Here is a 72089-nt window from a genome sequence, read left to right as displayed (position 1 = left end):
CCACTGAGATAAACACCAACAGTGGAAAACCTCAAAGATGATTCTGCTTAGCTGACACAATATCGCAGCGATAGCACAGATCTGCTTTGTATGTGAATTTAGACAGAGCAAGCTCATCTTAACCAAAATGTGAAATAGGCAAAGTGACAAACAACACACACATATAGCAAACCGCACTGGGGCGGCTGAAGGAGATTATCGAAAACAAGCGTTTTTGTGAGGGCGTCCACATCCCGCCCGATAAGCAACGTTCGCATTATTTCTGAGAAGCGAGGACACCGCAACACCCTCTTTTTTTTCCCGACCCCTCCGAGATGTGCTTTTTCTGCAAATATCACCCCATAGAGATACAAAGACCACATTGACCTGATCAGGTCGATAGCGATGTGCACGACGTTCTACAGAAAGTCTCCCTGCAGGGCGCTCCGGTCGGTGTCGGCGAACGCCATTACGACGGTGAACACCCACAGCTCACCGTGACGGGAGTCGGATGCTCCCGACCGACCTACACTTCCGCCTCACGTTTCCCCCCCTTCTCCCTCCATCTTTCTGCAGCTCTGGCCCCATGTTGCAGGCCACACTTTACCCTCCGCTGATGGAAAGCAAACAACAAGCCACACGAAAAAAAAGGCGCCGCGTCGACGGATGCACAAATACACACGGTCGCACACAAGATAACAGGGCCTCTGCGGGGGCGAGGGTGCGGGATTCAGGGAGTTGAGGGTCGAGGAGGGGAGGGGGTGGGGGTGGAATATGGCACTGCCCCACACAAAGGCAGCCCTGAAATAGCCCCCTCGCACAATGAGACCTGCCACTCTGTCTATGAGATAATGTCTAATTGAAAACACTGCAGCCATTGTGCTCCTGTCACCGGCTCTATTGTCCAGATAGCCCTCTCCTCCCCCCACCTCTCTTTTTCCATTGACGCGGCGCGATTGTTCCTCACCATTGTGGCAACCCTACTCTCTCTCTCTCTCTCCCTTTCTCTGTCTCTCTATCTCCCCCTCTCCCTGTATTGTTATAATTTCATTACTTATTTGTTTTTTTGTTCCGCTTCTCCTTTCAGTCCCCTGCAGACCTTTTGTGCACCATATTTAGGCACTTCATTGGGATCCGCTGCCAATGTGTGTGTCCGTCTGTCCCTGTGTGTGTGTGTGTGTGTGAGCAGGTGTCAGTTTCACGAGGAGATAAAAACAGGAAGCAAGATAAAATAGTTCTCTGAGATGAAATAAAAGCCCTCTCAGGCATCACAGCAGGGGGAGATTGTTTTTTATCCGCGTGCACCTCTTCATTCCGGTAATATGAAACAAGGCCCTCGTCGTCCTCGGAGACAAGTGGTCATGAGGACAACAGGCATTGTCCTGAGTAAATTACAGTCTGTGTGGTGACATTGTTGCAGCCTGCCTGTGTCCAGAAACTATGGACAACCTATCACCTAATGACACAGATATCTGGCAGAGACGAGACGAACGAGGATCATGAATCAGAGGACTGACAGGGCCAGTCGACTTGAGAAGCACAGTAATGCACCAGAGGCCTTGTGCTTGTGCCATGACAAACCTGCTGCTGTGTGCCGAAGAATCTCAAGCTCCTCATCTTACAGCTGCTATTCATATTGTTCTTCTGTCAGAAGTAGATTTGTTCTCTCTCAGTTTTCACAAAAGCAACAAAAAAGGTGCAAGAAGGTCTTGTGCATTAAGTGTTAGGTTATAATGTTTTTTGTTTTCTGCATGTTAACTTCAAAGAAATAATTCAACATTTTGTTAGCTTAGCATTTAAACAGGTGTAAACAGCTAGCTATTACTATTTTTTCAAGTTAGAGAAACAGCCCCTCAAAATGTCCCTGAATCATTCATATTAACCTCATGGTGAATTGTTATAACTTCGGTGACCCTCTGACTTTTCATCTAGCGCCACAATCAGGTCAAAATTTGACTCAAAATGTTGTCACTTACCAAATACCCGCAAAACAGATGACATTCCCTTCAGCGGTTCTTTGAGTTTTGTGCTAATTAGCAAATGTTGACATGCTAATGTGATAAACTAAGATGGTGAACATGATACAAATTATACCTGCTAAACATCAGCACGTAAGCATTTAGCTCAAGCTATGCAGCCTCATGGAGCTTTTAGTATGGATGTAGTCTGTTAAGCTTAATTGTAAGCTATACTAGAATGCTAGCAAATGTTAGCATGCTAATGTGCTAAACTAGGATGGTGAACATGATACACATTATTCCTGCCAAACATCAGCGTGTTAGCATTTAGCTCAATGTGATACAGCCTCATAGAGCTTCTAGAATGGATGTAGACTGTTAAGATTAATCGTAAGCTATACTAGAATGCTAGCAAATGTTAGCATGCTAAGGTGCTAAACTAAGATGGTTAACATGATACATATTACAACTGATAACATCAGCATGTTAGCATTTAGCTATATGCTTCAGCCTCATAGCATTTATTGTAAACTATATTAGAATGCTTTAAGAAAACAGCATTTAGTTCAATGTTTCTGAGGAACAAACCCCAGCAGTTTCAAGTGAAGGAGTGCTAGCTGCAAGCTGGGCTACTTTTCTAGTAGTTTGGGGTGAACGAAAACACATTTACAAAGAGTTACTGCTCTTAAATCGGCCAACATGTTTGGAAGCGCACACACGACTCTCAGAGTGAGACATGTGAGGTTGACGGACAGCAGCGTAGAAGACAAATTAATCACTGTCCCCATTCCTCTGTGGCAGGTGGAATGCAAGTATGGCAACTTATTTAGCTGCGCTGTGCACTAACAAGTTAGGCCACATAGGTTGAAGGAATTGCTCGGAACAATGCTAATTATAGGTTAGAGTTAGGGTGTTAGGGGTTAGGTTAGGTTGACATAAACCTGTGAAACAAATGGCTTCTGATTTCTCCTCTGGCACACACTGTGGTTTTTGGGGAAATACACAGGGCTAAACACTAACTTCTAAAGTGGTTGCCAGGCTGGCTACCAGGGATCAGCTGTTGTGGCTGCCGAAACTGAAAATCCAGTTGCCATTTTTAGTCGCCTTATTTCGGAGGTAATTAAGATACTATGCAGTTATATGTCAGCTTAATGATGAAAATTTGACATACAAGAAGAAAAAACGTTATCACACTAACTGAACAAAATTGTTTGTAGTTTGCGTTTTATCTGATACTTTATAGAATTTGCACCAGAAAGTGTTCACAATTAATTCCTGGCATAAAAACAGTGCTGTCTGTCTGTCCGGTTCTGGTTCTGAAAGTAACAGTAATTTTAAATGTCACCAAAGCAACCAATATAAAAAATATATTAATTTTAGGGTGCATGTTTTGCTGTTTGCTGTCCTCTCTGTCTATGCCTCTGCACTCTGAGACAGCCATGATCAGATGCATTATGCTTTCTGGTTGTCCGACAGTCTGGTCCATTCTCGTGAACTCAAGATCTCAAGAATGCCTGGAGGGGATTTTTTCATATTTGACATGACGCAGTGATTCGAGTTTATATAATGAAAAGTGGTTGCCACTGTGCACATGTGTGTAGATATGCACTGCCGTACAGTAGTACACTTTGTATGAATTATTTAATTTGTTTATTTAATTTTATATATTTTTTCTTTTTATCTTCCCCTTCCTTCCATTGTCTTGTTTTTCAGTTATTTTTTTTCCAATACATTTATTAAAAATCAATCAAATTTGATCACAAAATTATTTAGTTTATACTGAGTACATATTTATTAAAGTGGCCCTATGTCACAGTTCTTCCTCCATACGGTTCACCTGCCTGTCACTCTCTCTCAGTTCACTCCGGCCACTCCCAGTTCCACTTCCAGCTCACAGCCCAGCCCCCTCTCTCTCACCACACTCTCCCTGACTCATCTAATCAGCTTCATGCAGTGCACCTGTCTGCCACACCCACCTCATCAGCACAATCCCTCTCACCTGCTCATTCTGCTACACCTACACCCTGCAGTATAAATGCCCCACTCATTCACACACTCGCTGCCAGATCGTTCGTTGTTTTCATGCTACACCTTCCAGCAATTTCCCGTGGACTGATTTCCCGTTGCCGACCCTGCCTGTCTGGACTTTCCTGCCTTGCCTGTGCCCCGGTCAACGTCTCAGCCTTCTGTCCCAGACCATGGTATTCCAACCTTGCCTCTGCCCCGGTTAACCGCCTTAGCCTTCTGTCCCAGACCACGGTATTCCTACCTTGCCTCTGCCCCGGTTAACCGACTCAGCCTTCTGTCCCCGACCACGAGATTATCCTCCGCTTCCTCTGGTTTCCGTCTGCCTGATCCCTTGCCTGTTTCCCACTGTGAGTCATATCCTGCCTGTCTGTCTGCTGTGTTCTCAGCTTCAAATAAAGCTCCAGAACTTTCTGTCTCCTCGTCGTACTGCTCTTGGGTCCACACACCTACCGTGACAGTACGATCTGGCCCCGACATGGACCCAGCGTTCGACACCTCGTCACAGGCCCGGTTCGGGTTCATTGAAGAGGCGCTCCAGAGACGCGAGACCAAGGTTGTCACCAACACCGCTGATGTTCGTCACGCCCTGGCGAGCAGCAACCAGGCCTGGACTGCCCTGTTTAAACAGGTTCAGCAGCTCACGACAGCCATTTCGCAGACCTTCGCTCAGCCTGTCCCTAAGCTTGTCTTGCCGGCTTTCCTGACTGTGCCTGTCTCGCCGGATATCCAGACTGCGCCTGTCTTGCCGGCTTTCCTGACTGTGCCTGTCTTGCCAGCTATCCAGACTGCGCCTGTCTCGCCGGATATCCAGACTGCGCCTGTCTCGCCGGCTTTCCAGACTGCGCCTGTCTCGCCGGCTTTCTGGCCGCTGCCTGCACCTCCTGTCCCGCCGGCTTTCCAGCTGACGCCTGTCCCGCCGGCTTTCCAGCTGACGCCTGTCCAGTCGGCGTTCAGGCCGACCTCTGACCCTTCGGCGTTCCGGCCGACTCCTGTTCCCGGCCGTCCTGTCCCGTCGGCGCCCGGCCGACTCTTGGTCCGTCGGCGCCCGGCCAACTCCTGACCCGTCGGCGCCCCTGCCGACTCCCCTGCCCCTGCCGACTCCCCTGCCGACTCCTGTCCAGTCGGCGTTCCAGAGAGGCCTGGTCGTCCCCATGGCCGACCCCCAGGGAGGCTCCGTCGGCCTGGTCGTCTTCGTGGCCGACCCCCAGAGAGGCCCTGTCGGCCTGGTCGTCCTCCAGTTCGCCCCCCAAATGGGTTCTGCCTCTCCGCCTTGGTTGTCCTCCTGTTCGCCCCCTCCAGCGGGGTTCTGCTTCTCCGCCTTGCCTCAGCCTTCAAGGATTCTGACTCTGCGGCCTCGGAGGAGTTCTAGCCCTCCTCCGGGCCCCCACCGCCCACCCGATATATGTTCCTTTGGACTTTTTGGGGACTTCGGGAGCCGTCCCCTTGAGGGGGGTTCTGTCACAATTCTTCCTCCATACGGTTCACCTGCCTGTCACTCTCTCTCAGTTCACTCCGGCCACTCCCAGTTCCACTTCCAGCTCACAGCCCAGCCCCCTCTCCTCACCACACTCTCCCTCACTCATCTAATCAGCTTCATGCAGTGCACCTGTCTGCCACACCCACCTCATCAGCACAATCCCTCTCACCTGCTCACTCTGCTACACCTACACCCTGCAGTATAAATGCCCCACTCATTCACACACTCGCTGCCAGATCGTTCGTTGTTTTCATGCTACACTTTCCAGCAATTTCCCGTGGACTGATTTCCCGTTGCCGACCCTGCCTGTCTGGACTTCCCTGCCTTGCCTGTGCCCCGGTCAACGTCTCAGCCTTGTGTCCCAGACCACGGTATTCCAACCTTGCCTCTGCCCCGGTTAACCGTCTCAGCCTTCTGTCCCAGACCACGGTATTCCTACCTTGCCTCTGCCCCGGTTAACCGACTCAGCCTTCTGTCCCCGACCACGAGATTATCCTCCGCTTCCTCTGGTTTCCGTCTGCCTGATCCCTTGCCTGTTTCCCACTGTGAGTCATATCCTGCCTGTCTGTCTGCTGTGTTCTCAGCTTCAAATAAAGCTCCAGAACTTTATCTGTCTCCTCGTCGTACTGCTCTTGGGTCCACACACCTACCGTGACACCCTATTATGCTTTTCCACTTTTTCCCTCTTTAGCGTGTTATATATATTTTTGTACATGTAAAAGGTCCGTAGAGTGTAAAACCTTAAGTCCACATTCAATCAGGTAGGCAAAAACTTGACTCCAAATGAAGATACGTTGCTCTTACTCTGCTGAATGTGTATGCAATGGTTTGCTAGTTCATCGGCTGTGGAGTCAATGTTGTGTTTTCAACTTGTTCCACTGCCCCCTAGGGACCAAACAATCATGCAATTAATAGAGCTTTAAAGTGGCCCTATTATGCTTTTCCACTTCTTCCCTCTCCTTTAGTGTGTTATATATATTTTTGTACATTATAAAGGTTCGTAGAGTGTAAAACCTGAAGTCCAGGCCTAAAAGGAGTTACCCTCCCCCTCAGACACACTGCTCCTGAGCTGCCTGAAACGGCTCGATTGAATTCTCTCCTTCACTTCCGTCACTTTATGAGGTCATAATGTTGCGGAAGTCACGTAAAACTCCTATCACTTGTTAACAAGCAAGGAACAATGGAGTAAGAGTGCTAATATTGGAATGAAACAATCTATTTTAAAATGATCAGACATTATGAGACATTTGCAAAATGGGACTTTGGTAAATTAAGTACTTATAACGTACTAATTATTAATATATTCTTAATATATGCTTAGCATGGAAGGAAGGGTGTGCCTTGTGATTATTACATAATGGTCTGTAAAAGTAACCCTTACATTGTTCACCAATTTGTCATTGTAATTATGCTGTAGTTGCAGAGTATTAAATAGCCAGATGTAGTTCAGCTCTTTTTCGTGACATAGCTGTCTGCTGGCATCCTGTTTGTACAAACAAGTATCATTACTTAATTATAGTATATACTATTCTGATGTACACTGTTTAAATAGTATAACTGCTGCTATTTGTTATGCTGTGTCACTTTAACCATCAGTCATTGAAATGTTGCATTCACATGGAAACAGAATATGAACCACTTATAATTTAAGTGGACTAGAGGAGGAGTGTAAAATAAGAAGAATACTGGCACCGGTAAAGGTACACGGAATTGCCGTCCAAAGTTTACAAACTAGATGTTACGTAACTCCCTCACATAATGAGCAAGATATTTAAGTTTGCAATGGAATATTTAGAGAAAGTTGCATTTTATAGCTACATGCATTACTAGAATAGCCAAGTAGACAAGAAACAATCATTTTAATAGATTATATTCCATCACTTTTCATCAGTTTTTATTTTTTCTTCTCTAATTATCCTTGTCTTATTTCTGTAATGTTGCTGCTGCCACCCCAGAATTTCCACTGTGGGAATCAGTAAAGGTTTTTCTGATCTTATCTTGACTCAAACCTGCAATCTGCACATTTAGCAGACTGGCTGCACCAAACTATGAATGGTGAGGTGAAGTGGATTTTGTCTCCACTTCACATGATGTTGCTGATTACTGGATGCGTTTTTTAATTCATTCACAAAACTGGAGATCACACAAAAGAAAAAATTCTATACCATGACTATGAATTTAGCAAATCTGGGTGAAACCCACTTCATTCAGAGCTTACACTGAGACAGTGTGAAACATCCTTTGCTCATTTGTTTTAATTAGGGAAACCATCTTAACTGTGATTTTAAATACAATTATAGTCCTTATACTTAAGTGTATATGAACTCGCTTGTGGCGCTTTTGACGTTTCGAAACTGCATTTGCAATTACGTTTAGTCAACAAAACTACTTTTTAAGATTTTAGTAAAAAACATGGTGTGTGGAAAAATAGGTATGTTACTTTTGGTCACATGGGAGTAGAACGGCTGTCTCCTGGTTGAAAGTCCGGTGTTGTAATAAAAGGTGTTTGTGATACGTTAAAAGATAAAGGTAATCCAAGAGAATTAACAATCCCTTGAAACATAATTGACAATGCAGTTTTGTTGTATCCTGACACAGCTGGAACCTTTTTATTCAATCTTTAGAATCATTTCCCTCCCCTGTGAAAACACAGAAACCTTTACAATTTTCAAAGTGAAAGGGCCCAAAGGGACTTGTTAAAGTTGCTTGATTTTCTTTCTTTTGTTTATAAAGTGGGTTGAAACACCCGAGAAAAATTCTCATAGTTGAGAAGCAGTAGTGTCCCCATGTTTGTTATTTTTACTTAAACAGGCCCTATTATTCTATTTTCCGGGTGCATATTTTTATTTCTCAAGTTACAGTTACAACATGTTTACATGTGTTAATGCTCATAATCCTCCTTGTTTTTCTCATCCTGGCTGTGCTGCAGCACCTCTTCTCACCCTCTCTCTGAAATGCTCCATTGTAGCACTTGCTCCTCCCTCCAGAAAGCAAAGTCTGCCTTGATTGGTCAGCTAGCCCGCTCTGTTGTGATTTCACATTTCAAAAAACTCTTCCTCCGGAGCTTCAGCTCCGTCTCTCTCTTTTGTTGTTTGAGGGCCAAACTAGCCGGAGAGTTTTACGTCACTTCCGTAACATTGTGACCTCATAAAGTTACGGAAGTGAAGGAGAGATTTCAATCGAGCCGTTTCAGGCAGCTCAGGAGCAGTGTGTCTGAGGGGGAGGGTAACTCCTTTTAGGCCTGGACTTCAGGTTTTACACTCTACGGACCTTTATAATGTACAAAAATATATATAACGCACTAAAGGAGAGGGAAGAAGTGGAAAAGCATAATAGGGCCACTTTAAAGCTCTATTAATTGCATGATTGTTTGGTCCCTAGGGGGCAGTGAAACAAGTTGAAAACACAACATTGACTCCACAGCCGATGAACTAGCAAACCATTGCATACACATTCAGCAGAGTAAGAGCAACGTATCTTAATTTGGAGTCAAGTTTTTGTCCACCTGATTGAATGTAAGTCCATAATTCACTCTCTTTTTAGTTTGGTTTTTGGTCTCCACCAACTGCTGAGAAAAATATCTGTCTCTTCAGCTGTTTAGTACACCACTATGTTCACAATCAAGTCGCTAACTCTATCTGTCTGTCATTTGGTACTGGACAGGTACGTAGCTCACAGTCTACCAGAGATTAGTTATTAGTTAACTGCGTTGATGAAAGCGGTGAGAGTGAACCTAATCTGCAAAGTTGCAGCACGAAAAAAAGCTTTATCAGTGTGCCAAAGTGGGTATATGACAGCTTTTTAGCTGATATCTGCTGCATCTGGAGTGTACGAAATCAGTAAAAAGTTTTGCGGGCCCTGTGTCAGCCATAGGGACAGTGGTCTCCCTCTTCATATCAGCATTCTGGTATAGGGGGAATAAAAACTCTGGTGTCTTTGTATTTCTTTAAACCAATCACAATCATCTTGTCCGGTGCTAAGCCTAGGATGCACCAATGACAGGCTTATACCCAGCAGGCGGCAACCTCCGATTCTGCCGAGTGAAGCGAATGCAGAAGTATCTTAAAACTTACATTCTCTCCACTGACCAGCAGGGGGCGACTCGACTGGTTGTAAAAAAAAGTCTGATGGTATAGAAGTCTATGAGATAATGAATCTACTTCTCACTTGATTTATTCCCCCAGTAAACATTGTAAAAATGAGTTTGGTCTCAATCTCTAGTGTTAAGTCTTCTTCAATACAGCATGATGTTCATTTAGTAAATTATGGTCCATTTAGAGTCAAAAAGACCATCAAGCGGGGTTTGCTTTAGAGCAGGCTTTATGTGATTGACAGGTCACTGCCACTATCAGAATATCATACAGCGTCACGATATCCCTTCTACGCATTCCAAATATGGTAACTTCCATTAATTGATCGCGAAAAAAACAACATGGCCACGGCCGTAATCCAAGATAGCAACGGCAAGATTGGCAAACTCAAGGCTTCTAAACGGCAGTCCACAAACCAATGGGTGACGTCACAATGACTCTACGTCGACTTCTTATATTGCATGCCTGGCCAATGACAGACTTATACCCATAGTTTACATCTGGTGAGTGAGACTACTGTTCATAAAAACATTGAAAATGCAGCATTAATAAATGTTGAGATTATAATAGATTATCCAAATTATCAATGATTTAGTGTTAAGGACTGTTTTTCCACTGAATGTACTCGTCCTGTTATTGAACACTGCTTATTCATTGTTGAATGTAATTTGCGGTTTGTTTTAACTTTTTTGGTGTTACATTTGAAGTCTTTGTTCTTTTATGTGAAACTTTTTATGCTGCCATCTTGGCCAGGACTCCCTCGGAAAAAAGATTTGGAACCACAATGTGAAAGATTCCTGGTGAAATAAAGGTTGAAAAAATATCGATTTCGATGACTTTCTCCTCCTCTTCCCCCCTTACTTCCCCCCGGTGCCTCTGCTCACTGACCCCTGCCACTTCTCCAGCCGCTCGGGGCCCACATGTTCATCAGATCCCCAGTGTTGCAGCCAAACAACCTCACAATGAAAAATGCCTCCACATTTCCTCGGTTTCACAAACACTGTTTGGAACAAAAAGCCCTTATCGGACCTGCGTATTATTCACTGTGTTAATTGGAGGGAAAATAAATGTATTGTGCATCTCGACGGTGCTGTTAAAACAAGATAAGAACCACATGAGCGAGTCCGAGGCCGTGGCTATTGAATGAATTGTTTAACAGAGAAAGTGTGAACAAGTTGGAAACTATTGTTTTTTTTCCCTCTCTCTGCTCTGCCGAGGGCCCTGCATGGCTTATGTGACCAATCTGGCAATCCCCCGGTAGATGTCATTTATTGATTGTCACTGATTCTGGCATTACGAGTTCAAGAAACAAAGGTCAGAGGTCAAACATATACAGGCAGGTTGAAATTATAAACAGACACATTCATCATCCTAAACAAACAGGTTTGATAAACCAGCCATGGAGCCATGGATGTATAGTTGTGTCGATTCCCCTTAAAGCTGCTTTTATAAAAATATATTTTTATCCCTTTTGCTTAAAGTGTCACTATATGCTGACAGCAGCACATTGGACAGATAATGGAAAATGGAAAAAAAATGGTTCCTCAGCCTCCTTTGTCCACTTGCTATACAAAGTCTTTGGGCAGCGCTGACCAAATATGAATCAAGATTTCTGTTACCGCATCGCCTATTTCTCACCTCAAATGTTTTCGGAAACCTATTTTTGAGTACTGTTGAGCCTGTGGGTGGCGCTTGGTTTTGGCTCGACCGTTTTCAACATAAACAACAGACTGAAATAGTTTTCTGAAGACATTTGAGGCGATAAACAGGCAATACAGTAACATATCCTTGATTCATATTTGATCAGCCAATAGTTTGTTTGAAGCTTTTGTGCTTCAGGAGCAGTGATTGACTCCTGGCCTCTGATTGGTCATTTTTCTTTTGGCACTATATAATCTTGCAAATACCATTCAGGAGCACTAAAAGGAGGCAGGGAAGCTATATTTATTTCACAGATAATCTGATTTATGTACTACAATCAGAAATAGGGACAGTTTGGGCAAATGCGACAAAAAGTTATTTTTATTAGAAAGTTACCAACTGCAGCGTTAAAAGCAAACGCAGTTAGCAGCATTTATTTCAAAAGCCACACTGGACATTACAGTGAACTTCTGCAGATATGGAGAAGAGCATGCTGGCTTTTGTCCACCTCAGGCCACACAGGACCTCACCTCTCTATCCACTTTTGTACCCGACAAGTACAGCCACCTTTCACCGTGAAAGTGAGTGCTTTGCATGAATTTAAAAAAAAGAAAGCTTGTTAATTGATGATTTTGTATTCTTTTTTCCCTCCAAGTAGGTTTAATAAAGGTCTTGTGAGCTCAAGGATCTTAACATTTTCATAAATTAAATGAAGAGAACATGAGAATTCCACAAAATCAACAAAATTGTGATTTCAGGTCATTGTATGATAACACATGAAGGTATTTTGAGTGTAAACAGAGTACATTTTCATGCAAATATAGGTGTTTGCTGTGAAGTGACACGCCACAAACCATAACCGGGTTTTTGCTGGATCTAATAATGCATAAAGGCAGTACATTTTAGTAGAACATAATAAGTAATGAGGTCATGACTCACATCGGAAAACTCCATATTTGGTCAAGTTTGAGCACAGAAAATAAAAAACACCATTACACATGTTTCAATAATTGCTTCCCAGGGTAGAGCCTTTTGATTGTGTCTACTGTGAATGAAAGGAATATACATGTCAGTAATCATGCTTGTTCTTACTGACTGCTATCATGAGTGATACTATCGACTGGAGAGAACAGCACCACAAAATGCCGACCTGTGCGTCACACTGAGCATGAATAGGGAGACGGTTCACATACAGGTTGAAACAACCCGCCACCACAATCCTCACAAAACCACTCCAACTCACAGTCATTGACTTTAACAGTTTGTCCATCCCAACACATCAGGAACAAAATGGGTTTGGCACTCAAATTATTTAGATCTATAAAAGCTACATTTTGATTAAAGCAGTCAATAGATATAAGACATTCAGTATGTTTAAAGTAAGATTTGTAGTTTTATAGCCTGCACATGTACAGCAGCCCCCTCTGCTAAAAATTAAGTTTTCGGGGAAACACATTTTGTCGTGGATTATTTTTGCTATTGATAGATTACAAAAACGTTTGAAATGAGGCTGCAGAATTCCAACTGTCAGCTGGTGGAAGGGTCAATAATACATAGGGCTTTCACCAAGCAGACTGCAGTTCATGTCACCTATGAACCAGGTACTTCTGTTGCCTAAGCACTAAACAAGTAGATTTGTAGCATTATTTGCTTTGTTTCAATTCCGTAGTCATTTATAGGCAAACCATGATGTTTGCCTGATCCCAACAGAGTTGTTTTGTTGCATTTTTTGGTCCTGTTTCAAATTACCGCCTTAACCTCAGTGTTTCAAACTGTGTAAACACTGCGACCGTAATCCAGGAGAAAAAACGTTTCCCCTCGAAACGTAATTGAGAGTGCAGTTTTCTTGTATGGGAAAGTAATTTAGTAGGTGACAGGGTTGTGTAAATCATAGCAAGAAAATGGCATATTACAGCTTTAAATGTAACCCCATGTGACTATTCAAGCACCAGTGTTTCCCACAGATTACATAAAAAAAGATGTAATTAAACTGTGACATTCATTTTATTTTATCTTTGTAGAAAAAGTCCAACATTGGCTCAGACCAGCAGTCTTAACTAAACTGTGTTCCGGGCACGCTATGAATATCCTGTCAGTCGGCGAGGCAGGAAACAGACAGCCAGCGAGTCGTCTGGCTGGCTCTGCCATGGGCATGCAGGGGTCAAGCCTGTCAGGTGGTCCTGGTGGTGGTGTTGGTGGGGGAATTGCGGGAGGGTCAGGCAGGTGAGGCAGATAGTGAAACAAAGAACCCCCCACCGCCACCCACCGCCACCCTCCGTCCCCTTTTCCCCATCCCGTCTGCCTTCCCTTCCCCTTCAGAACAATCACCGCTAACAGGAACAGGAAGTGATGTAGAGAGGAGGTTGATCTAACCGGGGCAATTCCTTTTAGGCCAGGTTAAGAAAAGGGAAGAGAGGGGTAGGAAACACAGGCATGGAAATTGAGGAAAGATGAAAAAAAAATAAACACACACATCGCAAATAGTAGCAGGGTATCCTGTCTGGGTGTGCGTGCAACTTTTTTATTTATAGAATATTCAAGCGGTGTCCTACAGTATCACTTTAACTTTCATTATGACCATTGTCCCTTTCCTGGCAGATATCAGAAGATGCCCATATGACCTTGACTGTGACTAAGGACACGAAAGCGTGACACCAGTGTGTGTGTGTGTGTGTGTGTGTGTAGTGTGTGTGTGCTAGTGTGTGTTAACACGAGCCCCCTCATTGTTATCTGGACTCCTGGCTGGGGGGCCTCTGTGGCGGCCAGCCGCAGTGCCAGTGACCGCGGTGTCTCCCGTCTCTCGGCCCTCCTTGAGAATGCGAGCAGGCACGTGGCATTGAGAGTCAGCGGGCCAATTCCTGTCTTCCCCCCTCCACCCCCATAGCGCCAACACAAGCATGTGGCACTCGACAGCGATGCCGATGAGCGACGCACGCCACCGGCCGGCCCTGCCTTTTAAGATGGGGTCCCTGACCCCCAACCCCTCCCGAAAGGCGACACCTCGGCCTCCGCTGCCGAGCCTCCTTGCGTCTTCTCTTTCCTCTCCCCACTTGCCGACTCTCGTCTGTCCTCGGCTGCTAATTTTCGTCACACTTTCTCCTCTGGGCGGGGGGGGGGTTGTCTGTGTTGTATGTTATTAATACTATTGTTAACTGCACACTCAAGGCTGTCCCCCCCAAACCCTCAACACCCCCCTCTTTCCCTCACCCTGACTCGGCTCATCATGTTACAGGTATATTGTGCGCAACAGAGAAATTGCCAATCCCTCTTTATATAATACCATCTATAAATATCAAGAGGGAATACCTTGGCCAATTATGGTTGGATGCAGGCTGATTGTCATGAAGTGTCTGGCAACCAGACTTCAAGGCCTTCTTCTTGGCACGAGAGCAGCTGGAGGGTTTGGACTGCAGTGGGTTTTTTTCTCAGATGAAAGATGAAGAGAGAGGCGTTTTCTTTTTCTAGAAGCTTAATCTTAGATATGAGTAGCCAACCTGTAGGGGACGAGATCAGGAGGAAACATTGATTATTCCATTTATCTTCCAGAGAAGCTGCTGTTAACTTCACCAAAGAGTTCAGATGTTCTGTAAGACTGAGGCTCCAGTGCCTGCTGGAGCGTTTGATATGTGACACAGCGCCCTCTAGATGCACCTACTGCTAGATGGGAAATTTTGGAAAATTAAAAGTACTTTTTTGTATTACAAAATAAAAAATAATATATTTATTCACTATTATTTTAATTCCTATTTGCAAACTAAAGAATAGTGTTTTTTAATCACATCTCTAGTGAATTAAACTCACATGAGTCACTTCTTATCAGTAAAAGGAAGATTTTGCACGTGATTTGAACTTTTGATAACATGTAACACCATTTTTTTCATTGCATTTATCAGAGATGCAAACAACAAGAAGGAAGCTGTTGGGCTTTCGTTTGCAGTCGCTTTGCATGCATCTTCGCTGTGTGAACTTTTGTTTCACGTTTTCCGCTCATGTCCGTCACATTTCGCTCCAATCCTTATTTATTAATTATTCATATATATAAGGTCACATATCCATATTACAGTAAAAAAAATGAAACATGTATGCATTAAAGGAGGACTTTTCAGCTCATTGTATAGAGAGGTCAGACATCAATATCAGCTAACAAGTGAGACCATTCTCAGGAGCTAGTATGGATGGTAGTATGGAAGCAATGAAGGGCCACACGGATTGGAATCTTAAAAGCAACTGAATACCTAGTTGTGAAATTTCAACAATATTGAATAATGTTTAAAATGTAAGGACTACCATTAAGCACATAGCACTGAAATATTTCCCTTTGAAAACCAGTTATCCAAATGTATGAAATTTTAATTCCTCCCTCTCCTGTTATTTAAAGGTGTGCTATATTCACATGGAATAGAGGGCTGATTGAAATCCATTGTACGTCTGTCCTATAAGTTATGATTTGTCAGTCATACGATCCAAGAGGGGAAAAGTTAAGAGGAGTGACTGGAAACTTGAAATTGTCTTCTGGAACTTGCAAAGATGGAAGTAAAATGTTTTAATTCAGTGGTATTAAAAATGTTAAGCGTTAGAGTCCCTGCTCGTTACAGAAAATCATATACACATGAAAGAATGTGGAGACCTTAAGCTTACAGCAATATCATTCCAAAACCACAGCCATCAATGTGTTGCTGTAACAGCCTCCACTCTTCTGGTTTCAAGCTTTCTGTTAGTACTTGGTTGCAAGGATTTGCTTCCATTCAGCTACAGGAGAACGTATTAATGTAAGTTCAAGTTCAAGTACTGAGTGAACAATGCTGTTCAGTGGTGGATGAGAGAGAGCTTTTTTATTCTCTCCCATGGGGCCACCTGGTGGGTTAATCTGGCCATGGCTTCTGAAGAACAAGCTAAAAAAAGGCAATTGTGTACATGTTAAAAGCTGAATATTAAAGCCAATGCAGATATGGTATAAGTGTAATAATAGCATAAAATGTAATTAAAATGTAATGAACATTTTTTTATTCACGAATCTAAGAATGTGACAGTGGAATGCTTTGGAAGCACCTTGCATAATGCATAACGTTTAAAGTGAGGGAAGAAGACCACTGTACATTAAAAGTGCATGTTACTCGTTGATGATGGATTTTGACAGTGCCTATTGCCCTTCTACCAAAAAAGACATTTTTGAGTCAATTTAAATAAGAGTATGGATGTAACTCTAAATGTCGAAGTCCATACTCTTATTTAAATTGATAGTTTTGTGTAAAACAACTAGTTTGGCTTTGAGGGTGGAGTTGGAGCTTTCTGCATAGCACAGATGGCCTTTCCAGACAGTGCACCATGGCAGCGAGCAAGTGGCTGCTCTCAATACTAACATTTGTTTTTTAATATATTTTATACATATAAATATATTTACTAAAGCAGTAGCTATTAATTAATAAGCTGTGGGACAAAATATGTTTTGCCATTTTGTGTCAATAGCCTTCCAAAGTAAATGCATGCGCGTGCACACGTATATACTGTCTTTGTGCACGTTCACACGTCTGAGGAGCAACAAATGGGTGCAGTACTGACCTCCTAACTACAGGGGCGCTGTTCCACGTCACTCGACGTCTTTACTATAACTTGCACCAGCACGCGGAAGAAGCCCGCCATTAAAGCAAATCAACCTCACAACGTGAGTGTTTCGTTGTCGTGCACTCTTTTAAAAAGGTGCAATTTTTTTTAAACAATACCTACCGCTGGTATTTTCTTGGAAGAATGGCGTACAGGGGACAAGGACAGAAGGTCCAGAAGGTTATGGTGCAGCCCATTGTATCCTTTTTGTGTTTCAGTGCACGAAAGACGCGGTTGAAAAACTTAGCAGCTAGGCTAACCTTTCTCATTAGCCTGCTAGCTAGTCATTCATTTGTCGTGTTGCGAACGAGGAGCGAGGTTTGACAGAGCTATATGACTAGACAACGACCTAATGCAAACAGGATGCGTGTCTGAATTTAAAAGCACCGTGGCGGTGATTTGTGGTTCTTCATAGCGCGTTTAAAGAAGCCATGTGTAAACACAGCCTCTGTAACGTGACCCACAGCACGACAGACTGCATTCAACAGTTCCGGTGTTCTACTAGGTGGCTTTCTGACATACAAAATAATTGTAGCATGAATTAGCAGTTCGATATCTAATGGAAAAAATAGTTTGAGTTAAATAGAGATCTGTGTCTACATGGATTGGTTCAGCATAGCTTTTCTAATGTCTAACGTGCTCTGAAATGCCATCAGTAGTAATAATATCTTTATTATGTCATGAGCAATAACTCTTTATGGTGAACATGTCTAGCTTATGTCAATGTGTGTTCGTTTGGTGGTTCTTGAACCTTGAATTTCCTTGACTCCATGTATCAGAATCTAATTTTCAGGTATCTACAAAATGTAAGTATTTACTTAAACCTTTTTTTCCTCCACAGTTTATTTAGATTTAGTTTTGTTTGATGTTTGGTTGAAATGGAATTCTAATCTCTTGTTCTCCATACCAGCGCTCACGGATCCAGGTCTGGTTATATGAGCAGGTGAACATGCGGATAGAGGGCTGCATCATTGTAAGTTTGTCTCTTTTGCTCTTGTCTCTTTATTCTTGAATAAGGCCATTAAGTAGGCTGAATGGTCTGAGACAATGTACACATTTTAATCCCACAAAAAATAATATTGGAAAGTTGTTTATCTACATGAAGATGCTTAAACTAGTGAAATCACTGATCAATCCTAGTACGATCTCTACTAGTGATCAGACTAGGAACTGAGTCCACAAGTAATTTGTTTTACTAGAAAAGAGGTCTCTCTGTTGGAGTTGTTGGTACTACTAAAACACTGCCCATTGGCAATAGGCTATCTGCAGATGGTGGGAGTAATAATATGGGACCAGTAAGATCTAAACCAGCCTAACCACTTCTTCTCTAGCGTAACTGTCCACTGCCTGACACATTTTGGCTAACGTTCTGTTAATATACAAGATCTTGTACTGTTAATTTAATGATGAAAAGTCTAAATTCTTACCTTTTTATAACTTAATATCGTTTTAATCATTTACTTTAGCTTTGGCTTTACCAGAGCTGGCAAAAGGATGTTTATACTGGGGAATCCGCTGTGAACTAACCTTAGCCTGGTTCAGACCGTATAAATACCCTTCTCTCCTCACTGTAAACCTTCTGACGTTTTTAGTATCTAATAGCATTAATCTGATAAATTGTTTTGGGTCCCTGAATACAATTTACACTGATAGATTTGTGCTTTTGTACATTTTGTTGTGCATCCTTGTGTTGCATAATGACAATAACTGATCCTTGAATCCCTGAAACATACGGGCACATCCTCATGAAGCGGTGGCGTTCATAGAGTTGAAACAAGCAATTTCTGAAGAATTTGTGCAGTTGTTGAACCTTATGAGAGCAAACCTCATGGATAAATATGAGGGAGTCATGATAAAAACATGAAAATGTTAATGCGTTGAAATACATTTTGTCTAACGGTTTCGTCTTGGTCTTAAGGGTTTTGATGAGTACATGAACCTGGTTCTAGATGATGCCGAGGAAGTCCACATGAAGACTAAGAACAGGAAGCCGCTGGGTAATAAATACATTTTTGATATGTTCTGTAGCTTTGTCTCTGCGTTTAACTGTTTAGCATTGATTTGTACACATGCATATGGGCACACCTGTCACTGTAACACAGACTATACCTGGTCGCTATTATGCTTAAACATCTGCATTCCATTAAGGTGAGGCGCTTCCAGGGTATACTGTGGTAGTGTGCAACCAATGAAAAAAGTGGCTTTTAAATCCTGTAAAAATGCTTCTGAATGTTTTAGTTTCCCAATGGGATTGTTTTCTGTTTATATTACGGATGTCACGATGTAACATTTTCACAACTTGACTTGTTTATTTTATATTTTCCCTTTTTTCACTCAAAACACGAGTGTATCGTCAATACTGTTATAAAAGCAGTTATTTTTTTCTGCCTCTATTTCAGAATAAGCACAACACTTCTAGCTGACTTTTAATTGATTAAAAACAGTAATGGATACATTTGGGAATTAACTAATGGAATCTCATCAAACACAAGGAATACGTTGTCTCCCAAACGTAGAATATATATTTTATTTTTTTACGTTGCTGAACGTGCCTATAGATGGTGGTTGAGGAGGCCTGCCTTATTGTTTCTTGAATACTTTTTTGGGGTTGTACGTTACCTAATGAACACACCTGTGCTGAGAGGGGAAGGGCTCGTAGAGAGAAACCAAAGATTCTACAGATCCTACATACACTGGGTTCCCTATCATCTGTAGCCAACTTGACAGGCGCTCAGTGCTTTGTCCATAAGTGAGGTTACAATTTGTATCTCTTTCCATCCATCATCTCGCTCTTCTGATCCGCCTCCACTTTTGTTTCTTCCTCTTGTGTCCCCCAGGGAGGATCATGTTGAAAGGAGACAACATTACCTTGCTACAGAGTGTTACCACCTAGGACAGCGGGGACACCTACAAATCTTACCTTTCTTGAAAAGAAATGTTTCCCTTCTTGTTTTGTTTTTGCAAATTTTGTTTTGAGTATGTTTGTTTATACAACATGAGTATTGTAATTTTTTCTTTCTAACATGTGGCTTTGAGAATAAATCCTTTTTTTTTCTTTCTTACAGCTGGTATTTTGACTTATTTCACTACATGTTAATAATAGCACAATTGCTTGCAGGAGTATTTGGGTCATTGGGCTTCTGTGCCCTCTAGTGGCAGACGGCACTACTGCAAAGTACTTATGTAGGTCAAACTCTTCTAGCTCCAAATAAAATATTAGCAGTGAAAAGGTACTTTTACTTGAGAACAAAATAGATGAACCTGGCAGTGTTTTTTCACAGGGACCTTCTCTTACAATTTTACATTGTGTTTTGAAACGGAGGTAAGGAAAAGGAATACTTTTTGGCACAGTGTAAACAATTCTTAAAAGATGACTGCTGCACGAAACATGAGAGCAGATTTGGTCAGATGAAACAAATCGAGTGAAGCAATAATCAAGCATGTCCAAATTTTGCATTGAGGCACTTGGTATTTATAACATTTGCCTAGTTTGAAATGATCCATTCTTATTAGATACATATAGAGACGGGGACATAATCATTGAGTGTTACTCCTCGTGCAAAGTGAGTGTTAACCTTGTAACCTTTGTCACATGAAAAACTATATCCCCAAACTGCACCATTTAACTGGAGTTAATTTGTATTTCATAATTTAAACGTGTAGTTTTGAATTATAACTACCACAAATATGTGTTTTATGTTGGACTACAGACTTCCCGTCCAACCATTCATGCTACTGGGTTGTTTCTTATACTATAGAAAAGTAGCCTTGTTGTACTATCGATTAACGTAATGACGTAGCATTAGCACTACGCACGCAACGTGTCCCTGTTCTGTTGACTGGGAAGCCCCTAGCGCGGAGCTGCCAACGCCCGGCGTAAAGACACAAATAGAGGATACGGTACGGAGAAAAGAAACGTTTTTTATTATTATTGAGCTTTAACTGTTGTTTTTCATTTCGAATGCTTTCAACACAATCTGTACTGTGCGTCTGTTATACGTTGGTTGTGACTTTCAAATGAAAATAACTAATTCAGGAACAGCATCCGCTAAGGAGAGCTGAGCCAGTTAGCTTTAAAGCTAACCGAAGAGGACAGTATGCTAGTTAGCAAAGCAGGCAGCCTGGTAGATACACCTCTCCGGGTTGTGTGGTAGACACACTCAATGTATTTGTGATGCAAGTGGTGTGAGCATGTTGTGTCTCTTCTCCTTTAAGTAACGCTAAAGCAGTAAAGAGCGGAAGATGTAACTGGTTAGCTACTAGCTAGCTGTTAGCTGTTAACGAGCTGAATGAAAAACACGAAACAGACTCCAGCTTGGTGGTGTTGCCTGGTTTTCTGCATTATAAGACCATTGCACAGTGTGACGGTAATGTTTGCGTGCTAATGTAGATAATCACAATAGTGACTGGTTAAGAAGAAGAAGAAGGACGGTGAAGTGAAATCGTTTAAACAACCGGCAGGAAATAAGGCCAGACGGAGGCCGCCAGGACATCCGAGCTAACGTTGTCTTTGAGCAACACCAGTCTCTATCTCTCGGGTTTGATTGCAAAATGTTTCTGTTGTGTAACGCTAGTTGGCTATAATGCACGTTACACATACAGGATGCTGGTGGTAGCGACACCACTCGTGGTCGCAAATGTAGACGCGTCATAAATTGCGAGGTCACTAATGTAACAGAGTCACAGATTGTGTCGATGTTAAAATGAAACGCTTGTGATTTATCTCTTTGACTTGGACGTCGGCGTGTGTCAGGTTTCACTGCTTGAGGACAGTCACACAATCTTTGTATTAGATGAACTCAGAAGGACGCTTGACCAATCATCGGGGAAAGGTTTAATAACTATGATGTAATGCACAACATGTCACAACCTCCCACCATGAAGCTGAGAGGACGCAGTGATGTTTGTTTCTGTGGTTGCTTGAAGTCATGTTATTACGTTTATAATAGAAAATGCACACTGGTCGGATCTGGTGAGCTCCTCCGAGTCTTGCAGAACTTCTCAGTAGACTAAGGGAGTACATTTCGATTTAGTAATTTATGTTGTTGTGAAAATACCACATCAAACCGAATTTCAGCTGCCTTTCACTACTACTCTTTTTAAGCTGCCCTGCCCTCAGAGTGCTTACTGGCCTACAAACACAAATGCGTGGCTTAAGTCTCGAAGCATTATTGCAGCTGCAGCCAGCTACCCTCTGTTGGCCGTGGCCATGGTCTTACTGCGGGGTTTGGCTTTAGAATGGGTCAAATGATTCAGAACTACTCCCATTAGAAGAAGCTTTACGCTTTCCTTGGTCACATATTGTTCCATGAAACCCATGAGCCCTGCAGGGCAGTACGATACTTCAGTCCATACACTGTTGTATGGATGTAAGTGATCGCCATGCAGTGAGCCTGTGGTAAAATAATTCCTCCAGACAATGGCAGGCTTTTTCCTTGCCAAACAATTGGTTTAGTTGGTGCTTGAAGCACAGTTTTTCTTGATATTTCTTTTTTACACCCATCCCAGTAGGGCCCATCTAATGTGAAGTGATTAAAACGACACTTAATACGGCTGGAAAGTTTACTGGGAGGTCCACAATATCCCTCCCCCTCTCCATTCAGGCACTACAACAAACCAGTAGAAGTAATGTCTACAAGGGTGAATCATATATGAAGGCAAGACGGGAATTTGTATGTTATTTTAAAAAAGTTTCTTATTTTCTGATTATTCACTATACACAGCCAATAAATAAATATATAGTATGGCTAACACATTGGATATTGATACGTAACATTAATAATCTAAACATTGTCATATACAATAAAGAGCCCGTTTGACTGAATAGTGAAAGCAATTAGGCCTATATTTTCTTGATTATATACTCACAAACTTCTACTTCAATAAGATTTTGAATGCAGGACTTCTACTTGTGGGTTAGGGTGTTTTTTTTAAATTGAGGTGACTTTTGAAACCAGCTGGATTTCATTTGATCAACTATAACCGGTGACCAGCAGAAATCATATTGTTGGTTTTTTTTTGCTGGTCACATTTAGTCCCTTGTGCCGCAGCCGCATGGTAGTTTTACGTTGGCTAACAGCGGCGCAGGCAGTAACTTCACAGACGCACACATACACACACAACGTGTGTCGGTGAGTGAAGAAGACATAGAGCTCACGTTTGGTTACAACTGCAAATCCAAAGTAAGACGGGGATGAACAACCTTAAAAACAGTTGGAACAACTATCAGACATTTATTTTATTGTAATTCATCCAGATGCATGCTTCTCAGAGTAATCACAGTGAGCGGCTTGTCTGCCGACAGCACAGAGGCTTAACACCTAATACCAACAAAGGTTACATTGACTTGCATTATGATGCGTTTGGAAAATAAAGATAGATTAAGAAGGAAATTATAATGCAATCATGGTGTCTTTAAGTTCTTGCCAAGAAATTTGACAGTTATTTGAAGGGGATGTTTTCGCAGCAATATAAACAAGATGTTAGAAAGGGACTGATGACTTGTTTCAATTCCTAACACTAGGAAGTTTATAATATTTAATCAAAACTATTGTCAAGATTGTCAAGAACGTAAAAATGTTAACTTGCACACTCTCAAAAAACGACTGAATATGCAACCATTTTGGTCGCCGTCTGTTGCTCTGTTCCCAGCACTGCACATGAAAATGCACAGGGGTCCTCCGTAGTAGTGGAGTCCATTCAGACTGCAAAGGGACATCTACAGAACCGTCCGCTTGTCCTGCCAAACGTCTCATTATAATCGCGCATCAGTAATCACACCGGCCCGTCATGTTTTGAACACAGTTATAAACTTACTGATAACAGCGTGTTGTTTGGAAGTGAACAAAGCCTTGACTGTGTCAGACAGAGGAACCCAGCGCCATTACAAATTCTGTGTCGGATTCTTTGGACATGGAGGATTTTATTTTTTGGACTTCATGTAGTGATCTTGTCTTAAAGTCAAAATCCCCTGTACAATGCCCTGTTGATATTTTCTCGCAGGGGCTCTAACCTTTTCACGTCTATATTTTTCCTTCTTTGCTGCACAGTTTTGACTACAGTGGTGGAAACCTCTCATGAGCATTAAAGAAACAGGCCTCTAGTCAAGGTTGCAAGCTGTTGAGTCTGCGCCTCCGTATGGGCTGCCCGCACAAGCGTTATCTATTAGTTGGCCATTAGCAGAGGCAGCTGTATGCTTTAATCTAATTTTTGTTTAGCGTCCTACCACAACGTCTGGTACGGGAAAACGTTGTATTTCTTGACTAGGTGTTTCTTGATATAATTTCATTTTTGCCTTGCGATCAATACGGAAAACGTTTATATAGGGCAATTGGTTGTTGTTGTTGTTGTTGTTGTTGTTAGCAGTCAGCAACATTGGACATTTTGATGGCAGTATGGAGCCCCTGACTTATTTAAGAAAAGAGCTGTTTAAAGTAGGTTGTATGAAATGCCCCTCTGCTTCTTCACCCAACTCCCAACGGGAAAATATCGTGACAAATCAGATGACTTTATACCAGGATAACACATTCATGTTGACAAGAATTCAAGTGAATTTGCATTCAGTGGTAGATCCGTAATCAGCCTCAAATTTGACTGACCGACAGACTGTCTGTCATTCCCACTAAACATTCATTAAAATATATATGAGAGCCTATCTGACATATCATAACAGCCTATTTTGTCAAGTGATTTGTATGCTGAAGAAATCCATATATTTGTATTTCCTGTGTTTCTGCAGGATATCCACCAGAGTTCTGTTACCACCCCCCCCCCCTTTGTTCACCCCCACCCCCACACTGTGGTGCAGAGCTCTGCAGTGGCTTGGCACTGACGTACTGTAACTTGTGGAGGACAAACAGGGGAATACTGTGGTCCACATACTACATATAGCCTGTTGTCTCTGAATGCACAATGCACCAAGATGCATCACATTGTTACAGACAATGATTCAAGGTCAACTTTATTGGTAATCTATTGTTTCACTCATGTTGTAGGCTATTTTCTGTTGAAGGCATTTCGACATACGTGCACATACATTTTACATAATCAAAAGAACAGGCTGCAAAATCATTTCCATTAACAAATAATATGCAGATCATTTTCTCAATTAATCGTTGGAAAAATAGTGAAAAATCGCCTTATGAAATTTCCAACCGGATTTTCAGATCATCTGTTTTGTTTGTCCAGCCGTCCAAAACCAAGACAATCAATGTACTATTAGTGAAACAATGAGCAGATGGTTTGAGGCTTTAACTGAATTCTATGAAGCTGCTATAGTTTCCAGGATTCTTTAGTGTGGACCTTGCTGGTTCACTCTCACAGTGTCATGGCTTTCCGGGTCCACATGAATAGAACAAAGCCATCATTAATGTTATTAGTAACATTTTTGTATGTAACCAAAAAGCCCAGGTGTTGCTATGTAAGGCCGTTTTTTTGAAGGCATCGCTATCGAAAACTCTGGAGGCTGTAGGGATGTACTTGTTGGCGTTCAACTGAACAGGCCAAACTTAAACGACCAGGTTGCTGTTTGGATTCTGACAAAGGTTGTGTTCACGATTACGTTTGGAGCAATTTCTCTGCGTGCGAATAATCACAATTTGTTTTGTCACTGGGCTAACTGGTCTGCTGCTTATTTAAGAGGTGATACCTTTACTGATGAACGGTTTTGTTTGTTTGGTTCAATTCTGTGAGCTTTTTGAACGTGAACCACTTTTTTCCACCTCAGCAGCATTGAACTTAATATTTAACATATGCACAAGTTGTGAGCGTATTTCCAATTATTTATTAATTAGTAAATATCTGATCCGGTTTAATATTAGTTGAGGATCATATGACATATTTAGTTGGGCTGTCAACAAATGTATGAAACAGATATTCGATTATGAAAATTAATATTTGTTTGTGATTTAAAAAAAAAACTTGATGTAAGCTGCCTTGCATCTAATTAAGCAGAGCCTATTTTACGAGAGCGAAAGCCTAACTGTCCCTTTCTGCTTGTTTTTGTGTGCATGCTTGTCAGTCAAGGGAAGAATAGGCAGGACAACAGCATTTTTAAAAAGATTTTCAGTGTGTTTTTAAAAAAATGAATATTCCGACGTCGTTTCATGACAGCCCTAATCTGTTGTCCCTCTGTTACACCTCTTAATTCTAGGTTCAGACTAACACTAACAGTGATTTGATTTCCATTCTGTTTCTGGGGAATTGAGTGGAAAGGAGTCAACCCCAATCTGGTGTTTTTCTTTTCCTTCCATTTTTTCCCCTCCACCCAAACTGTCGTAAGTCTACGCTAGCACAGCCACAGAATGTGAAATGCCTCGGTGTGAAGCACATTTCTACTGTGTTGTTTGTCCAGCTTTGGTTGTACATGATCCCTCAATCCCTTAAATGAAAAGAGACTCGTTTGGGCATCTGGACACTACCATTGACCCTTTGATTGATTGTTTTTTCAGGAAGGTTAGGTTATTGATCTGTGACTGGATGGGGTTATCTCCCCTTAAACAACCTCATGTCAAGTGGATAATTACATTTTTATTCTGGGGTTGAGTCACCTCAATTTTCAGATTTTAGATCGGGCTATAGTTTTATAGTAACGGGTGTGTTGAAAAGTGCTTTTGCCAACAGTTTGTCAATGAAATTAATGAAAATGCCATCTGGCGTTGAGCTTTCCAAGGTCTCCCCCAGAAAATTGGTTTATCCCCACCCCACCCTTCCTCCCCTTCTGTGTGTCCTGTTGACATAAAATGTCCGCGCTCTCCAATGGAGCTGCTTAATGTTCCCAAAAAAATCAACATTGTTTACAACACTACTACAAAATGCATTCAAACTGGAAGGGGAATAATTGTTGGGAGGGCATTATGCGTTGATTTGGCTGTAGTTTGTACCTTTGGCCACGATGACTTTACAGTTAGTGAAGGCAACTTATGTATTTCACAGGGACAGTGCGCAGCTTCTTAACGGCACCAGAGTTAGCTTAAAGCTAAGTTACAGCCGTAGTCCCTGGTCAGGAAACAGAGAATATGTTATATGCACTAAGCAGTGCCATCAACTAATGAAGTTTCCTTCTTTTTGTTTTTCTCTTCCAGATCTTGAATGAGTAGCGACAACTGTAAAACTCAGCTATGCAGACCATCAAGTGTGTTGTAGTTGGGGACGGTGCGGTGGGTAAAACCTGCCTGCTCATCTCCTACACCACGAACAAGTTTCCTTCTGAATATGTACCTACGGTAAGTGGTTATTCCCATGCAACCCACTGTTACCTATGCTCTACCCGAGCTGTGTTTGTTATTGCGATCAAATGAGTTCAGAAGTAAGTTGATTTTATAGTGGTAATGTTTCTGGCTGTTAGCTTGCTGCACAATTGACTAATATTTAAGATTTGTATTGGAGTTTGTATAACTAACTAACTAACTAACATAGCTACGTGATCAAAGTTCCTTTTTGAATGCAGCTATCTTAAACTTTTTTGTGCTGTATCACCTAGAACCTGATGTCTGAAGATTGTCAGTTTAAAACATATTGTTTATGCAAATTTGAATAACAACACCATATCGGTCAAACACTTGTGGTAATAAGTTGTATACGTTATTCACTATTGAGCAAATGAAATAACCACTGTTTCTGCTCTGTGCTGTAGGTGTTTGATAATTATGCTGTAACGGTAATGATTGGAGGCGAGCCCTACACTCTGGGCTTGTTTGATACAGCAGGTATGTCTTTCCTATTCCAACCTACACTTAGTTACTAGTTCTGTTTGTCCAGGTATCCAGTTAATGTAACTATTACCCATCAATAAATCATAATCATTTGGATTGATTGTAGAGTGTTTCTGTAAGGTAAAAATTTAAACATGGAAAAACATTATACAATCATGTACTTTTTCCATTTAATGTAACTTTATACTTCTAGTCCACTATATCGTAGAGGGAAATGTTGTTCAGATTCTTAACGATACATATAAATCTACTAATAAACAATAGTTATTAAGTAGTCTAAAGCCTAATTATGAAGTAAATAACATAGTAAAAAATGAACTCCACACTTACCAGCTGCAGCATTAAGTCAATAAACACATGATGGCATCAATATTTACGATCCAATGATATAGGCTTACCATAAATATATGATTTGAAATGGTCCATTTTGCCTAATGCGGTAACATATACTTATAGTGTATTTCATTTGTGCTTGAGTAAGATATTGAATCCAGGACTTTGCTTTTACAATGTGCTCTAGTAAACTTTAATTATAAACAAATTGGTTGTATAAGTATGAACAGCGATGACACAGCAAAAAATGTCACACTTACAAAGCAAGGAGTCAGTGTTTCAAGACTGTTCCAATAATGATAATTATCCTAATACATGATATCAGTACTGGTAACATGATATCAGACTGTGAGAGTTAAACATGTTTGTATGTTGTTTCTCTAGGTCAGGAAGACTACGACAGGTTACGACCTCTGAGTTATCCTCAGACAGATGTTTTCCTCGTCTGTTTCTCCGTTGTGTCCCCCTCCTCCTTTGAAAACGTCAAAGAAAAGGCAAGTCAAACCCTTCAGTTTTTTCTTTTCTTTTACCCAGTACGTTGTGAAATATGGATGCTTCTTTTTTCAATCAGATACTTCTATTTTCCTGGATAATGTAGCGTTCAAATGTTCAAATAGACTCTTTGCCGTATTTTTGTTTTGGATCTGAACATTATGACCTCCACTGACAGCAGATCAAACTTGAGTCAGTTAGGAGGAAACCGCACTAATGGAAAAACCCAATGTTAAATGATGGCGACGCAATCTGTCGGCCGTTCCATAACCCTGTTTTTGTGTATCCAGTGGGTTCCAGAGATTACCCACCATTGTCCAAAGACCCCCTTCCTGCTAGTTGGGACTCAGATTGACTTGCGGGATGACCCATCCACTATAGAGAAACTGGCCAAGAACAAGCAAAAGCCCATCACTCCGGAGACAGCTGAGAAGCTGGCAAGAGACCTAAAGGCTGTGAAATACGTGGAGTGCTCAGCCCTCACGCAGGTAATATACATGAATATACACACACACACACACACACACACACACACACACACACACACACACACACACACACACATATATATCTCGGACACGATTCACATCCCAATGGCAAGAATCAAGAAAAAGGAGGAAAGAGGAACAGTTTCCCCCTGACCTGTGCACGCTAGATGAGTTCTAGATGATTTTGCTAATTATGAATCATTAGATGTTTTTCGTATGGCTTAAAACTTTTCTTCAGAGCATGCTGCATCCTGGTTACTGTTGAATATGTGGTAGAATCAGTAGCCCTTCATAGCTACGATTTTCCTTTGGGAGCTACATCGATTCTGATATGAAAATGTTGCTGTTTTTGAAGTTGAACGGAAAGCTCATGCTTTTTTGGGAGCGGAGCCATGGGTGTGCAGGCTAACCTTTGACGAGAATTCAGAGCTGATTATACCACTAGTGCACGTAAAAATGTAGTTGTTCAGGATTTTGATTTGAGTCTGTTCTTGCTGTTATGGTACAGGAACTTAGAGGGCCAAGAAGGAAGACTCTTTGCTGAAATTGTTAATACTATCTTGTAATACGTAGTTTTACTTTTAACTGTTGTATCCGGCCGCGGCGGAAGTGCCGAGAAACAAGGACAAATACACCAAACGCTGAATTAAAAACATGTTATAGTGCAGGTAAAACATTTGACTGAACATGTGACTTTAAGTTATGTGCAAACATTTAAACTATTTTGAGCCCTGTACTTTGAATGGCCTGTGTGAGACTAGATCTAATGAATGATATGCTGTTAGTGGAAATGTTTAAGACCAAGAGTAGACAACATGAATTACCAGTAATACCATTAGAGTTGTGGCACTTAGTACTTGTGTTGGATTATCTGAATGATTAGTCAATTGGTACGTATCTGAGTGTATCTGCTCACTCAAGTCTTTAGTACTTGTGTCATCGTTGGTGTGTGTCTGTTAGAACCAGGAGGAGGGAAGTGAGCAGAGGGAACGTGACTCACAGGAGAACACATGAGCTCGCCCCCACTCAAGGCAGAGAACAATAGTGTTGATGGAGTCGAGGTGGAGCCCCCACCTCTCTGCTCTGCCCCTTCCTTCCTCCTTCCCCCTTCTCTCCCTGGCACAACTGTTGCATAGCTGCTGATGTCATTTCCTGTTTCCTGTGAGGGATCTCGGCACTCTGTCCATAGCCTGCTGTTCAGCGACTCTCTGTCTCTCTTTCGACACTGATCATGTCTGCGCCATGCTTCTCCTCCTCCTCCTCACACTCGTCCGGTTGCTCTCATACCGTCTCTTTGTATTTCACACATACACTTTCCTCCTTGCTCTGCCCCACGTTCCTCTCCTCCTCCACCTCTCCCTCCCTATCTGTCTCTTTCTGTGTTTGCTGTGCTAACTGTGCTGTTCTCTTCCCTCTCCTGCCATTGTAGCGAGGGCTGAAGAATGTGTTTGACGAAGCTATCCTAGCCGCCCTAGAGCCTCCTGAGACGCAGAGAAAGAGGAAATGCTGTCTATTTTAATCTCTCTCTGTGCCACCTTCTCATCTTCTCCTCTGATTGCCACTATTTTGGGCAGTTTTCATTCATTTACCCCATCTCTTTCCTTTCATCTCCTTTCCTCTTTCAATTTATTTACATGTGCTGCTTTTGAAATGTGGACCAATCTTAATCCCAGCCAACTAACTAGCCAATCTAACTCCAGACCCAAACTTCTACTCTGTATTGGAGATTGCATTTCAACTCATCTTTGTGTCACAGCCTGATTTTCTAACTCGTGGCCTCTTGTCATTTCAATGACTTTACTTGTTGCCTTTTCTAACCTGCAACTGCTGACATTTGGTTTGGTTGGTGTGCTGATCTACTTCACCTAGATGTGCCCAATGTATCGATTATACTTGCTGTATTGGGGCTCGTTCCACGTGGGATTGAGTAAATGACCAGATTGTGAACATCAAGTACAAACTGTCCCTTCATTATTTTATTTTTAAGCTGCCGGCTTCAGACCTGGCGTTTCTCTTCTCGCTCTCTTTTATGGCTCACTCACTCACAGACACAATAGAAATGGGTGGGTGAGTGTGACGTATGGGGTGTGTGTTTTTGTATCCCGAGGGAAGCAGGCAACGGGGAACGAGCCTGGAGGTAGCGAAAGAAATGAAGCGCCAAAGCCAGTTTATATGTTTGGAGTTCAGAAACAGTAATAGATGTCAGCCTCCGCTTTGAAAAAGACGGTCAAACTAGCCCCCACCTGGTTTTGCGGTACTTGTGTGTTACCGTAAGAGCATTTAAGAACCGACTGCCAGATATACGCAACCTTCCAGTGAGTGCAGTTTCACATTCATTCAATAAGTCTGTCACTAAGTCAATCAAACGGTTGTTATTTTAGAGAAAATATTAAAATATTGAGAGATATATATATATATATATATATTGTATAATACAACATAGCCTAAAAGCACCCAGCTCCCCAGCCCCATCTTCACCACTGTATTATTCCTAGTTCTGCTACTTTGGCCCCATACTTAATAATTGGCCCCTGGCCAACAGTAGAGCCGTATGTTACTGAGGATGTAGGATGTCGTTGGGGATGTAGCCATTGTCTTAGTCAGCCTTCCCCCTCTGTATTGTAGTAGTAGTTAATGTGGGGAGGGTTTGGACCAAAGCGAGGGTGGAGACTTCACACTGAGATCCATCTCAACACTAAACAGAGCTTCCATTTTTAATGCTGATGTATATTTTGTACTACTGTTAATGTGTGATTAAACAGAACTTGGGAGTAGTGACTATGGTTACATGTCGGGCTTTTATGTACCTGAGTCATATATAGGGAGTGTTTGGCCACCTTAAACCACATTACCACTAACAGGGTGCTGTGGGGGGGGGCTGCTCCGAGGGTTAACAGACCAGATGCTATTTTTTTTAAGTGCCCTAATGTCCCCCTTACAGTACATATTTCTAACTATAAGATAACATTCATTCATTAACGAGTTCCCAATCACTGTAACATCCTCCCCAGTTAAATACCAGTAAACTACTAGAAGCTACAGTCTGAAGCTGTTATTCTACAGTGAACCCTCTGTAATCTATAACAGCAGTGCATTGCTATAAAAAGGTCTTACAGTACTGTGCTGTAAATATAAACTTTACAGTATGATACTGTCAGCTGTTTGGTAGCCATTATACTCAGTGTTCTAACTGTAATCTCCATGAACAGTTTTTGACTGTAAAAAGGATTAAAGTGCAGTAGATTGTTATCTTTACAGTATCATGTGTGAATAAACATGTTAAACCCTAGAGGGTTTGGTGTCTTATTCACCTGTTTCACCCTGGATGATTTTTAGCCCCTGCACTTAATTAAGTTATTCCTGCTTGCTACCATGGGTACCATGATCTTTCTCCTCTGGTTCATAGCAAAGCTACACTTAATGTTATTTTTATTTTTTTTAAATCTCCTGGTAAATGCTTTCTTGCCCTCTTGCTTGGCCCAAACTTTCTCTAAATATGACACACGTGCCATTAACTGTGGTGCACATCCTGCTGTCTTAAAAGTCCGGATCATTTGGATATGTTACTTAAAAAAAAAAAAAAAGAAGAAGCTATAATTGTGTGAAATGTCCTGTGAAATGAATGAATGAATGAATAAAGGACAAATGAACCTGCTCTCCGGCTCCCTTTCTTCTTCCAGTGCTTTGGTTGTGTTAATAACCTGAGTGAAACAGCGAAGAGAGGCTTACTGGTTTACTGCATAGTGCAGCTCTGGTTACCTCATGTGATCAAGCTCACGGTGTAAGCAGCTCTGCTCAGAGGAAAATACAAAGAGAAACATTCACTTTTAGTGAGTAGACCTACGTTGTGATGAATATTGTTCTACATATTTAGAATCTAAATGGCCTCTTGTAGTGAGTAAGTCGGCACGCTTTGATCTGAAGAGCGGAGGCAGTGAAGTAAAAGAGAAACTGGTCGGTGTGGAATGAAAATGCTCACTTTTCCCGTTTTGGTTTTGTGTTGTATAGCGTCAGGGGGTCTGATCCCTTCTTCCTCCACTTTCTTGTTTGACTTGCCTTTTGGTTTCAGCTGTCCGCTACACTTTGCACTCAAGCATGCATGTGATTTGTTTTAATCCCCGACCTGGCTCACACAATTAACCACATTTATAGGAAAAACATTCTCCTGAGTTGTTTGTTGCAGATCTGATTTGACCTCCACATATTTGTTTAATATATTTATTTGTCCCCAACAGCACTCTCACATTTCTCACACTGTTTTTATGACACGCCACTTGCAGATGCTTAATGCTACTTTTTTGTTCTCACCCAGTTATTTTTCCTCTGTTTAAGCTGTTATTATTGTGTTCCACCTTTTTGATTGACCTGTGTGTGTGTGTGTGTGTGTGTGTGTGTGTTTTGCGTTGTCCTTTTCAATTGAGCCTGTGCTTGTGTGTTTGTGTCCACAGAAAGGCCTAAAGAATGTGTTTGATGAGGCGATATTGGCTGCACTGGAGCCCCCAGAGCCCAAGAAGAAACGCAAATGTGTGCTGCTATGAGAGGCTCCTACACACAAACACACCCACACAAACACAACACATACATTTATCTTAAATACACACACACACACACACACACACACACACACACACACACACACACACACACACACACACACTCTCCCCTTTGCTCTCGCTCCGCTACGGTTGGTCATCAGCATTGCCCTCCACAGAGAAGACTAGAAAGAAAGAAAGAAAAAAAAGTTTCTGATAGTACTCGGCAATAATAGGACGCTTCAACCCTGAGATCAACCCAACGTGGCCAACAAGGCCGCGGCGGGCTCTTCAGGGCGGCGTAGCCTCGGACGAGGGATCCAGATACCAAGCTCACACACAAGTAGAATTCACTCTGTCGCGCTTTTGATAGATTGTTTTTGATTCCGTCAGTATTGTGGCCCGATCAACTTTTTAGATGCTCATGGATATAAGCCCGGCCCCTCCCAGCTGCCCGATTGGTGGCTGCTCACACTTGTCGGTCCCGCCCTCCGCCCCCCTCCGTTGACGAGCACACTCGTCGGCCAATCCCTACGTTTCTTTCTCAGCTCTACCAGAAGAAATGCTAACAAAAGTAGTATTTTGTTTCTGTTTTGCCAACCCCCCCCTCCCCTGCCATTTTCTCCTCAAACACGACACGTCTGAGATATTTATTCCATGTTCCAGATAGACGCGCTCCTAACCACTATGGAAACTGTATGTCTGACAGGACTCAGCAATATTGCTGCATCCTCCACACAGCTCTCCCAGAGGAAAATGAATTAGTAGATATTGCCATCTAGTGTCCATTCGGAGCGTGGTAATCACTTGAAGAGCTTAAAAAAGGCGTCCAGTAGTAATGGGTCGGTTGACTGCAAGGAATTGGGCCTTTTTTAGATGCAGGGAACTTAAAACAGTGTTAGCAGAGCAAGCGGTGTGCTCTTGATGCGTTGCCGGGGGGACCAAGGACAGGTGAAGCAAGATGCTGTTTTAACATTGTCGTCACCTCACACTTCGAACGGGTACAGCAGAGACATCCGTGCAAAAAAAATGAAAAAAAAGTTCCTTGGCGTGCACTGGCAGCCAAATCTTCATCCTTGAACAGCCGATCGATGAATTTCTACCCAAATTCAGAATTTGGTGCCTCCGGGCCGTGTGTCTGAGTCTATGAAGGGCTGTCCGCTCTGCTGTACCGGTTCAAACTGCACACGGTGCTGCACGTAGCCGAGCCTTGGTCTCTGTTCTTAAGGATAGGTTTGACAGATGTAATTATAATGTAAGCTGGCACACAATGTTGATGTAGGCTCCAGGTGTTTTTACCAAAACATTTTTTTTTTTCTTCATTTTTTTGTTTGTGCTGTTTTTTTTATTTTATATATATATATATATAAATATATAAAAAAAAAAGGTTACTTTCACTCCTTTTACATTTAGGGGTGTGAACTCATCTGAACTCTTCCCTGCCAGTTTATACCAAGAAAAGCTCTGATTGGTTTAGTTAAATACAAACCCCCAACGGCAGAGACTGTTTAGGTAAAGATCATTTGTGATCGGTTGGTTCTTGTTTTTCTTTACTGGTGGCTTAGAGTTGGGTCGATTTCCAGCCCAAGTCAGTATAATTATTATAACCTGTTGTTGTTTTGGTGCAAAACCAAATGCTCTGTCGAAAGTCTTTGTTCTTTGTATATGCATTCTTTAAAAAAATATTAAACTTATACCTTAATTGCCTTTACCACTTTTCCTTTGCCATTCTGTTTTTATTGTGGCCAGTGAACGTTAGAATAAGCTAACCACCTGTATGTTAGTTTGATATTTTAATAATGTGAAGGTGTTAAGTAATTAATTTTTTTATCCTCAGACAAAACAGCTTCTTACCAGAGCACATATTACTCATATATAACTATATTTATTGAACAATTCGGCACCACTACACCCATTTAATCTGCTGTTTGATTTCCATCACATCTTGATGAGCCTGTTCATAGCATGTTCAGCCAGCAGGAGGTGCCATCCACCCAAACATTATCATCTCTGGTGTTGGTTCCAAAACATGGAAGAAACTGCTGCTATTCACATTCTACTGATTGATACATTTATTCCTGCTTTATAAACTTAGATATTGACAATAGCAGTGTATGCATAGTTTGGATTGTGTGTGCATATTGCCCACAGTTATTTAAAAGTAGATAAAAGCAGATGCATTGATACAAAAACACGAGGATAAATATAAAAAAATGCCACACAGTGACTACAAATCTTGACATTCAAATGGCTTACTTGTTTAGTTTTTTGAATTACTCAATGTTGATATGATTTATGATTTTAAATGAGACCAAGCAGGTTATTGAGAACTCATCCTGGTCTGTTGGTGAAGATATCCTAACAGTAATCAAATTAGATACGATAAAACAATATGCAACAAAATAATAGTTATCTAAAAAGCAAAACAACACAAATTTATGTTCGATGCTGTTTAGAAAGACATGCACTGAACGTACATGTCGATTGTGAAACCTGTTTCTCAGGTTTATTCAGATAGACAGTATACAAAAAAGAAAGTGTTTTTTTTAATATTATGGCATGTTAACATGTTCTAGTAGAAACCCCAAATACAAGGATGATCAGAAAATGAGCATGATATGTCCCCTTTAAAATGGAACAAACAATCTTCGATATTCTGTCCTATATTTTCATTAAAAATGGATAATTGTTTTTGGGTAATTGTTTTAACCATGTGATTTTGGGCCATGTCAAAAACACATTTTACATCTCTTCGTGAAGGACAGTACAAATGTGTCAAATGAAATTAGTTTTGCCTCAAAGCTATATTTATGTACTTATCCTTTTTTTTCATGCACACACACACACACACACACACACACACACACACACACACACTCACACACATACATACGACATTGTATTGCTGTAATGTTGGTGTTGAAAGTTGAACTATTGCTTTCTCACAGCTTTCACAGATGGCAGCAAATGAGGGTGATATATCCCAGGTTTGGTGACCTGGATCATCTGAAACAGACGGTCGGGATGGCTGTTGCACTGCACCACACCTCTCCACCCCAAACCCTCGACTCCCTCCTCCACCCTCATCCACCCCCGTGAGGCGTTCACACATTCCCTGCGTTTCTGGAGTGCTGTCTGTCAGCGCCTCCTTCCGCTAAAGAGACGCTGACAGCTATTAATTATCACGCAGGCTGAACGAGGGGCATTCCTCTCTGCTGAAATATCGGTGTACACACACACACACACACACACACACACACACACACACACACACACACACACACACACACACACACATTCTCCTCAGCCCTCCATGTCCACACACAAACGCAGAGAGACACACCACCTGGCCGTCATTGGTCTTCATCATATTTGACAAATGGCGCTGAATGTTTTTTGTCCTCTGGGGTCGTCCAATCACCACGCAGCCTGGACCGAATGTCTCCTCTGGGCGGGACGAGCAGACAGCAGAGGTGGGAATGGAATGATCAGGCAACCCACCGGGGACACTTTAAATACCTGAAACACACACACACATACACACACACACACACACACACACACACATACACACACACACACACACACACACAGTGTTGGCGGAGAGCTGCCCGGTTGTGTGTGTGTGTGCTGCAACCACTTTTACGAGACAATTTTATGATGATCTGCACAGATATCGACTGGTGATGAAAAGCATGCTGAGGATTTAAGCAGTTTATCAGAGCTCAGCAGTAAATCAGCGTTCAGAGGTCTCAGCTGTGTACTCCGTGAAGGCACGGCTGCTATGTGTGCACATCAGAGTAAATCTCCAGAGCTGGATGGAGCGGTGGAGGCGGCCTGTACTGAACCTTTGACAGTCTCCTCCGTTCCAGCGTCCAGAGCTGCTGCCAACACACGGAGCACCATGTGGTTCTCATGTAGATGTTGGCCCTGCTGGAGAGGGGCACACAGGTCTGGCACCGGTCTACCTGGTCTAAATGCTCTGCATCAAGTAGGAGGGGGTGCAAATCATGTGGGGAAAGATATCTCCCAGCTATAGTATGAACTGAAAGGTGTCCCGTCCTCTCAGCTGTCTTAACTCCTTAAATCGCAATGTGTATTCAAGGTAAATAAAAGGTCCAAACATTTGGATGTATTCCTGTGAAAATACAGTAGTTTGTATTTTAGACAACAGCACAGCAAGTACAGCTTTTAGTTAGTTAGTTTGAGTCTATTGGGATATTTTTATTTTTCACGGGCCAAGGTTCAAAGGAATAGTTTGGATTTTTCTGAATTGGGGTTGTACAAGGTGATTGTCCATTGTCAGTGTATTTACCTACAGTAGATAACGGTTAGCACGCCACCAGTTTAAAGAAAAGAAGGGCAGGGAAACTAAGCAATGTGCTGCTGTGAAGGGGGGCAACGTAACAAATCAATATCAGTTTAAGTTCATGCTATGTTTCCATCATTTTCACTGCTTTATTTCTCAGTCAGACAGCCTGATCCGACGGGGGAATTGAAACCTTTATCTATGGTCTCTTTTAAAGCCACCAGACTCCTTTGATAAAAACATACATTTTTACCCCAGAGAACACAGGAGTTGCTGGTCTACCACTGCCCGAGATCGGCTCGATTGTTTGTGCTATTGGTGCTTTAAATGGTCACACAATAACACAAACAAACTAACCAATCCAATCAACTCGAGGTAAAATTACTGTTTTTGTCAATGGAGTCTTGTGAAATGAAGAGCGCATAGATGGATATAACAGGTTCAGTTCCTCGTTGGAAAGGGCTTTCTGACAGCAGGGTTAATCAGTGAAAATATTCTAATTACAGGGACACTTAAATTGGTATTGATTTTTTTTTAGGTTTAGCATGTTTGATGATTTAGAAAAAGGATAAGTGATGACATGCCGATCTGATGGGGTCGCCGATTAGAATCCAAGGGATTTATTATAGTTTATTATATTTAGATTTATTTATTTTCTCATGTTTAACTAGTGCTATCTTGCATCCAGTGCATTAATGCTGTAATTCCTCTATTTCATACTTTTCATTCCTAATTTCCTTTTTTATGTAACACATTTTGGTCCTGTAGTTGTGGTTGCATTGTGTTTGCTGCTGTTACGAAGAGATGTTTATTTTTAAAAAAGCAATGTCTGACAACCGGGTGACCGTCAAGCGACTCCACCTCCCTGGTGACTGCCAGGATTATTTTGACACGGCAGGTTGCTGACTGCTAATAGATACATGTAACACACACACTCCGACCCCATTTCACCCTTATACACACACATTTTTAGACGTTTAGTGTCCAGGTGTTAAGAGAAAGTTCTTTATAGTTCAGCTCAAATCTCCCTGGTGACAGATGCATGGCCATGACCATCGAGTGTGTGAGAGTGTGTGTGTGTGTGTGTGTGTGTGTGTGTGTGTGTGTGTGTGTGTGTGTGTGTGTGTGTGTGTGTGTGGATACGTAAGCTCATAGCGATCCTAAATACCTGCATCCAAGGATGAAGCTTTGGCAGCTAAAGCCCTCATCAACAGCCTGATCCACCGTGTGTGTGTGTGTGTGTGTGTGTGTGTGTGTGTGTGTGTGTGTGTGTGTGTGTGTGTGTGTGTGTGTGTGTGTGTGTGTGTGTGTGTGTGTTGTCAATTTCACTCGTCCCGTCTGATCCGTTCTTATCTGATCTTCACGTCCTAGGATACAATGTTGCCTCAAGATGACTTCTTGGAATTTTCTATGGTAAAGCTTGGTAAAGTGAGTTTGTTCTGGATAGATGTGAATAACAGACCTGGTTAGATTTCACTGTAAATGGTTTGTAAATGTTTTTTTGCTGCCGGTCCCTGTCCACAGCAGTACATTGCTTTGCTCCGGTGCTGGTTCCAGACGGCAACCTCCATTTCTGCCAATGGAAGCCCATGCGGAAGTGTAATAAAACTTGCAATCTCTCTACCGACCAGCAGGGGGCGACTCCTCTGGTTGCTTAAAGAAGTCAGATTGTATAGAAGTCTATGAGAAAATGACTCTACTTCTCTCTTGATTTATTCCCTCAGTAAACATTGTAAACATGAGTTTATGGTCTCAATCTCTAGTTTCAAGTCTTCTTCAATCCAGCATGATGTTCATTTAGTAAATTATTATCCTATTTAGAGTCAAATAGACCATAAAGTGGAGTATGCTTTAGGGCGGGCTTACTGTGATTGACAGGTCGCTGCAGCTACGTCACTCCTCTGCTTCCAAATATGGTAACTTCTGTTCATTGGTTAGTCAAGATGACAAAGGCAAAAGAGCTGAACTGGAGGCTTCATGACGTCACGATGACTACGTCCACTTCTTATGTACAGTTTATGGCTGACTATGGATAACTACCTCGTATGACCCAGGCCTGAAGTCCTTGTGACGATCAGAAGTGTTTCTGATTTCTAAAACACTTAGCAAGCTCATCACATAAATCTGATACAAATAGTGATACTGCATGTATCTCTGTCTGAGTACGAGCTGGGTTTTAGCCTCAGTCCTGCTTGTGAAAAAGCATTTACACAGGATGAAGAAGCTTCAGAGTCAGGGTGGGAGAAGATTCTGATGATTAGACTTCCTCACGTCCTCCAGCCTGTGACGCAAATCCGAGGATGTCCCAATTTGTTCCTATTATTCTGATGACGCATGAAATCTGCGATCAGGATCGCATTCATAAGACGTCTTGATCTGCTTGTAAATTGTTTCTTGTTTCAACACGTTTGATAGTTGACTTCTACGCGCTGCAAGAAGAGTCAAGAGGCCGTGTGTCCAGATGTTGCAGTCTCCTCGAAATGGCGAGTAGTGAGTGAGGAGGATGTCCCTGTTCGGTGAGTAGAATTCCTCCGTCCTTGTGTCTCTACCTCACTAGGAGGACGCAAGGAAGAGACGTGAGGAGCCTTGTTAGCCGAATGGAAAGCACAGATTACATCGCTGTTATTGGCTGAGTAATGTGTTTAGTCTTTGTTGGATAAGACAATTAAATCATTTTCATAAAGTTCTAATTTTCACCAAGTTTCAGGCTACAGCTCTTTATATCTTTCAGTGGCTGAGTATCAGAGTCTCTGTCTGTCCGTCGCGGCCCACAGCGGTTTACTCGTACACAGTTGAGGAATGTAGACAGTAAGCCATGGGTCACCTACAGCCCTCTTCAAAGTCAACTACTGACCCTCTTTATCCACCTCATCTGTGGTGTCTGTCACCCCTCCCTCCACCATGACCTCACATCAGCCAGTGATCCACCACCTTTGCCTCCTCTGCTAATATATTCCCACATAAATGCCTTTACACACTTTGGGCCCTTTATTTATGTGTGTGTGTGTGTGTGTGTGTGTGTGTGTGTGTGTGTGTGTGTGTGTGTGTGTGTGTGTGTGTGTGTGTGTGTGTGTGTGTGTGTGTGTGTGTGTGTGTGTGTGTGTGTGTGTGATTATTTTGCACATCCATATATTTTTCATCTAACTGTTGTTTTTGTTATGGAGACTGGTGCCAAAAACAGGGCGTTTCAAACAGGTCTTTTGGTAATTGTTTTAACTATGTGTTTTTGGGCCATGTCAAAAACACAGTTTACATCTCTTTGTGAAGGACAGTACAAATGTGTCTAAATAAATTAGTTTTGCCTCACAGCTATACTTATGTACTTAGTATCCTTTTTTTTCATGTCATGCACACAGACACACACACACACACACACACACACACACACACACACACACACAACAAAAACTGTTGTTTTTGTTGAGTACTTTCTCACGGAACACTACTATTAAACGGTGGAAAAGCAATGTCGTTAATTTCGGAAGGTTTTATCTTTCAGACTTTTCACAACAAAGTAGAGAGGCATCAGCCCATCACATTGTGCGTTCACTATATTGTACAACAACACGTAGGCTCCGTAGTTCGAACCAAGACGGCAAACTTTATTACTCCTCTCAACCTTGACAAAGGCGGAACATGCCAGATCCCTTCCTTCTGTACTGACCCTTCATAATAAAAGCCCTAGACCTATAGACCACATTACTGTTTGTAATTAGAAAATATCTTACAGAAGCTTAGGCTTGTACAACCATTGACTTCAGACACTGCACTGATTCATTAGGATCCTGGTCCTCTATGCCTGCATGAATCTGTTGAAACCTTTATTGAAAAAGCATTGGAACTGTCGCAAATTTGCATTGTTGCCGTTATGATTGTTGGCCGGCAAGTACCTGGCATTTCCATTATGTTTATTCACCACAGCCACCAGAGTGTCATTATAGGCGGTAAGTTCAAAGTCTTGTGACAACAACTCTTATTGTTACTCATAAATTATGTTCATATACAGCTCAACAGTGTTTGCGAGTTACCTTTACATAACACACGTTATGAGTGTGGTGAAGGTTAATGGCTCATGCCCTTACTCAAAAGAATGAATGAAAACTAAACCATCAGAGGTCCCAGTTTGCTCACCGTTTGAGTTGAATTAATGTGCACTTTTGGGTAGAAAGAACTTTAAACTTTAAAGCACTGTAAAGTTAAAGTGCAGTCAGTAAATACACGGTTTACTGCATCACCAGCAAGTAGCCATGTCCGATATGGAGAGTGTGGCCCTGCGAACCCAATTCCCATGGCCGATCCACTCGTGTAGAGCAACGTGGTCGTCTCGGGGCAGAGAGAGCGGCGGAGACGCCAGAGGAAAAGCCGAGAGGGAAGGGGGAGGTGGAGGGGGAGGGCGCAGGAGAAAGAATTGCAACTGTCATCACAAACAAGAACCATCTGTCTCATTTGTGTAACTTGTTTTCTTTTAATATGAGAAGTATGCTGAAGAGATCCGGGAGTTTGAGAGAGGCCTGGGAGGGCCGGGCCCTGGGCTAAAGCCAGCCTTCTCCTGGGTTCTCTGAGCGAGTGGCATTAATATCCAGCCAACCTGCACCGTTAACCCTTCACACTCACCACACACGCTGACGGACAGACAGAGAGAGACGACATCAGTAAACCTTTAATCTAAAGTACGCAGAAGGACCTGAGGTGTAACTGTGACTTTTTCTGTGACATTTTATTGTCATTCAATACTAGCCTTCTTATGACATCTTTGGACAAACTGTCTTTTTAATGAACATTTTGACGAATCATATCATGACTTGTTGACATTTTTTATGACTTTTTTCGACATTGTATACTGTGACTTTTTATTCACCTTTATGGACATGCAATTGGATTGTAATGTGTCAGAGATGCAGGACGTGGCTCGCTTCTTATGTTGACATTAGATAATTATTAAAAAAAAAAATCTGACATTGTTTTTATTCAACATTTTGTATTTTTTTGTGGAAACCAAGTCTGTTATGCTTGAGACCATCGCAGGTTCAACGCCTCGGCTCGACAGAAGCGGCGACTCCATGAGAGAGTCAAAGGATTGCGATTAATGATCTTGTAATGATATGTATTCTCTTTGTAGTCTCCTCATAGATTACATGTAGAATTTATGAAGCCCCTAAATTCACCTAAAATGTTTGATTTAGTTGGGCTAATGTAACTTATAATGTAACCTATATTTTAATGCTCATGAATTTATCTCTTATCTGTGTATAGGCACAGTATATGTTACAAGAAGTTAATACTATGGTAATCCCTAGTATGACCTTCACCCTTTCCTTGTGAAAACATTTGTCAAAGAAAAACTTCTTAATGTTAAGCTATGTTTTACTCAGGCAGCAACCTCCAGTTTTGCCCAGTGAAGCCGATGCAGACGTGTCCTAAAACTTGCATTCTCTCTGCTGACCAGTAGGGGGCAACTCCTCTGGTTGTAAAAAGAAGTCTGATTGTATAGAAGTCTATGAGATAATGACTCTACCTGTAACTTGATTTATTCCCTCAGTAAACATTGTAAACATGAGTTTATGGTCTCAATCTCTAGCATGATGTTAATTTAGTCAATTATGTTCCATTTAGAGTCAAATAGACCATAATGCAGGATATGCTTTACGGTGGGCTTACTGCGATTGACAGGTCTCTGCCGCTACCAAAAAAACAACATGGCGACGGCCATAATCAAATTAGGCGACGCCGAATTCGAGGCTTCTAAACGGCGGTCCACAAACCAATGGGTGACATCACGAAGACTAAGTCAACTTCTAATATACAGTCTATGGTTTTACTACATTTGACCATAACTGCAACCTGATCCAGAAGGCTAAATGAGTTACACTATAGGCTAAACTCACTGTTAAACACGCTTTCAAAAATGAGTAGTAACATATGAAAGACTTGATGATGAGGCAGTTGGTTACAGTAGACTACACACTTCTTCATATGTAGGCTATGTCTATCTAAGGTGTATACATATGTAGTAAACATTTTTTTAGGGGTATTTTTTGGCCTGAAAATTGTCCGTATGGATGTAAGATATTAGCACAAAATATCCACTATAAGTATTTTTTTATTCCACAAATATTTGACCCAGCTTTTATAACCACGTATTTGTTGCATCTTAACTTCATCACCAAACACACACACACACTAAGTGGTAGAACCCCACTGTCAGCCTCTTGTCTCCGCCACAACCGCAGCAAACCACAAAAGGCATTAGAGTTCTCTGACTGACTGCCTGACTGTACATCTGGCTGTCTGACAGACTGCACACACACACTTACACACACACATACACATAGGCCCACAGACATTTCCCAATCAGTGTGGCCCCCACCACCCACCTCATCCAGGCCATCATGGTGGCTTAATGAAGGACAGATCCTCACCGTCGCAGACCCACAGTGGTTAGGGTTACACTTTCTTCGCAGAGGGAGAGCGGACTGGAACCGGCGCAAGTCAAAGATATTGCAGGAGAAAAAGCTAGAGAGCTTGAGTCGGGGGGTGGCGGGGGGGTGGCAGGATGATATTGATAGAGACAGAAGGAGGGAAAAAGCTTGTGCCATGTGGTCTGCATTTTGCTGTAATCCCTACTCTAGCCCGGTGTTCCTGCCTCTGTTCCCTCCTCAGCCTGAACCCAATCAGGCAGTCGCTGAAACCCGAGTGGCTGGTTCTGGTCCTTCCCAAAACCAGACTACCAGGTTCCCATCGCAGCGGGAAACACATCCATTTATCTCTGATTGATACGCTGTATGCAGTGATTTATGGCGCATTTACTTTTTGTTTATAGGTGTCAGGGATGCAAGGGAAGGACCTCAGGGTGTACCTCACACAAACAGCACACACACACACACACTGACAAAATGCTGCAGAGCACACTGTAGCCACATAATAACGCAGCTGAAAGACACGGGAAATGGACGATTTTATTGAAATATGTGTCTGTCTGTCAGCAGGGATGTGTGTGTGTGTGTGTGTGTGTGTGTGTGTGTGTGTGTGTGTGTGTCTCAGGGCTTGGCGGTTGAATGGGATCTACTCTCTTACTTTCCATCTTTCTTTCCCTCTCATGTTCTTATTTCCCTCTTGGCAACCTTGTTTTGGTGGCATTCTCGCTCACACACACACACACAAACGCACACACACACACATGCACAGCATGTAGTATCTTTTGAAAGAAGTGACAACAGTCATTTTTGACACAGCATATATTCCGTATTAACATACATTCATAGGCAGTATAGTCTTCTTCAGTGTATAAGTCTTTACAGATCTACAGTATGTCTCTATAATGATAGCACGTTATTATAGGTAAGCTTGGCTTTATGGTGGTGGTACAAGACAACAATAGAGTCCTGACAGTGGCATGGGAACTGTGTGTGTGTGTGTGTGTGTGTGTGTGTGTGTGTGTGTGTGTGTGTGTGTGTGTGTGTGTGTGTGTGTATGAAGAACAAGGGAAACTGAGTATGTGGTGACATCGTTGGTTGCTGTGGGGGCGAGGGCTCTATGTGCGCTTGGAGAGAAAGTGCTTCAGTCATCATGCATGGTGAGCATGCTCGGCAACCCTCTGGCAGACCCCTTTGTGTACGCGTGTGTTTACATTGTGTGTGTTTGCCGGTACATGCAGGTCTCTGTTTACTCGTGTTTGCATTAAGCCAACTAGCGATTGGCAGGTGGCGACGTGCAGGTGGAGGCCAAGATCAACGGCAATCAATATGAGCAAGGCTTTCACAAACCATCTCAAATCGGATCTGGAAGCTGTTTTGTTACAAGGTGTCTGGGTTCTTGTTGCTGGTATAGCAGCTGTGGATGAATACAGGTGTGGATTTGGAACAATGTTTGCTGGGTATGTGTGTCTCATGGCCATCACCTGCCAGTGCTCTACAGAAAAGACAGGAAGGAGCTGACAGTGGCTTTCACCTGTCTATCATCATCCTCCCTGTGAGAGAAAGACAGTGAATTTGTGTGTGTGTGTGTGTGTGTGTGTGTGTGTGTGAGTGGAGCAGCATCAGGGCATTGCAGGGGGCAAAAAATGATTCATCATCAACTGAACCTCAGCGCAGCACAGCCATGTACACTCAGGAAGCAAATCACAGAAAGTCCGTCTGCGACATGTTCCTCCTCGTTGTTCTAGTCCGTCCTCTGACAGACTTGGCGTCTCCCTTTTTGACATCCCTTTTTGAGTCCTCCAAAAGCAGCAGCAGCAAGGATAGAGGGCAAACAACCCTCCTCTTGACCCCACCCCACCCCAACCCTTTAACCCCACCCACCCATCTGCCCACCCATGGGTCCAGTTTGTCCCTTATTATATCCATTGGTCTGTCCCCTCCTTCTAGGTCCATCATCCCTCATCAATCTCCTCAGTCTCATCAAAATAAGTTAAACATTACAAAAATAAGAAGCATCAATGACAAAGCAAACACGAGAGTGAGGGAGGGAGACAGAAAGTGAAAGGCGCTCTCTACTTGAGAAGAAACAAACTGCCTCTGTAGCTTTGTAGGAAACCCCATGCATAATCTATTTATATCCATTAAGGTGTCATAAAATGAATAGGATGACATTTGACCTCTAAGCCACTCAGTCTGTTTCCGTTGACCAGTAGTAGGAGGGTGGGGTGGTTTCAAGCAGGAGAAGAGGGAGGTTTAACAAGTCCTCCTTGCTCCCTCTGGCCTTTGTAATCGAGCAGGAGTGTGGGGCGTTTGTTTTGTTCATCAGCAGTGCCCTCAGTGCCCCGCCACTCCCATCACCGGCAAGTGTGCATCTCCACCATTTTGCGACACTGTTTGCACTTGACATAACAGCACCAGTGGAACTTACAGCTGCACCTGTCCACCACCTCCACCTCCTGGGTCTGGAAGCCGCGGCCACAGCACATCAGCTCGCAGCCGTCGATGGCCTTTGACGTTCGGTTGCACTGGCGGCCCACAGTGCCCAGCATACCCGGCGTGCGCGGGTCAAAGTCGCAGAAATCTGGACTGGGTTCCAGGTAGACCAGATCTTCGTCCGTGTGAGGTTTGAACTGGGAGTTTCGAGGCACCAGGACTTTGGTGGTGCCCACCTTGCGCTGCTCCACCTCAGTGGCCCCGTCAAACTTCTCCTTGATGACGTTGCCCACTTTGCGGAAGGGCGGCATGGCTTTCCAGCAGGTCTTTACCTCACAGGAGCCTGACACACCGTGACATTTGCACTCCACACGCATGTGGGACAGGATGGCCTGCAGAGATGCCAAATAACCTTTGGTTAGCAGAAAGACCTTGAAATAATGTCATGACAATGCATAATATCCCTACAAAAAAGCTGCTGTGGATAGCAGCATCCATCTTTCAAATGCTGACTGTGCTTACAGTAACAAATAGAACAACATTTTCCTAGCTACCAGAGCTGTAGGCCTGAGATTGGACTTAAGTCAGACTTGAGTCACAAATATAAAGAATAAGGGTTTGATTTAGACTTGACTGCTGTGAGTTTACATACTGTGTTTTGTAATGTATTTTAAAATTGACTTGTCTCATATGACTTGAAGACTTGACCTGGGACTTGAAATTTGACTTGGACTTGTCTAAAATAACTTAACTTGTAGAAGAATGACTTAAAATGGACTTGCACTTATCTTGATTGACTTGAAGTTTGAAGTCTGAAATAACTTGACTTGGACTTGTCTGATATTACTTTGGACTAGACTTCAGCTAGTCTTGAATGATAAACTTGACTTCAACTTGTCTTGAAAGATTGACTTGGACCTGTCTCATGTAACATGATCCTTGACCTTGCCTTTTATTGAATGATAAAAGAGACTTGAACTTCCTTAGACTTGTCTCGTATTACTCTTAACATGACTTAGTGACTAAAATAACTTGAGACTTGACCTGGACTTATTTCAAACAACTTGAGAACTGACTTTCACTTGTCTTGATTGACTTGAAACTTGACTTGAACTTATTTGAATTACTTGAGACTTGGCCTGGACTTGTCTCATTAGACTTAAGACATGACTCCAGCTTTCTCTAAAGACATGAAACTTGATTTGCACCATCCTAAAAGATTTAGACTTGATCTGGACTGAGTTGAGACTTGACTTGGACTTGACTCACATAACTTGACCTCGACGTATTTTAATGACCTGAGACATGGCTTTGAATTGTCTGGAATAACTTAAGACTTTACTTGGACTTGTCTCCTTTGTCTTGCGACTTGTCTTCAACTTGTCTCGACTGACTTGAAACTTGATTCACACTTCTCTAGAAGGATTCTATACTCAATCTGGACTCGGATGACTTGAGACTTAACTTGGACTTGCCTAAAATAACTCGACTTGGAGTACAATGACTTAAAAATAGACTTGCACTCGTCTTGATTGCTTTGAAACTTGAGACTTGGACTTATCTAGAAAATGTCGGACTTGACCTGAACTTATCTTGGATGACTTAAATCTTAGACTTGTATGAAATAAATATTGATAGGGAACTGCAAAAGTGGTTCAGAAAAAAAGCCAACATGACTCTTTGGGTTCTCTGTGCTAAAATAAGTGCAGTGTTTTACAAAAGGTCATATAAGACAAGGTCAACAAGTTACCTTCCTGCCAGCCTCGTTGTTGTGCAAGTTCATGAGAGCCCGACTGGAGGACTGGCCTTTACTCCTCTCCCTCACATCCACAAAGGACTGGGAAAAGGCCACGCCATATGCAATGTTATCACTGCAGCCCGACCACTGGAACCCTATGAAATACATTGAGATAGTTCTGTATTGAAGGTGCATTGTGTTCAGTGTTTGATATTGATATTGTAAAAGATCTGACTATGTAAACATGGACAAGATGGCATAATTAATATGCTACCAATGACATCTCTCTGGCCTTTTCAAAATGAAACAAATATTTAAAATGTCACATTATTTAGCCTTTAAAATAATTCAAATGTACTGTCTCAGTGGGTCCTCCTGTTTCCTTTGCGTGTGTGTGTGTGTTTGTGTGAAAGGGAAAGAGAGACCTACCCTCTGGACTGACTCCATGTACATTGTGGTCGCAGCCACATTTTTCCAGCTCTCCGCTGCTGCAGGCCCTTGTGACCGCAAACGCCACACTGGCTGCTGAGATGGCATACACAAAGGCTGCCTCACGGGTGCCTAACACATACACAAACACAGGCACACACAGTCGTATTGTTTCAATATGTAACTGAAAAGAGCTTCTCATTTTGAATGGCAAGAAACTTCTACAGATAAAGACTTTATTAAAGTCTGAGGGAGGTCACCAGAGACATTGACATACAGGAGCTGGTTAGGCCAATACAAATGGAAACCAGCTCTAAAATGTCACAATATTTTAGAATGGAATGGAATAATCCCCATTTTGTAAATGCATGTGGGTTGGATAGTTGACTGATTAACTTGTTTTAGTGTAGACCAGCAGTAGGGCCAGCCCGGTCTCATTCCCAGGGTGTCAAATACTAGTGTTTTGTCATGGCCCTTTACGTCTGATACCGATGCATGGGGCTGTCAAGTAACTCCAATGTAGAGCCAACGTAATATCTGTCGCTCAGAGTGAATGCTCCGGCCTTCTATGAAGATGTAGCACAACAAGCGACAAGGCCGAGAGGGGTTAGTGGTCAGGGGCGATAGATGGGTCAAACAAACACAGGACTTTCACCCAGGAGACCACTGTTTGTGTTCCAATTGAAACTATAAGTCAACACTGACTAATTCTAAGTAGCGCAAGTAGGCTATGTTGCGTAACATTCATCATTTACATCACTTCACATAACATAAGCTAAGTAGTTTGCTGAAGTTATGTCATTTTAACCCAAATCACTTTTTTAACTAAACCTAACCTAAACCTTAGCTCCTCCATGGGGTCTTCACCAAACGTCCGTACGTGACAAGTTGGGAATAAGAACGGGGTTGGTAGTGCCGTCTGTCAAGTCAGTGTCTCTTTTTGTGTCGAGATGCTTGCAGGGAGTTGACGACAGGAATGGCCGCAGTGAGTAATCTTACCCTGGGTGACCACTTTGCCAAACACGGGCATGGTCTCAAGAGTGGAGCAGTTCCATCGACGGTTTCTAAACTGGAACTGACACTCGTCTATAGCCAGCTGGGCTCCACGACGCACCGCATCCATCACCTCCACACTGCGCTTACAGATCTGGACCTGGAGCAGAGACACACAGGAGCTGCGTCAGCAAAGAATACCAGAACACATACTGGAAACATTCTTATAGACTTATATTTGTCCTGGAGAAAAGGGTACTAATATGTCATTATCAAATCAACTGTTGTATAATCATATGAACAAGGGGTCATCATTTTTGTTTAGCTGATTTTGGGCTGCAACATACCAGAAACCAAATGTTGATATTCCATGCTGAAAGAAAACACCGTTGGATACACTTTACAGTAAATGAGGTGCACAAAGGTAGAGGTCTGCACCTGTCTCTGGATGAGGCCTCGTAACCTCTCGCAGGTCTCCTCGTCCCTGATGCTTCCCACTGACGACAGCTTGGCCAGATACCTGACAGAAAAACAAAACAAAAAGACAACCAACAGGACCTCATTAGTGTGCAGCAGATGGCCTGAAAGAACATGGGCGTCACGAAGGAACATTCAGGAGAAGAAAATGAAAGTACCAAATCTGATGTCCATGTTTAAAGCGGCATAAGGTGAGATACAGGCAAGAAACAGACTGCATATCGTCTCCACCATAGTGTCACTTTGATACAGTTATCGTAAAAAAAAAAATGTTTCCCTTCAAAAATGAATTTGACCACACCATTCAGATGAAGCACATCTTGTGTTCAGAAGGGTTTGGTTCCCATGACGTTGTGGGAATGTTTTGGATAAATGTCTGGTTGTGAGGACACTGAGAGGAGGGAAAGTGGCTTATCATACACACCACCTCCAGGCCAGACAGGTCGGGGAGATATACCGCATACACACAGACACACACACACACACAATCTAAGATGTGTGAGAAAATGGCATCAGTCTGGATGCCCTGACCCTCACACATCCACCTCACCTCACTTCAGTCTCATATCTCCAGTCCCAGCTGCACCTTACAGAAATAGGTTTTCTCATAAGCTGGCAATGAGTCTCCTAACGCGGGAGCAGCCCTGATTATGTAATGTCTACGCTACGCAAAGAGCACTCATTTAAACGTATGTTGAGTCTAAAAAGCTTACTTTCCTCAAACAATGGAGAGTTTTACAGATGACATGCGCTAACTTGTTTCTAGTGATCCACATAACACCGTCATAGAGAAAGAAAGTTTAATTACACCGTAAAAACAGCATTTTTGACTGAATATTTACAACTTAACATTAGATTAAATAGACAGATTGTTGAGATGGAGTTCTTTACACAGTGTTAACACTAAGTTGTTGGTTGTTGTCTCTTCTTTGCATTCAACAAACTTTTTTAAAGTTGTCATGGGGAAAAATAATAAAATATGGCACACAAAGTAGTATTTCATGCTCTTAAAGTTCTTATTCACACTCCCAAATTAACAGAACACAGGCTAGCTGTTTACCCCTGATTCCAATCTTTATGCTAAGCTGGGCTACACACGCAGGGAGGTTTTAGATCGCAACAGGCTGAAACTTCTCCGGTGTGCCAAGTTTGTAGAACTACGGTGGCCCAGGCAAAAACATGAATGGTCCTATCTAGACCTAGTGTTTGGTTTGTCCGGTATGGGCTACTGTAGAAACATGGCAGTTCAAAATGGCGGACTCCGTAAAGAGGACCCTCTCCATGTGTAGATAAAAACGGCATTCTAAGGTAAAGAAAACTCACCAATTCTTATTTTCAGGTGACTATACACTAAAGAAAACTCATAGTTATTAATATGTAATTCCATTTATGTCGATAGATGCCCCTAAATGCCACACACTGGTCCCTTTAAACAAGCAGACACTGACATTGGTCTTTTTTTATCTCAATCTTAGAATGAATGCAAATTGTTGTTTGTCACAAAAGAGTTGACCTACTCCTTTCAGGGAGGTTCAAGCATTCACATCCAGCATATAGAAATATAGAAAACATAAACTGCATTAAATCCAACCAGAACATTTACATCAGATTGTCCATGGCTGACATCATGATTTAGCATTGAGTCTTGAAGGACAAAAAAAACCCATACCTAATAAAAATCTATTATTAAAATAGTAAAAAACTATTTTTGAAACTATTTTACTATGTTATTATTCTGTATTTGCAGGCTCCTCTATAAGGTGAACAGAGTTTGAATATCAAAATGGCCCTCAATAAAGGCAAATTCCAACTAAATTAACTTTCAGGCTATCATTCTGTACGGGCGGACATGTTTTTCCTTAAGGTTTCTCAAGCTTGCTTTATGAGTCCTGGGTTATGAGTTCCCAAGACCACACATACCTCTGTAAAGCCCTGCCAGCCCGGCTCAATCAAGCTGTGGCACACATCCAGATTGCAGAGAATTCTGCTGTCAGACTATTGACAAAGCTATATTGCACATCACAAAGTCATGCCACCGATGTTGCACACCAGCTGAGTTCATAAATGAGTATTCATGACATCCAAATTATGTATTTATATGTATATATAGCTGTTAGCTAAATCTCAACTATTTTAAACCCTCCTAAATTCAGATGGTAATGTCCAAGTGTTGCACTGGTGCATTATCTTCAGTGCTATTTGTAAATTTGGTAGTATAATTAGTACATCATCCCTCCAAAGGTCAAACAGCTCCTCCTCTCCATCCACCCTCTCATCTGCTCCTCTCAACAGTTCAGATAATCTCCCTTCTCTCTCTGTCTCTTTGATGGCCTTCTTTTTCTCTCTCCCTCCAGACAGTGTCAGTATTTAGCACTCATCGCTGCGATAACCCCGCTCTCTGCCACTCCACCACATCTCAGCCACATCCGCTCACATCCACCCTCAGGGGTGACTTCACTGTCTCGTGAGGTTGACTCAGTTTCCTTAGAGTATGCCCAATGTCTTCATGTCGTTAGCTCCAAACATTTTGTTTGACGGCAGACACTTGCCGAAACAGAAATGGGTGGTTTGTTAAGCATCTTTTATCTGTAAGTTTCACAGCTATATTTTTAGACAGGTAAAGTGAGGAAGCTTAAAAAGAGTTTTAAAAAGTAGAATGTTGCCGAATTTATTCAATGTTTCCCGCACTAAATATATTTGACTGGTTTTGTTTTAAAGTGAAAACCAGGACCATCAACATTTTAGAAGAACTGTAAGCAATATTGCATCTTGGGATGGATGGTTTAACTACAGGTAGAGGTCTTTACAGGTCCAACATTTTGGACCTGATCCAAAATGTTGGACCTGTGGAAACCCTACCTGAACCAGTGCATCAATTCACTTTCATAAAAGAGAGACCTGAGCCAGCCTGATCTCGCTCCTTTGGGCTTCAAATACCGGCGCTTGGGCAGAAGTCCACTGTGTCTTAATGCTGATATACAAGGCACATGGAGATTGTGTGCGATGCATCGGGCTCTCATCTAACTCCAATTTAAACCCATCTGCATCATTATTAGATACTCAGAGGCAAGGGCATAGTATTAAAAGAGAGAAAGTCCACTTAGTGTTGAAGGGAGGGGTGGTGGATGGGTCACAGGACTTTAACTCAGGAGACTGGCATTCATGTCCCTGTGTGAAACCAAAATTTGATTTATATTTACTGACGACAATTAGTCACATGACATGACGCCGCGCCACTGAGTCCCCTACCATGGCTAGCCACTATCGTACTCATATAAACCAAACTGCTATTTTTTGCTAACTTAAACCAAATAGTTTTATTGCTTATACCTAACCGCAACCGTTTCACAACGTTAACAACGTAAGACCCCTCTGCTTCAAGATGCTACACAAAGAGGCTTCTGCCCAAGCGGCAAAATAGGACGAGTAGGAATATATTCACGTTGCCAGAGCTAATTTAGACAGATCTAATTAGTCCCGACCTAAAATGTGATAAACCCTAATAGACTCTAATAACGAAAAACACCAACAGCAGCAATCCTAAAGCCCACTGTCTGTCCTCGAGCCCTTTGTGAGGTTCTATCTTTTCCCAAAATCTACAGGTCCCGATCCCCCCTCCTCCCCTCCCTGTGTGGATGGAGTCCAGCTCGGCTCTGCCCAGCTCTGATTTGCTCTATTGCAGTAGCGAGGGGTTTTCATCAAAGCCATGTGTGCCGTTTGATCCCCCTTTGTTGTTTAGCGTAGCCTTGGGCAGAGCACTGCGTTCGGGTGGAGGCATCCAGCTGGGAGACCATCAGACGGCGATGAGAACAACCCACGGTCAGAAAAACACAAGACGACAACAAAACCCTGCCGTCGGACGGGCTGCATCCCACTCATGGAGACACAAACAGCTGGATGGCATCCCACTGGCCTGACATTCACCTTGGAAACATTTAATAAACATCGGATAAGCCGTTATGAAGGTAATTTTCTGGATATGTGTTTGTGTGTGTGTGTGTGTGTGTGTGTGTATTCACGCGTGGGAAAAGTTCAGCAGAGGCCTTGGGCCAGTGTGTGTGAGCGTTTTCATCTCGTCTCACTTTATCTGTTCTCTCTGCTGTGTATGCCCTTCGCTTCCCAGAGACGAGGTTAACCAAACGCCTCAACAAGGAGACAGAGGAGTCAGACCGTAGAAGGACAGAGCAACACACACACACACACACACACACACACACACACACACACACACACACACACACACACACACACACACACACACACACACACACACCATCATCCCCACATCTCATCCTCATTCCACTCCCTCTTTCTTCTCTGGCCTCTGGTGGTTGCGTGCTTAAATCCCAGGGGCCTAAGCCCATTGGAGCCAGTGGTGTTGTGAAGGCTGCAATGTGTAATGCAACACAAACACGCGAACGCACCACGGTCCAGGTGGAATGCTCCATACCTCCCACCCAGAGCCCCCCACGGCCTCATGGGAGGCTCAAACTGAAAATAAGAGATAATTCTAAACAGAGGAGCCGTTTATGACGAAGGCTGTTATCTGGAGACAGGAGATAAAGGCTAACATATAAAATGATAAATACCACACAAAACTCCTGTTTTAACAACTTTTGTGCATTATAAATATGAATTACTGCATTTTTAATGAATTTTTTTGTTTTGTTTTTAAAGTAAAAAATACCCAGAGAACATCATTTTTAACATAATCCTAAATCTTACATATGTGAGGGTGACACTCCATGGGATTCCGGTCTTGGATCATTTAGAATTTCTATTTGAGTGAGGACAATGGAGTTTGTGCCAGGAGTTTGGCAGTCTGGAGTGTTTTTGTTGGTCATGAGCTTCAGGTTTTTCAGAATTGTGTGCAAAGTTCCACTTTTTGTGAGTGTGCGCAATGGAGAAAGCTTGTTGTACAGTTATTTTCCTGATGTCGGCATAGAAACCCAGTCGGTTGTGTATAAATGTGCGGTGCTTTCATCAATGGGACAAGGGCTCGTCGTTATTAGTAGTTATTTCTTGGAGTTTGTTGTTATTTTTTTTCCTTTCATGATTATTTAGTGTTTTATTAATGTTTTTATTTTATTTTATTGGACAATGATTTCTTGCTTTCAAATTATCTTTCAAATCTCTAAGGTTTATTTGATTGTTTTAATTAAAACTGGGGGAAGACCTGTGATGAGCCTTTCAGGCTTTTGGCCTCCCTTGCATATTCTTTTATTCTATTATTACTTATATCGTTTTATTATATGTCCCCTTAAAATGCTATTAAGCAAAATAAATAAGAAAAAAAGTAAGAAGTAAGTACTTCTTTGTAGTGTGATAAGATAAGTCGACATGTATTAGTCGATCAACATAAATTTAATCAACAACAATTTTTCGATAATCAATCAATAATTATGTCCTATGAAACAAAGAAACTAAGTTGCAATTGAAAGCTCCGGGAGCTGGAAAGTGGACCTTTTTTGTTACATAAATTGTTACCACAGGTCCAGGTGCTGACATTTTTTCTCCATTGGTTAAGAAGTTTAGTTTTACATTTTGGAAAATACATTTATTGCTTTCTTGCAGATTTAGAATGATACGATGTGTGGTAAATAGCTTATCTTAGCATAAAGACTTGAAACAGGGGGAAACTGCTAGCCTGGCTTTGTCCAGAGTTTACAAAATTAATCTATGGGTACCTGTGAAGATCATAAATGAATCTACTAATATTAATTTATTGTTTAATCAATATTAAGACTAGTGAAAAAACCACAAGTTGGATTTCTAAAAACAACTTGTGAGTTATGTGCTTATTTTCCCAAAATGTCAATACCATTTCTCAAGCAAAAATACCAGAAATAAGCTGGTTTCACGATGGAGAATTATTTTGCCACTTACTTTTTTGTAAGATTTAAAATTGACTACATTTGGGCTTTCAGACTGAAGAAACAATTCGTAAATATCCCCCTGGGTTCTGACAACTTGTGAACAGCATCTTTCACTACTGTAAGTCTACAATGACTTAAGAGAGGTCTTGATTTGTCTTCCTCATACAGTGCAGCAGTTTCCTTTTTCCGCATGTTCACTATTTTCATTCGACACTAAATATACAGGCCCAGACAAAACATTCTTAACAAGTAGGCCCATAAAGTCAGACAAAATGAAGGCCTTAAGGAGAGAAATCAGGGAGTGTAGAGAAGAGAGACATGCAGGGGAGGCTGGACACATCTGCATGACAGTAATGTGCTTCAGCAAACTACTGTGGCACACTCTCTGTGCATCCATCCCTTCTAGTGTGTATTTATGTGAAAATACCCTCGTGTTTGCCTTTCCAGCACTGAGCACACAGCAGAGGTACACAGCGACAGGTAAATATAGCATGGATGGGAAATGCAAGGAGAGCTGCAAGAAAAGGGCCTAAGAGACTTCTCCACCGAGGCGGTGTGCACAGACCTGCGAGCAGTGCTGCAACCGGTTACACTTCTTGACTTGACGCATGGGTAATATTTTGTGTGTTAGTCTTGTGCAAATAAAGTTAAGTGCGAAAGAAAACCCTAACATTCAGCGCTGCAAGCAGAGAGCCAGCAGGCAGCAGAGATTTAAACTGTTCATATAAAGACAAGTGTTACCTGAGCTAACCCTCCCTGTCCCCTCTGCAGTGGACACCTACAGGATGTAAAACATGTAATGAGCTGTAGAGGGCACTATCCTCTCAGTTTACCTTCTGACACTTTACCACACTGAACTACATGACAGGACCAAGTTTAGCGGTGAACCTTTTTGTAGCTCACCTCATGGCCTCGGATGATCAGAAGGCTCTGAACAGCAAATGTCCTGTTTGAATCTGGAATCTGGATCTCAACAATAAAGATCTGCATTTAGAGAAACCAGCATGCGTGTGAAACGTCCCAGTAATGTCAGCAAATACATAAAAGTGAGGGATGTGTCACATGGATCTACACATCCAAAAAAAGCTGTCACCAGACCTCAGTTATTTCTAAAGGAAGAAAGAAAAGATAGAGTGGAGTTTCACAGGAGAAAAAAAAGCTTTTTAATTAGGACCCACTTTAGCCCTATGCTGACCTCCGAAACCTGTCTGAAAGAGTACAAGTCCCATATCATAAGAAGACACTGAATCTGAGCTGCGCTGTGCTAAAGCTGACCTCTGACCTGTGTCTGAATCATTATTTTTGATACATTTTAGCTAACCTTAAAGGAACATTTTGGTATTTTTCAACCTGGACCCTAATGATTAAAGCAATTACATTTGCCATTAGATACATTTATACATTGTTTTTATAAATCTGCTACTTTGGTAATATATTTTAATATATTGTATAGTATTGTGTTGTATTGTGCTGTACAGTGTTGTGCTGTATAGTGTTTGCTGTTGAATTGTACTGATAATATTAGGACACTAAATTGTAATAACCTGCCCAAACAAAAAAATTAGCTCTCTAGTTAACTCTGGCACGTTTACATTGAGGTGAACTGAAATGTTGATTGATATTGTCCCCATTATTTTATGTTTAAGTGGCTAATGGGAACAACAATTCTTGAAGTTTGTTCATTATTGATGGAGAACAATGCAGCTGGGAAATTTCCCAGTGGCAATGAAAGTCCACTTAAAGTAATTGTTTTTGCCTCTGATCAGGCTCAGAATGTTGTGTCAGACATTACGGAAATCTACCTATAGAGAAATAAAACCTTTTTCGATACCTTTCGCATGGTCCAGTCTGTCTGTTATAGCGTCTAACCAAGTCTCGCTCGAGGAGAAGTTTCGTTCTGAAATCTCATGAGAGGTGACATTGAATTCAAAGGCCTCATCCACGTTGTCAAAGTCATCTAAATATCCAGCCATGACGTTGAAAATCTTCTAGACAACACTAAGCTACAATGTCTCTACTCCAACACAACACACCCGGACAACACCGGCTCTCCTCTCTCCACATCTCCACCGTTGTCGTCTGGCAATAAGTCACCTCTCTCTCAATACTGGACCAGTGTCAAATATCATTGTCCCCATTATTCACTTAGACAGACACACATTGGAAAATAGAGACCAGATTGTAAAATACAGACGTTTCCCTTCAACAATTGGATGATGTACTGAAGTTCTCAGGCACCAGAGTGAAACAGAAACAACTTCAACTTCACAGTCCACTATAGTTAATCTACACTTTAAAAAAACAAAACACAAATTAAATAAATTCTGATTGGCTGGCAGGTTTCTGATTGAATTGTATATCAGGCAGCCACAAAAGTAACAACATTAAACAGCTAAATCACCGTTGTAAATCATCAAATCATTTATATTAAACTTTAAGTAACCTTATCAACAGTACATCTGCTCCTTGTTATATTACCCACCGATCATTGTTCAGACTAACCTGCCTGTTAGTTAAGTTTTCTTTTCATGATATAAGTATAAGAAAGCAACCCCCCCCCCCCACACACACACACACACACACACACACACACACACACTTGTACACTTGTATATAGTGACTGGTATCTGGTACTTTTTTGTTGGCGCCACCTCGGTCGAGCTGCATCTTTTCTAATATCATAATACACATTTCCACGCACACTTTTCAGCAACATTGACAAAATGTTTTTTTTGTCCACTCATACCTGACTACTGCATAGGTGCCAGTCTTGCTAGCTGTTGGAAGAATAAAATGTCAAAAAAATTGGATTGACATGAGATTATCAAAAATATTCTGGGGATCACAGAATCATTCAATGTCAAAGGTCTGTTTGAAGGTTGAAGACCAGGGGTTATCATCTGATGGGCCAACTGCATACTGAATTATTGTTGTTTGTTTTGAAATATTGAAATAGAACATAAAAAATATAGCGATTTTGTAATAATATAGTAAAAAAATTAGGGAACATTTTTACAAAAATATTAACATTTTTGAAATAAACTGCGCTTTGAAATTTTGAAATAATATGCATTTTCTCAAGTTATATGAAATCTGTAATTCTTTCTCATGAGTCAATCATTTTTTTTATAAAATGTTGAGGAATGAAACTCATAAAATGCCTTTGAAACAAAACATCAAAATGAAGAAAAAGCAGTGCTGACCTGCAGCAGTAGGTTCAGGACTCTGGGGCAGTGGTGGTAGTAACAGTGGGTGGGCTTTTGTATGAAGGACTACGTGGATCTAATTTTGAATCACAACGCTCAAATTAGCCTTTGCTCTTATGACAAATGAAATAAATGCAGAAGGGAAACAGTAGCTTCAAAGAAAGGAACAAAAGATTAAAAGGAAGGGAGCATGAGACAATGGAAAAAGGTCAAAGGGAATCATTTAAAGTACAAAAATAAAAATGGAAGCATGGAGACAGGAAAGTGATAAGAGGGGAAGAGGTGAAAGTGAAATGCATCTGATGAGTTCAGGTAACATAGTTACTGAGCACCTAGAAGCTTGCATGTGTGTGTGTGCGTGTGCGTGTGTGTGTGTGTGTGTGTGTGTGTGTGTGTGTGTGTCCACGTGTGTGTCTGGGTGTATTTATATGCTGCTGGCTCCACTAGAGCTCATTTCCCCCTAAAAATAACATGCTCTGCCAACACCACAACCACTCACACACACACACACACACACACACACACACACACACACACACACACACACACACACATGTATACACAAAAACACACTTTCACACAGGGAAAAGAGGCAATAAAAGCCATGAAATTGACCTTCTGCCTGGTGTTAGAGCCGTGGCCCCTAAAGGCCAGGAATCAATTAGTGTGTGTGTGTGTGTCAGTGTAATGTTCATGCATACCAGTCTCATCCAACCGTAGGCATCAGCCTGTTTTCCTGTGACTGTCCTCAGACTCTTTGTCATGCTTACTTTTGTCTTGATTCTTTCTATAATGGTCTTTCAGGTGACGTAAAAACACTCTGGCGGCCATGTTGGAGGTCTGTAGCTTTTGGTAAACAATAGCTGCAAACAGCTGATTGTTTCTAAATGGAGGAATTGGCTTTAGTCAATTGTGACCATTATTGTTTGTAGGTAAAGTCATCTTATCAGCTAGCTAACCATACGGGTAAGGCTGGTACAAAATGTGGCATAACCCCCCCCCCAAAAAAAAGTATCGTGATGGTTTTGTGCTGTTGGGTTTAGTTGGGAAAGGTTGACAGGTGTGCATGATCATATCAGCTTTTAAATGAGCAAGTCTCAGACAACCTCTGTAGTCTCATGTAGACACACTAGGCAACCTACTTTTTTTATAAACGTAAAAACTTAAAAATTCACGAGCGGGGGAATTATTCACGCATCTTATGTCTTAGAACAAATGTGAAAATCTCTGAAGCTTGCGTTAAACACAGACCTTATTTAAGGCAGCTAACCAAAAACCTATTCAAAAAACTCATTGACTTCAATAAAAGGGAACTGGAAGTGCAAAAATGCTTCCTGCAGCATTTTCCTTAATGACTTTCTGAAAAGTTTTTATTTCCTTCTGTTAAATGATTAGTTATTAAAATGTATGCATTATGCCATTTTGACCATTATTTACACAAGACTTAAGGGTTGACAGCCATGCTAGCCAGTGCTTTGAGCTAAATGCTGACATCAACGTGCTCAATATGACAACGGCAACATTTGCTGATTTCTACAAAACACAAAGCACAACTCAGGGTGATGGGTATGTCATTAGTATTACAGGTATCTGGTCATAAAACAAAGAATTGGACAAACTGAAATTTTGACCTAATAAAATCACTTTAACACATCAACTAAAGTGATTAGGATTAGTCCTCTGGGGACCATGACTGTTTATACAAAACTGCATTTCATCCAGTGGTTTGTGAGATATTTAAATTCGGACCAAAGTGATGGACCGACCAGCAGACACACAGTCATTGCTATCCATAGAGTAATGCCACTGATTTCCCTTAAAAAAGAAAATAGTAGTTTGTATAAAACCGGCTTCCACAAGTATCTTGAAAATCTGTAAAGGAAGCATTTTGGTGGCCAATCATATTAGAGGGCCAGTGTCCCTTTATCTCTTGGACCCACCCCTGTCAGTTTGTTGGACAAGAATTGGAGATTAGGACTGTGTCCTGTAAACATGAAAACATATTTTGGGGAATTTCTTTTAATTATGGCCTATTTAATGTCAAAGGATAATAGGAAATGGGACATTTTCAGTAAAGGTTTGACATTTAGAGGGATAAGGCCTAATTTGGATTAGTTGACAAATTTAAGTTTCAAATAAAAGAGGAGCAGACTGAGCGAGTGAACAGGACGGCCTGACAATAATGTAGACCAATGATTGGATCTCCTATTCTGTCAATTTGTTGGATGAAAAAAGTTTACGAAATCATATGCTGAGAAGGAATGTGATTGCATAATTGATGAGTTTGAGGTTGTTTTTATTTCCACATTCAGTTTGGATAGATAAGGAGATAAGCTTGCTGCTGAAGTGGAATCATTCATGTGCGGTGGGCAGGTCTGGACATGCACCATTCCTGCTAACTATTTACACAGTTAACACACGTGTATAAACTGTGTGTTGTACACAAGTTTGTGTGTATAAAGAACCCTCTGTGTATGAGTTTAGAACATTCAGCATGGTTCTCACCTATTTGGTACTTAGTCATCACTACTGAGCAGAATACCTTACTATGAACTCCTTAAGCTTTACATTTTAAATGTGTATGGAGTTTTGTGAATAAAAACGTTGAATGTGACCCTTAATAACCTGAAATGTTGCCTATACTCTTGCAGTCATCATTCAGGGGTGTTCACCCCCGGTCAGGATCGTGATGTGAGGGACCCCCAACTTTTCCCCCATTTTTTAAAGCCTATATTTGTACATTTTGGCAAATTGGCATGATTAAAAGAATGGCAATTAGCTGTTACCAGTTCTTCTTACCTCCGCCAATGAGGTTATGTTTTCTTTTATGTTTGGTTTGTTTGTCAGCAGTATTATGGGAAAACTACTTGTCCGTTTTTCATGAAACTTTGTGAAAGGGCGGCCAAGGAGGAACCCAATAAATTTAGGAGCTGATCCTTATCGTGAGGAAAACTCTCCCATTATTGTCATGAATGGAAACGGCCTTGGTGAAGGTCTGAGCTTTCAGAGTGCACATCTAGTTAGCAATGTACCTTAATGATTCTCAGGCTTATTCTGGAGTTATACGGAGCATCTTTTTCTATGATTTCTAAGGAACTTTATAGAAGTTTATTCACGTTGGCCCGTCGGAGCTGGAAATATCTTGGAAACTCTATGTCACACTGAATCTTAAATATGCATATCATGTCCGCGTGTTCAAAATTGACTGAGATACGACTCCGAGCAGAAGTTCGATTTTGAAGTTACTACAGCAATCTTAGTCTGGCTCAACGAGCTGTGAGTCGCAGTCGCAAACTACAATAACTACCTACCAGTTGTGTTTAGAACAACGAGCGTGCACCTGTCCCTTTCACCTCAGCAGTATCTTTGCCTCACCTCTATCTCTCTGTCAAGTCTAACGTGCCTCACAGTTTTCTAAACCTCCAGTTCACAGTGACGGGTATTTGCATAAGGAAAACACATTGTTGAATTTGCTCACTAGCCAGTGCATCCAAAAGAAGCTGCAGCATACATTTAAAGCTTCAATCAGCTGTTCAAAGCCATTGTTGCCCCCAGACCACGTGCCATTCAAACATGGCCACTGGAGCGGATCCACCAGAACCGTCTCTTGTCTTTCAGCGTCCCGGGTGTTTCCTCGTCAGCCGGAGCTGTCCCCGCGGTAATCCGGTCGGCACGAGCGATTCCCCCCATGGCTCCGAGTGTGTTACGTTAATTGTACACACTCTGGTGACAAGAGTGCTCGAAATAACATGCCACGGCTTCACCACATTCATTTGTGTGTGCGTTTGTGTGTGTGTGTTAAGAAGTGTGAGGCGCCAGTGAGTACCGCAATGCCAAGGTCTCTGCTTTCTCTGGTTACCCATCAGCTGCCATCTCTTTAGCACCTCACCATGGTTGTCCAGGACACGTGCATGCATGTTCACACACTTACACACAAAGACACAGAGACAAAGAGACGGAGACACAGAAAGAGTCACCAGTGTGTGTGCTTTTTATCCTACAGTGTTTGAAAAAGATAAGGTTTAGGCGCTGTTAGTGAGTTATATATTATATGTGTAACACCATGATGCTGCTACAGAATATTTGGTGATTGAGATAAAAACTATTTGCCTAAACCAATTTCCAACCACATTTATTTTCCATACGCTGGTTGCTCTTCTGCTGTATCTTCTGCTTCATGTTGACAGCAGCAAACGTTCAGACTTGAACCCACTGTTCCCTACTGAAAGTGAAGTGTTTAAAAAGCAAACACTCAACCCATTCGAGGCTTTAAAGGGGATGTCCTTTCCTGAGCAAATAAATGAGCATTCTAATCCTTTCTCCAGAGCAGATTCGTGACAGTTTAACTGAACAAATAAATGAAGCCGAGCGAGGCCGCTCTCGGTTTTTGTCTCGTCTTCAGACAGATGCCAGATGTAATCCTTCTTTTGCCACAACAGTGGTGAGATGGATTATTCACAACCACTGTGGTTGCTTTATCTTGAAGTTACTATGAGTAACTTTTAACTGGTAATGAAACTGTCAGAATTGAAAAACTGATGCCTTTATATGACCTATATAAGCAAACAAGACAACCAGCGGGTATTTTGACTTATTTCTATAGTCTAGTTATTCTAAATGCCTGTTATCTGGTCCGATTGCCCCGTGAAATCAGAAGAAAAGATTTATGGTGCGATGGTTCAACAGAAACTCCTTCAGCTCAGATTTGGGGCCTCCAGCAGGGACCAGCCCACCACGGACAGACCCAGATCCGGCTTTGCTGCAGCCTTCATAGAGAGATCAGCGTCAAGCAGCAGCAGCAGCTCCTCCTCCAACCAGAGGTTGAGTAGTGCTTCGCCATCGCAGGGCCACCTGTTCCTGCTGGTAACCAACAACAACACCACGCTGCTGGAGGCAAAGGCTATATTGCAGGGCCCACTGGAGGGAAGGGAGGCCTGAGAGAACCAAAACCACCCTGCTGCAGTAAAATTAAAAGTTTTCCAAAGGGAATCTGGTGCTCGGAAACAACACCGCTTTTGTCCGCAGGGACAGCTAAAACACTTTTATTTATGTTTTGCTTGTTTTACCACATTTATTTTACATTTTCGAAACCAGCTGACATGATCAAAATGACAAAATAAAGTTTTATCCTTATCATGGCAAGGCAGAATAAAGATTCTTACCAGCTAACAACAGTTAGTAGGCTGCCTACACTGAAGCCTTTCCTTTACTCAGGTGTCATGTTCTGTCAAGCCACAATTAAGCACTGCACATCTATTGGTTACATTAGATGCAACCAGCACCAAACTTTTGCAAAATAACCTCGGTGCTTATGTGCACATCAAACGTAAGAATTTTTCCACAGTTTTGAACTTGATTGTATATCGAAAGGCGCGTTAGAAAACTCAAAACATATCAGAAAAGCTCCATGGAAAATCATCAATCAACTTAAACATCTCTCCACCAACTGTCCATTTCTGCCAGTCCTCCACCAGTGTCTAAAACAATGGGTAACCAGGGGCAACGTTTTATACTAATTGCAGTACAGGTAGATGTGTAGCAATGATATGGAACATGATGTGATAACTGAATTAAACATTAACGTCTACCTCAGGCTGAATTGTAATAATGCATATCATAGACAACAGAACAAATTGTTTTAGAGTGCCCCTAAATAACATATAATATAAATCCTGCGGCGGTAGTGTAATGACTCTTGTCCGTTAGAAGCAAAGGAGGAAGTCAGATCACAATGTAATAGAGCAACAAAGTCCAAAGACTTGACTTTAACACAGGAGACTGTTGTTCATTTCCCATTACCTACCGACAGTCAATGTCCATTCATTTTGACCATGACCACAATTGTTCCCTCAAAAAGTACAAACATTAACCCAAACTACAAGGTTTGGCTTAGCTTCATTGAAATACCTTCTCATTTTAGCCCATGATCTTTACCTAACCCTTACCAAGTCTTTTGTGCCTAAACCCAACCAAACCTTCACCATAGCATTGTCAAAAAATTGAATTTGTCCAATACTGTGGTTTGTTACCATATATTTACCATATACTTAACCATTAACCCATGAACTGCTAGATGTTTAGTGCTATCATAGACTGTATTTAAGAAGTGGACATAGTGACTGCAACGTAACCCATTGGTTTATGGACTAAGGTTTTGAAGTCTCGAGTTCCACATTTTGGCCGACGCCATCTTGGTTTTTGGCCGTCACCAGCTCTGTTTTTAGCAACTAAAAGTGGCTGAATAAGACATTTTTGGGCAACCATGTAAACACCAAAACCAGACATTGCCATGGTAGGTACTGTCAATCACATGGTTATAAATAAAGAACAAAAATATGGATGTCAAATTCTTTTGCCCTCATAGTCCACTGTAATTACTGTATCTGGATCTCTGGCCATCACTTCATAACAGATTCTCCTACATTTACATCTCTACTGTTAAACTTCTTACCTGTAATAAGTAACTGAAAGGTTTAAACAACTGAATTTCTTCCTCTTAAGAAGCAAGTGAAGTCCTCTTACTAATTTATTTGGTTGCTCACTAGCCAGTACATTCCTAGATTATTTGATTTGATTTCAAAACCCATGCCCGTACACACACACACACACACACACACACACACACACACACACACACACACACACACACACACACACACACACACACACACACAAACACGCACACACACAACTTTCCTTCTTCTTCTCCAACATCGTGTTCAGCTGTGCATGCGTCTATGTGGAAGTTGGAGCGTGCGTTGTGTGGCCACCATTCTTCTGCGGCCAGCGTGGTAATTACTGAGTGTGTGCCACTGTTGGGGAAGATGCCAGTTTACATGCTCAACACACACACACACAGACGCACACACACACTGCAGCCCTGGAGCAGCGTGCAGGTGCTGCAGAACCAGTCGGAGCAGGGCAAGAGGAGGAAGAGGAGGAGGAGGGTGACGACGGACAAACTAATGAAAAGTAGCATTCAAATCCCCGTTTGGGCAGCGGGACGCTACACATGACTCAGCAGCCGCGGAGATTTGGCAAAGTGATCGCATCCTGGCTGAGGGGATAAAGGTGACGGGATGAAGGCGGAGCTGCAGGTAAACAAACAGGCTGTGGTTAAGTGTGACGTCAGAGCAGCGGAGAAGTGTTAGAAACATTATAGCTGTTCTGAACCATGGTCATTTTGAGACATGTTTCATGTATGAAACAATTATAACTTATGAGCAGAGTGGGGGTTTCTAGGGAAACTACTCCTGGAGTGCTTTGAGAAGGGAAGAGGACTGAAGAGTTCAAAACTACATTTTGAACAACTTTAATGTTTTGTCTAAATAATACAGTTGTTCTATATACAACAAGTGTCAGTGGACATGGTTGTATATAGAAAAACTTTAAACAATTCAAACAATAATAACATCATATTTCTACAGACAGGGCTGTAACTAACAATAATGTTTATACGATTAATAAATAAATAAACATGTAGATATCAAATAGAGAAAATGGCTGTCACAAAAAAAAGACATGTTGCTAATTTTATTGGACCAAAAGTCCAAAAACCTGAAGGTTATCAATTTATAGAAGAAGGAAGTGAATGTTTGGCGGTAAAAATTGCTAATCAAACTGTGGCAAGCCAATGCCTTCTATGAAGCTCTGGAAGGAGCTTTGCCAAGTCAAAGAAAAATAACCCTGATGATGTCACAATGATGTCATCATCTTCGTTTGGGTTGGGAAACCTAAATTTATTACAGAGAACCCCTATTACAAACTGGAGGACTGGAGTTTAAAATACATGGCCATTTAACATGCAGGAATGAAATAATGAGAGGATCCTTATTCATTATGGGAAATGTAGGATCCTGCTTTTTTGTTGCTTGACTTCTAATCAGGCGTATAAGTCAGGATATCTGTCCATCTGCTGCTTGAATTCCATTTTGAACAAATATTTTAAATCTTTCTTTTGAGAGTTGAAAGTGAAATACAAACTAGCACTCCAGTGATTTAGTATTGCACTTTTTACTCTGGCCTTTTTCAAATTTGTTGACCTTATTGGGCCCTCCAATGTTTTTTGTCAAATGCCTTTGTCCTGATTGGTTCACATAGCCTACTTTAAATTTCTCAAAGTTGGGAAAACACATCCATTTTAAGGTCATATGGGCGAACAACACCACATCCACCACGAATTCAGATAAAAACTAGCTTAGCACTAGCTCAACTAGCTTACTTTGTTGTCGTAACAGCAGCTTGATGTTACTATGGGGTCAAAAATCACTTGCTCTGAGGTAGGATTGAACTTTTGGTGCTTTTACGAACTTTTTACACATGATATTTCTGATAAATAAACATCAGTGATGTGGATATAGTGACTAAGGGGGTTAAAGGCAAATAATAGAGCAGCTAGAACAGTCCGGTAAATTCGGAAAGTCACATCACTTTACTTTAATGCAGTCTTTAAAACTAGGGAGAGACAAAACTATTGCCATATTACGATATCCCAAAACAAAGAGGATATCTAGTGTCATATCCAAGATTGATATGATATCAATATATTTCCCAGCCCTACTCTGATGCAGGCTAGGTTATTAACACCAATTTACATTCTTCCCAAATGATGACTGCTTTGATGGTCTGGATTTGATCAATCAACATGAATCAACTAAATAAAACTTAATTCAACTTAGTCAAATACATAAGGAAAACAACGAAATGCTCCTGGATGTGAGACCTCTGTTTGTTTGACCCGTCTACTTCTCCACCCGCAGACCATAAGTGGTCTCTCTCTTACTACGTCACTTGTTGAGAGCTTATCACAGTAAAGCAGATGAGTTTACATTGCGGTCAGTACATAGTACAGGGCGTACAAATCAGGCGGCAACCTTCGGTTCTGCCGAGTGAATCTGATGCGGAAGTGTCCTGAAACTTGCATTTTCTCTACTGACCATCAGGGGGCGACTCCTCTGGTTGTAAAAAGAAGTCCGATTGAATAGAAGTCTATGAGAAAATGACTCTACTTCTCACTTTATTTATTACCTCAGTAGACATTGTAAACATGAGTTTATGGTCTGAATCTCTAGTTTCAAATCTTCTTCAATACAGCATGATGTTCATTTAGTAAATGATGGTCCATTTAGAGTCAAATAGACCATAAAGCAGGGTATGCTTTAGGGTGGGCTTACTGTGATTGGCAGGTCGCTGCCGCTACCAGAGACGTATACGGCGTCTCTACGTCACTCCTCCGCATTCCAAATATGGTAACTTTCTATTATTCGTTGCAAAAAAAGCCAAGATGGTGATGTCCAAATCCCCAAACTCAAGGCCTCAAAAGAGCAGTCCACAAACCAATGGGTGACGTCACAATGACTACCTCCACTTCTTATATACAGTTTATGGTTTAATGACCCAAAAAGCTAAATTAAATTGATGAGTGGCGGTTGACGGTTGTCCCTTGACGTTTAAAATAACTGACATGTGAGGGATCAAAGAAAACAAACAGCACTGATAGAGAGTCACTGAAAACTGCTCGGTGTGTACAGTAGGTAAGCTGTTGCATGTTTTTTTTAGTCCTAGCTAACAGAAACAATCTCTCTCCCCTAATTGCTTCCCATCCTTTTGACCCCTGAGCATACCGGCCGAAGCCGAAGCTCGAGGGGGTTTGTTGAGGCATTGAGGTCTGACGAGCAGCCCGAGCAGCCCCGCCACACAGATTTTCCTCCACAGTGTGATTCCCGTGGAGCAGACTGGCAGCTCGGCGGCCTGCCTGTACATGCCTGCCCTGCGCTGCTGCTGTCACCACGCCTTCAGCCCCAAACAGCACATTACCCTGCACTCAGTGACAGAGTTCAAGGCAGACTGTGCTGTTTGGCGAGGCTCTGAATTTGATTTATTCTGACAAATCTGTCAGTGATACCAGTTGGGCTGTCTGCCGTGTTACGCGGACGTCAACACGCAAGGCTGAAGTGATCATATTATGAAACTCACCATCTATTCATCCAGAGAAATTAAGGGAAGTAATAATACAAATAGAAAAAGTTAAACGGTGACTATTTGGCACAGCAGCAACAACTTAAGCCCCCTATAGGAGGATCCTAAGAGTGGCAAATTGTGTCATTTAATAATAACCATCAATTCCAGGAATAATTTCATACCAACAGTCCCGATTCTCATAGGAGAGAACAGCGAGGCCCCCCCACCCCGGAATGATGAGTGCTGCTTGTGAATCTGCTGGAGCTTTACGCGGGGGAATGAACAGCGGCAGAAAAATGGAGCGGAGCTCTGCGTGCGGAGGAATGCAGGAACCCACCTAACCACCTCCCACACAGGCTGCTGGGAGAGCAGGCACACACATGCGACCAGCCCGGCCAGGCCCCCAGGAAGAGGTGGCACATGGAGTCACACTGTGTGTACAGAGTGGGTTAGAGCCACCATAGTCTGACCGCTTCAAAAACATATGAAATATCCCCACATGGGCTGACATTGAGCTTATAATAAACTGGTTGAGCTTTGCATTTTTCCTTATCTCCTGAGATATATCCTTGACGTTTACTGTCATGTTCACATACACACTTATTTAGGCATTTTTAAGTACTTTTGTATCATTGTAATATCCATGTGGTGTTCAGGCTCTTATCATTTGTTGGGATATTTACGCCTTTTCATTTTATAGATTTCTTTCAATAGTTTCTGTAGGACTTCCTTCATTCTTTAGCTCAAATGCAGCTTAACCTGCACACCTGCCTTATATTAACAGCATCAGCATCTGTCTTTCTCTTAAAGGCTGTTTGTGTTGACAGAATATTAAGATATATGACTATGATAAAAAAAATTATGAACACAGGTCAGGTCTCCTAATAGCTCCCCAGAGAGTTTCTAAAGTGAAAAATTGTTCAGTTTCATAATTTGTTCTCGCAATTTACAAGCAAATTAGCACATACAATTTTACAGGCTGCACAATTTTATTTTATTTTTTTAAATCTGATGCTCATATAGTTTCCAAAATCTGATATTTACTTCATATGAATAAAATGGTGTTGCGGGATATCATGGCAGAAAGACTGGAGTAGAAGACCTGATAGGAAAATCCCATCAGACACCAACTTTCTAAAACATTTTTTTTTTTCTTCAGGCTGAACGTGCCTATTATTGTGGCATTTCCACCTGACATTAAATAAAGTAGTTTAAAACTTATTTTACACACGTGGTGTCATTTTCAAGAAGATGAAATTTCACCTAAATGGAAACCTGCACCTTTCCAAAAAAACCAAAACAAGTGCTTCTTCCCCTGTGAGCGATTTATTGTTATTTCTTTTTTGTAAAGGTCTTTGCTGGTGGGATTTAGCCGTTTTGGTAAGTTATTAAGTCTGGGCAAGAGGGGGGGAGAGAGACGTGCGTGTGCGTGTGCGTGATGGTTAACAATTAACTAAGCTGGAGTGAAAGAAGACAGAAGAAGATGAGCAGACATGTGAAGATGAGGAGGAACGGGAGGAGGGTCAGGTGAACGAGGTGAGAAAGATGAGGTCCAACTTTCTGAAATCATGGAGTAGAAGAAGTGTGGAGTCCAACTTACAGCCAGTTACTCGCGTTGGCCGAGAGGAGCGCACAGCAGAGCATCAGGACGCACCGCAAAACATATTCCTCGGTCATCTCGAGACTGATGGTCGGGGGAGGTCGGTGAGAGCTGAAATAATCCCGAGGTGGACAGAGGGTCGGTGGTGGTAAAAAAAAAAAAAAAAAAAAAAAAAAGCAGCAGCGGCAGTGGTCCGTAGAGGAGGCTGTTAATCCATCGCCCCGCATCCAGTGGATCATCCACCGGGGAGGCGCGCAGCTTCACGGTCCGTCCCGCCCGGGTTCTCCCGTCCCTCCCTCTGCCGCTCCGCACTCAGAAGGGACGGGGAGAAGGGGGAAGAAGAAGAAGAAGAAGAAGAGAGGGATGCTTTAAAAAAAAAAAAAAAAACAATTCTGGAGCCGCTCGGGCTGAATCGGACCCTTCTTCTTATAGACAACTTGTTTGCTTTCTTCCCACAGCAGTCAATTAAAAAAGCCAATACGAGCGAGCAATCTCGTGCGGTTCTTCCTCCTCCTCTCTGGTGGCTTTTATTACCCGCTGTCGGCTCCGAAGACAAGCGGGGGCTCCGCTGTCAGCACGCCGCTGTGGGCTCTCCGACTCTGCCGCCCGGCCACCCGGACACATGCACACACACTGTGAGCGTAAAGACGCACGGACTCCGCTGCTCGCACTCCACCGTCTCTCGGTGCGTCTGGCGGAGAGAGAGATGTGTGTGCTGACTTTAGTGGAGGGGCGGCGCGACGATATAGAGGTATGGCAGCGAGATGGGAGGGGGGGAGAGATGAAGGAGGCGGGTTCATAGCGAGCTGCTAAGGTGCCGTGTGTGTGTGTGTGTGTGTGTGTGTGTGTGTGTGTGTGTGTGTGTGTGTGTGTGTGTGTGTGTATAGACGGGGACAATGTGTGTGTGTTTTTTTTTTTTAGAGGTCTCCTGGGAGGATGCAATAGCACAGCCATTCACTAATGCCCCTCCGCAGCCACCCCCCCCCCCCCGCCCTCTCTCTCCAACGCACACATAAACACGCTCTCTTTCACTCGCGCTCCTCAAAAACCGCACACACTTCTTGGCAGCGCCTCGCTCTCTCTCTCCCTGTCACACACTCCACCAAATATTCTGCGGTCCACGGGCTATTTAAAGCTTGGCTGCAAAAAAAAAAAAGAATTCTGCATTTGAAAAAAAACAAAAAAACAGCAAATCCCAAATAATATGACAAATAATATCACCCACTCGCTGTTGATTGATGAAAATTGTTGTAGGAGGGATAATAAGGTGAGGCAGCCATGCTGGAATCGTGTGATTAATACCACCGAGGACTCTATGTG

General features: G+C 42.1%; 3 protein-coding genes across 3 annotated transcripts; 2 read left to right on the top strand and 1 right to left on the bottom strand.

Moving 5' to 3' along the window:
- The first annotated feature begins 16764 nt into the window (after positions 1-16764).
- snrpe (small nuclear ribonucleoprotein polypeptide E) lies at positions 16765-19842 on the top strand. Its single transcript, XM_054617183.1, has 5 exons — positions 16765-16973; positions 17555-17581; positions 17686-17748; positions 18694-18772; positions 19613-19842. Exons 1-5 carry the CDS (start codon positions 16920-16922, stop codon positions 19666-19668), a joined length of 279 nt encoding a protein of 92 aa, XP_054473158.1. The 5' UTR covers positions 16765-16919; the 3' UTR covers positions 19669-19842.
- A 744-nt stretch (positions 19843-20586) lies between these two features.
- cdc42 (cell division cycle 42) lies at positions 20587-35043 on the top strand. Its single transcript, XM_054616062.1, has 6 exons — positions 20587-20675; positions 26858-26998; positions 27409-27481; positions 28205-28314; positions 28603-28800; positions 33249-35043. Exons 2-6 carry the CDS (start codon positions 26894-26896, stop codon positions 33336-33338), a joined length of 576 nt encoding a protein of 191 aa, XP_054472037.1. The 5' UTR covers positions 20587-20675; positions 26858-26893; the 3' UTR covers positions 33339-35043.
- Positions 35044-46411: 11368 nt separating this feature from the next.
- On the bottom strand, positions 46412-70846 carry wnt4 (wingless-type MMTV integration site family, member 4). Its single transcript, XM_054617898.1, has 6 exons — positions 70770-70846; positions 50089-50170; positions 49657-49810; positions 48658-48789; positions 48241-48383; positions 46412-46882 (listed from the first exon to the last, which is right to left on the bottom strand). The coding sequence occupies exons 1-6, from the start codon at positions 70844-70846 to the stop codon at positions 46412-46414; spliced, it is 1059 nt and encodes a 352-aa protein (XP_054473873.1).
- Positions 70847-72089: the final 1243 nt, after the last annotated feature.

This window comes from Anoplopoma fimbria, chromosome 17, assembly GCF_027596085.1.
Source record: "Anoplopoma fimbria isolate UVic2021 breed Golden Eagle Sablefish chromosome 17, Afim_UVic_2022, whole genome shotgun sequence".
NCBI classification, from domain to species: domain Eukaryota; kingdom Metazoa; phylum Chordata; class Actinopteri; order Perciformes; family Anoplopomatidae; genus Anoplopoma; species Anoplopoma fimbria.
The sequence above is the reverse complement of the archived record's forward strand: the minus strand, read 5'-3'. Positions and strand labels throughout refer to the sequence as shown.

Coding starts and splice junctions, on each gene's coding strand:
- snrpe (XM_054617183.1), top strand. CDS start 16,920: ATGGCGTACAGGGGACAAGGACAGAAGGTCCAGAAGGTTATGGTGCAG. Junction 16,974..17,554: donor AGGTTATGGTGCAGCCCATT/GTATCCTTTTTG, acceptor TCCATGTATCAG/AATCTAATTTTCAGGTATCT. Junction 17,582..17,685: donor TTTTCAGGTATCTACAAAAT/GTAAGTATTTAC, acceptor TCTCCATACCAG/CGCTCACGGATCCAGGTCTG.
- cdc42 (XM_054616062.1), top strand. CDS start 26,894: ATGCAGACCATCAAGTGTGTTGTAGTTGGGGACGGTGCGGTGGGTAAA. Junction 26,999..27,408: donor CTTCTGAATATGTACCTACG/GTAAGTGGTTAT, acceptor TCTGTGCTGTAG/GTGTTTGATAATTATGCTGT. Junction 28,315..28,602: donor TTGAAAACGTCAAAGAAAAG/GCAAGTCAAACC, acceptor TTGTGTATCCAG/TGGGTTCCAGAGATTACCCA.
- wnt4 (XM_054617898.1), bottom strand. CDS start 70,846: ATGACCGAGGAATATGTTTTGCGGTGCGTCCTGATGCTCTGCTGTGCG. Junction 50,171..70,769: donor GCCAACGCGAGTAACTGGCT/GTAAGTTGGACT, acceptor TTTTTCTGTCAG/GTATCTGGCCAAGCTGTCGT. Junction 48,384..48,657: donor ACATGGAGTCAGTCCAGAGG/GTAGGTCTCTCT, acceptor TGTATTTCATAG/GGTTCCAGTGGTCGGGCTGC.